The 71,848-nt window shown below is 46.4% G+C and overlaps 3 protein-coding genes, 2 non-coding genes and 1 pseudogene across 5 annotated transcripts; 1 reads left to right on the plus strand and 5 right to left on the minus strand.

Moving 5' to 3' along the window:
• Positions 1-27,538: 27,538 nt before the first annotated feature.
• LOC124698217 (60S ribosomal protein L18-3) lies at positions 27,539-30,662 on the minus strand. The gene is made up of 5 exons (XM_047230726.1): positions 30,633-30,662; positions 30,464-30,553; positions 30,249-30,377; positions 29,957-30,139; positions 27,539-27,874 (listed from the first exon to the last, which is right to left on the minus strand). Exons 1-5 carry the CDS (start codon positions 30,633-30,635, stop codon positions 27,716-27,718), a joined length of 564 nt encoding a protein of 187 aa, XP_047086682.1. The 5' UTR covers positions 30,636-30,662; the 3' UTR covers positions 27,539-27,715.
• On the minus strand, positions 28,623-28,710 carry LOC124704845 (annotated as a pseudogene).
• On the minus strand, positions 28,774-28,859 carry LOC124705026. Its single transcript, XR_007003876.1, has one exon. It is a non-coding gene; the product is annotated as a small nucleolar RNA U36a (small nucleolar RNA).
• Positions 28,911-29,060, minus strand: LOC124705053. Its single transcript, XR_007003901.1, has one exon. It is a non-coding gene; the product is annotated as a small nucleolar RNA snoR134 (small nucleolar RNA).
• A 516-nt stretch (positions 30,663-31,178) lies between the features above and the next one.
• Positions 31,179-37,146, minus strand: LOC124695515 (Fanconi anemia group I protein homolog). The gene is made up of 13 exons (XM_047228353.1): positions 36,248-37,146; positions 36,094-36,175; positions 35,798-35,989; positions 35,630-35,694; positions 35,394-35,553; positions 35,070-35,315; positions 34,861-34,977; positions 34,548-34,739; positions 34,389-34,470; positions 33,368-34,299; positions 32,339-32,846; positions 32,069-32,259; positions 31,179-31,968 (listed from the first exon to the last, which is right to left on the minus strand). The coding sequence occupies exons 1-13, from the start codon at positions 37,144-37,146 to the stop codon at positions 31,339-31,341; spliced, it is 4,296 nt and encodes a 1,431-aa protein (XP_047084309.1). The 3' UTR covers positions 31,179-31,338.
• A 10,429-nt stretch (positions 37,147-47,575) lies between these two features.
• On the plus strand, positions 47,576-49,771 carry LOC124698218 (bidirectional sugar transporter SWEET16-like). Its single transcript, XM_047230727.1, has 6 exons — positions 47,576-47,774; positions 47,877-47,913; positions 48,036-48,236; positions 48,320-48,491; positions 49,124-49,243; positions 49,362-49,771. The coding sequence occupies exons 1-6, from the start codon at positions 47,741-47,743 to the stop codon at positions 49,725-49,727; spliced, it is 930 nt and encodes a 309-aa protein (XP_047086683.1). The 5' UTR covers positions 47,576-47,740; the 3' UTR covers positions 49,728-49,771.
• Positions 49,772-71,848: the final 22,077 nt, after the last annotated feature.

The raw sequence follows: 71,848 nt of genomic DNA on the forward strand, positions 1-71,848 counted from the left end.
TAATCGAAAAATGCAGCTATTGCTAACAAAATCCTCACAGATTTTAGCTTCGCTACAGTGAGAAAGTCTCATCGTAGTCAACTCCTTGAATTTGTCGGAAACCCTTTGCGACAAGTCGAGCTTTATAGACAGTAATATTACCATCAAGCATCTGTTTTTCTCTTGAAGATCCATTTATTCTCGATGACCTTTCGGCTATCGTGTAAGTCTACCAAAGTCCATACTTTGTTATCATACATGGATCCCATTTCGGATTTCATGGCTTCTTGCCATTTGTTGGAATCTGGGCTCATCATTGCTTCTTCATACGTCGCAGGTCCTCATCATTGTTATCCACAATCATGACATTTAGACAAGGATCATACCAATCAGGAGTGGCACGTTCCCTTGTCGATCTGCGAGGTTCGAGAGTTTCCTCGTTCGAAGTTTCATGATCATTATCATTAGCTTCCTCTCGTTGCCGTGTAGGCGGTACAGTACAACTTCCGGTATCGCGCTACTCCGATCAACGAGTATAGATTCATTAATCTCATCGAGTTCTACTTTTCTTCCAACTACTTCTTTAGTGAGAAATTCTTTCTCAAGAAAGGTTCCGTTTTTTGCAACAAATATTTTGCCTTCGGATTTGTGATAGAAAGTATACCCTATAGTTTCCTTAGGGTATCCTATGAAGACGCATTTCTCCGCTTTGGGTTCTAGCTTGTCTGGTTGTAACTTCTTTACATAGGCTTCGCAACCCCAAACTTTCAGGAACGACAGCTTAGGTTTCTTATTAAACCATAATTCATACGGTGTCGTTTCTACGGATTTTGATGGTGCTCTATTTAAAGTGAATGCGGCTGTCTCTAATGCATAACTCCAAAATGATAATGGCAAATCAGTAAGAGACATCATAGAACGAACCATATCTAAGAGAGTTCGACTACGACGCTCGGATACACCGTTTCGTTGTGGTGTTCCCTGCGGTGTCAATTGTGAAAGTATTCCGCATTTCTTTAAATGCATGCCAAACTCATAACTCAGATATTCACCTCCACGATCAGATCGTAGAAATTTTATCTTCTTGTTACGTTGATTTTCTACTTCACTTTGAAATTCCTTAAACTTCTCGAAAGTTTCGGATTTATGTTTCATGAAATAGATATACCCATATCTACTCGTATCATCTCGTGAAGGTTAGAACATAACGATAACCACCGCGCGATGCTACACTCATTGGTCCGCACACATCGGTATGTATGATTTCCAATAAGTCGATGAGCTCGCTCCATCATACCGTAAAATGGAGTCTTAGTCATTTTTCCCATTAGACATGCTTCACATCTATCAAGTGACTCAAAGTCAAGTGATTCAAGTAATCCATCAGCATGGAGTTTCTTCATGCGCTTCACTCCAATATGACCAAGACGACAGTGCCACATATAAGTAGAATTATCATTCAATTTAATTCGCTTAGCATCAATGTTATGTATATGCGTATCACTACTATCGAGATCTAACAGAATAAGCCATTCTTTTGTGGTGCTCGACCATAAAAGATATTATTCATAAAAATAGAACAACCATTATTCTCAGACTTGAATGAATAACCGTCTTGCATTAAACAATATCCAGATATAATGTTCATGCTCAACGCGGTACAAAATAACAATTATTTAGGCTTAAAACTAATCCCGAAGGTAGATGTAGAGGAAGTGTGCCGACAGCGATCACATCGACTTTGGATCCATTTCCAACGCGCATTGTCACTTCATCTTTCAAGTAGTCTTCGTTTATTCTTTAGTTCCTGTTTCGAGTTACAAATATGAGCAACCGAACCAAGATATCAAATACCCGTGTACTAGAACGAGAACCAGTGAGATAAACATCTATAACATGTATATCGATATACCTTCTTTCTTCTTCTTGACAAGGCCGCTCTTCGGATCAGCCAGATACTTGGAGCAATTACGCTTCCAAGTGTCCCTTCTCCTTGCAGAATAGCACTCGAGCATCGTGCTTAGGGCCGTTCTTAGGTTTCATAGGAGGCGTGGCAGCTTTCTTGCCACCCTTCTTGAATTTTCCCTTAGACTTGCCCCTGTTTCTTGAAACTAGTGGTCTTGTTGACCATCAACACTTGGTGCTCTTTCTTGATCTCAATCTCAAGCAGCTTTTAGCATGCCAAAAAGTTCAGGTAACTCCTTGTTCATGTTCTCGCATATTGTAGTTCATCACAAAGTTCTTGTAACTTGGTGGCAATGATTGAAGGACACGATTAATCCCCAGTCTGTTAGGAATCACTATTCCCAAGTCACTGAGTTTCTTCGCATGCCCGGTCATGGCGAGCATGTGCTCACTAATGGAGCTGCCTTCTTCCATCATACACTCGAAGAAATGTTTCGATGCTTCATAGCATTCCACGGCCGCATGAGTCTCGAAAATAGTCTTTAACTCTTTCATCAACTCATGAGGATCGTGGTGCTCAAAACGCTTTTGAAGATCGGATTCCGCATCGCACAGGATGGCACACCGAACTTGAGAGTACCGAGTTTTCCGAGTCTCGTAAACAGCTTTACTTCATCGGTTTCCAGTTCTGCAGGAGGGTCACCTAGCGGTGCATCAAGCACATATTGCAGATTTCCGCCGAGAGGAAGATCCTCACATGACGGAACCAATCGGTGAAGTTGCTACCGTTGCTCTTAAGCTTTTCTTTCTCTAGGAACTCGGTTAAAATTGATTGGGGACGCCATCTCTACAACATATATTTGCAATAGTTTAGACTAAGTTTATGACAAATTGAGTTCAAATTTTAATTCAATATAATTAAAAAATCTAGGTGAACTCCCACTCAAAACAATATCCCTCGCATTGTCTTAGTGATCACACGAACCAAATCCACCACACCATAGTCCGATCATCACGAGACAAGGTGTAATTTCAATGGCGAACACTCAAAGTGTTCATCATATCAATCATATGATTCATGCTCTACCTTTCGGTATCACGTGTTCCGAGACCATGTCCGTACATGCTAGGCTCGTCAAGGCCACCTTAGTATCCGCATGTGCAAATCGGCTTGCACCCGTTGTATGCACTTGTTGATTCTATCACACCCGATCATCACGAGATGCTTCAAACGACAAGTCTTGGCAACGGTGCTACTAAGGATGAACACTTTATTATCTTGAGATTTTAGTGAGGGATCATCTTATAATGCTACCGTCGCGATCTAAGCAAAATAAGATGCATAAAAGGATTAACATCACATGCAGCTCATATGTGATATGATATGGCCCTTTTGTCTTTGCGCCTTTGATCTTCATCTCCAAAGCACGGACATGATCTCCATCATCTTCGGGCATGATCTCCATCATCGTCGGCGAAGCACCAAGGTCAATGGCGCCGTCTTCATGATTGTCCTCCATGTAGCAACTATTACAACTACTTTGAAATACTACTCAACATGAAATTTAAAGACAACCATAAGGCTCTCGCCGATTGCCACAATACAATAATGATCATCTCATACATATTCATCATCACATTATGGCCATATCACATCACCAAACCCTGCAAAAACAAGTTAGACGCTCTCTAATTTGGTTTGCATATTTTACGTGGTTTAGGGTTTTCGATATAGATCTAATCTACCTACGAACATGAACCACAACGTTGATACTAATGTTGTCAATAGAAGAGTAAATTGAATCTTTACTATAGTAGGAGAGACAGACACCCGCAAAGCCTCTTATGCAATACAAGTTGCATGTCGAACGAGGAACAAGTCTCATGAACGCGGTCATGTAAAGTTAGTCCGAGCCGCTTCATCCCACTATGCCATAAAGATGCAAAGTACTCAACTAAAGATAACAAGAGCATCAACGCCCACAAACCATTGTGTTCTACTCGTGCAACCATCTATGCATAGACACGGCTCGATACCACCGTAGGATAACGTTGCATAGAAAACAAAAATTTTCCTACCGCGAACACGCAATCCAAGCCAAGATGCAATCTAGAAGACGGTAGCAACGAGGGGGTATCGAGTCTCACCCTTGAAGAGATTCCAAAGCCTACAAGATGAGGCTCTTGTTGCTGCGGTAGACGTTCACTTGCCGCTTGCAAAAGCGCGTAGAAGATCTTGATCACGATCGGTTCCGGCGCCACGAACGGGCAAGCACCTCCGTACTCGGTCACACGCTCGGTTGTTGATGAAGACGACGTCCACCTCCCTGCCTCCAGCGGGCAGCGGAAGTAGTAGCTCCTCTTGAATCCGACAGCACGACGGCGTGGTGTCTGGTGGCGGTGTAGAAGTCCGGCGGAGCTTCGCTAAGCAAACCGGGCAATATGAAGTGGAGGAGCAAAGCTAGGGTTTGGGAGGGGGTGGCCGGCCACTCAAGGGGGCGGCCAAGCTATGGTCTTAGGGGTGGCCGGCCCTCCCTTGGCCCCTCATTATATAGGTGGATCCCAAGTGTTGGTGTCCAAATCTTCGAATAAGACCCGAAACCAAAACCTTCCATAGGAGGGGCAAACCTAGCCCAACTAGGACTCCCACCCAAAGGTGGGATTCCCACCTCCCATGTGGGGTGGCTGGCCCCCATGGTGGAGTCCACTTGGGACTCCACCCCCACTAGGGCTGGTCGGCCATGGAGGTGGAGTCCCTTGTGGACTCCACCTTCCTTGGTGGTTTCTTCCGGACTTTTCTAGAACCTTCTAGAACCTTCCATAGAACCTTCCGCGACATTTTATTCATATAAAATGACATCCTATATATGAATCTTATTCTCCGGACCATTCCTAACTCCTCGTGATGTCCGGGATCACATCCGGACTCCGAACAAATATTCCAACTTCATTCCATATTCAAGAACTACCATTTCAACATCCAACTTTAAGTGTGTCACCCTACTGTTCGAGAACTATGCGGACATGGTTGAGTACTTACTCCGACCAATAACCAATAGCGGGATCTCGGAGATCCATAATGGCTCCCACATATTCAACGATGACTTTAGTGATCGAATGAACCATTCACAAACATTACCAATTCCCTTTGTCTCGCGATATTTTACTTGTCCGAGGTTTGATCTTCGGTATCACTCTATACCTTGTTCAACCTCGTCTCCCGACAAGTACTCTTTACTCGCATCGTGGTATGTGGTCTCTTATGAACTCATTCATATGCTTGCAAGACATTAGACAACATTCCACCGAGAGGGCCCGAGAGTATATCTATCCGTCATCGGGATGGACAAATCCCACCGTTGATCCATATGCCTCAACTCATACTTTCCGTGATACTTAATCCCACCTTTATAACCACCCATTTACGCAAGTGGTGTTTGGTGTAATCAAAGTACCTTTCCGGTATAAGTGATTTACATGATCTCATGGTCATAAGGACTAGGTAACTATGTATTGAAAGCTTATAGCAAATAACTTAATGATCGAGATCTTATGCTACGCTTAAATGGGTGTGCCCATTACATCATTCATATAATGATATAACCTTGTTATTAATAACATCCAATGTTCATGATTATGAAACTAATCATCCATTAATCAACAAGCTAGTTTAAGAGGCATACTAGGGACTTCTTGTTGTCTACATATCACACATGTACTAATGTTTCGGTTAATACAATTATAGCATGACATATAAACATTTATCATAAACATAGAGATATAAATAATAACTACTTTTATTATTGCCTCTAGGGCATATCTCCTTCACTTCTTGTGACAAAAGTTCCTCATGTATGATAATTCAAAATGTTCCCTTTTTGTTTCTTGTAAGCAGATAATATTGCAGTTGCATTCTTCCACTCTTTGTTTGATATCATCCCACCTTTCTTGAGAATTAATCCCTCTAATATTCCAGTTTAGTATATTCCATGAGATACTCATTTGATAAACTCCTCTGTGATATAAAAACAAACCAGTGGCAGCATAACTAACCACTCATAAACCATATTATACCCAGATAAAATCCCTTTCAAGTAAAAGTCATTCATAGCACGACAGACTGTCAAGATCATGATACCAACACAGATCATAAATGCTGCACATATATGCCTCCTCATACACCAAAAATCACCAATACTGATATGACAATAAGAGTAGCAACTCATAAAGATAATGATAATAACCATAGTATAGATATCCATTATTACAGGACCATAATGAGTACCCTTACTGTCACCACATAAGTTTTTGAAAGCATCCTCAAATGTGACAAAAGTATTGCCACAAATTACAAAAGTATTGTCCTCCATTAATGAAGAACATCTGAAGCATGAAAGTAAACTAGGGATAACTAGGTTGTATAACAGCCAACCCAACTGATCAGGATTAAGGTGGCAATACATTTAGCCACTTTTGTCAAGGAGCTTTTCATCAGTCACCTCACTAGGAGGGATCTGGCATTGTTCCACTGCAATGTTCTGAATTATCTTGATTGGTAGCTCTGGGGGAGGGGGGGCAGTCCTATCAATAATGTCCACATCAAATTCAGAATTGAGATTTTTCTTAGCAACCTTAGTAGTTGCCTTTTTCTTCTCTTTTTCTTTTTCCTTGCCTTTTCCTTTTCCTTGTCTAGCTTCATTCTGATGTTCTTTCTCAAGCTCTCTTGCCATTGCTGCATCTGCAGCCTCTTTATCCTTGTAACCAGCATAGATAACAACAATTCTTCTACTGCGCCTGACTTCCTTGACATCCACAGGGGCTTGCTCATTTTTCCTCTTGCCAACAGGTGTCCCCATAACAATGGTGTTGGTCTCATACACAGCATCTGTCATAGCCACATCAGGGATTTCTTCAGTGGGAAGAGACTGTGAAGGATGAACTGTAGCAACATTGTCTTGATTATCATAGAGCTCAGATATGATGACAGAAGATTCATTTGCAGGTGTCTGCTGTGCAGTGAACACTGTGACAACACATTTTCTTTCTGAATATTCTTCAGCAGTAACATCAATCATCTGGATTCTAGCTCCTGTAACATTTTCATTACCCAATTTGCTCAAAGCATCTGGGAAAGCACTGAGGACATCTGTGAGCATGCTATGATATGCTGCAAGAGCATCAACTGCCTCCACAGCAGGCTCAATATCTTGGTTATGACTGTTTTGACTATTTTGCACAGAGGCTTGGGGAGGGGTATGCACCATGGGCTCCCCATCAGCAACATTTCCTTGATTTGGTGCAACATTATCCTGCATCTCATTGTTGGCATTGTTGTCATGGACCAGATCATCCCAAATACCACCAAAGGGAATGTTTGGTAGTGGATGAGGGTTTCCTCCATCAGGTGGCAGAGGATCTTCATCACCACCAAGTCCTCCAATGAGCTTGGCTTGCAGAATATAATTGACCACAGTCCAAGAGTGACCATGGCCCTCATCACTAGTATTCTGACATAGCACCAGACTGATAGGGACCTCCAGGAGATCAGGAACTCTAACCTTAACTAGGATTCTAGCTCTGTTTGATCCATCACGATTCCAGACCAAAAATTTGCCAAATTCACTAACAGATTCCTTAATCTTCTCAACATGCCATGCCTCTTGGGGGTAGTTAACCATCATAAGCCAAACATCATGTGTAAAAGTGCAATTTCTATGGTTCAGACCACGATCCTGGGGAATAACCCTAAGGATACTATCACCAATGAAGAAGGGGCTACGATCTATCGCAGCATCTCTAGAGCAAGTGTCAGAGAACTGAACTAATGCCGCACCCATAGCTGACCTTGTCATCTGACGGACGTGGTAACCCTGATTGTTGAGGAAGCCACGGATGAGAGCAGCATCTCCAGTGAACTGCGCAGGGTCAGATTCAGGCTCGAGGACGACGATTGCCCAGTCATCGCAGTTGAGCAGAGGTGTGTTGGTGAAGACGTGAAAAGCCCTGCGTCGGCGATGGACACAATGCGGCACAATGTCCGCGCCAGGAGGGAGATGAGGGTGAGGGTCACAGGGGTAGTTCGCCATCAGGCCACCGTCGTCAGGACGGAGGCAACAAGCAGGTAGGGGTGGCGGCGGTGGTGGCGGTGGTGGCGGTGCAGCAGATGCAAAAGGGTTGGGAGGCGGAGCGGCAGAGGAAGGGGCAGGGGATGAATGTGTCTCTATCCCAGGTGGTTTAGATTTAATGCGAAAAATCAGTGTTTTTCCTTTTTTCCGTAGGCAGTTTTTTTTGATATGTCCATAATTGTAACAACCTCGGCATCTCACCTGGGATTTGCAAGCGGGCCGCAAGTGGAAAGGGTCCAAGCATCTCGAGCAGCCCAAAAGCGGAGGAGGGGAGGGGGGAGGGAACTGGGCCGATGGGTGAGGTGGGCTGTGGAGGCGTCTGCCGAATGGGCTGTGGTGCAGGGGATGGCGTTGGCGAGACGTGAGATGGGCTGGGAGATGCGGAGTCATGCCTATTCAAAAAAATAGGTGAGCGGGAATCCAGCGCGTGATCCGAGGATCGTGGATCTTGGCATGGACGAACAACCACGTCGACGAAAGAGCGACGAGATCTAATCGGCACAGAATTTGCACCGGTGAGAGGATTTCGACGAGATACCAACTGCCACTCCATGGATTGCTCAGATAACCATAAACGGTGTTCATAACGCCAATTAGGTCCGCCAGATCCCCAAAGGTGGAAAAAGCATGTGAAAGATGGACATGCGAAAGAATGGAGACGGTAGATGAAAAAACCAATAGCCTTGGAGTTCACCGTGAATCGGAAAACTCTGTCCCTCAAGTATGTGATCCGGAGGCTAGCTCCCAAGGATCCAATGCAAGATTGAAGGGCAACCTCAATAAGCGGCAGATCTAAGCGAAAGGTGGCCCTCCCAAAGGATACCACCAGATGAAAACCATCGACAGAGGTAGGATGGATCGGGGTAGAAAAGATGGAGAAGATCTTACGTGAGAGATTGGTTCCATGGGTGAAGTCCAACGAGGAGGAGAGATCTTGAGGATCCATCCTTGCATCATCTTAGTGGAGGAGGCCATTGATGGTCGTGGAGGTGGTCGCCGTGGGAGTCGCCTGGGAGGTGGAGGTGGAGGTGGGAGCCATTGCTGAGCTCATCTTGAAAAAAAAATCGCTCTTAACATGCACGAGGCCCTTCCAAAAAGGGAAATTAGTATGCTTAACTTCCACTATAGCGAGTCTAAGGTGGTACGCTACCCCTCCCCCCGCACCCCCTCCCGCACCCCAACCCTAACCCAACTCCCGCCGCTGCCGGTGGCGCCGTCGAGCAAAGCCCGCGGTGCGTGGCGGCGGCGGATCTTCCTCCTGCTGCGCTGGGTGGCGGCGGCCAAGACCCTCCTCGACGCTGGAGTGGCTGGCGGTGATTGGTAGCGGCCAGGTCCTCGATCTGCGCTGCTGGATCTCCCTGCCTCCCGTCTGTGAGAGGTGGTGCTCCTGTGCTTCTCCCGCGACACGAGGTCGCCCGGGGCAGCAACCCTGGGTTGGATGGCGGAGGCGGCCCTCTTCTTCGCCGGAGATGGTTGGCCTGAGGATGGTGGTGGTGGGTCTTTCGATCTGTCACCGAGTCCCGGCGGCGATGTAGGGAGGCGTGGAAGCCGGCGATGGCTGAGGAAGGCATGAGCATCCTGTTGGAGATATGCCCAAGAGGCAATAATAAATTAGTTATTGTTATATCTTAGTGTTCATGATAAATGTTTACATCCCATGTTATAATTGTATTAACCGAAACATTGATACATGTGTCTTATGTAAACAACAAGAAGTCCCTAGTAAGCCTCTTGTATAACTAGCTTGTTGATTAATAGATGATCATGGTTTCGTGATCATGAATATTGGATGTTATTAATAACAAGGTTATGTCATTGGGTGAATGATATAATGGACATACACCCAAATAAGCGTAGCATGAGATCAAGTCATTAAGTTCAACTTGCTATAAGCTTTCGATACATAGTTACCTAGTCCTTCGACCATGAGATCATGTAAATCACTTACACCAAAAGGGTACTTTGATTACATCAAACGCCATTGCGTAAATGGATGGTTATAAAGATGGTATTAAGTATTCGGAAAGTGTGAGTTGAGGCATATGGATTAATAGTGGGATTTGTCCATCCTGATGACGGATAGATATACTCTGGGCCCTCTCAGTGGAATGTCGTCTGATTAGCTTGCAAGCATGTGATTGGATCACAAGAGATGACATACCACGGAACGAGTAAAGAGTACTTGTCGGAAACGAGGTTGAACTAGGTATGGAGATACCGATGATCGAACCTCGGACAAGTAAAGTATCGCGTGACAAAGGGAATCGGTATCGTATGTAAATGGTTCAATCGATCACTAAGTTATCGTTGAATGTGTGGGAGCCATTATGGATCTCCAGGTCCCGCTATTGGTTATTGGTCGGAGAGGAGTCTCGGCCATGTCTGCATAGTTCACGAACCGTAGGGTGACGCGCTTAAGGTTCGATGTCGCATAAGTAGATTCGGAATATGAGATGGAGTCCGAAGTTTGTTCGGATTCTCGGATGGGATCCAAGACATCACGAGGAGGTCTGGAATGGTCCGGAGAATAAGATTCATATATGAGAAGTCATTTTCAGGGTTACCGGAAAAGTTCAGGATTTTTCGGTATTGTATCGGAGGTTCTAGAAGGTTTCGAAGGGTACCATAGTGGGGCCTACCTATCCCGAACGACCAACATGGACCGGAGGGGGTCACATAGGCCCACATGGGCCAGGCACACTGACATGGGCATACCCTTCGGGTACCCATTATTAGTATACCTGGCTCGGCCCAATATGGAGAAGACCCAATATGGAGAAGGCCCAACAAGGCAACCTGAAGAAGTAGTCGACTAGGACTCTTGTAAAACCCTAGGCTGGTTGCATATATAAAGCCAGCCAGGACACCCGATAGAGAGAGCCAACAGATAAACAGAATATAGACAACATAGCTCCGCCTATGGCGGCACCCTTTAAACATACATATGATCATATAGTGGATTGCTAGCAGCACGTAGGGATCCTCCACCGAGGGGACCTGAAGCTGGGTACGTCGTGTGCCTAATCTCGCTCCCAGAATCTCCATCGTCGCTATCTCCCGAAACCCAAGTCTACAATACGTAGGCATTGGCGAGGTGTTCCCTCGTCAATTGGCGCCGTCCGTGGGAACTGCGACGCTGGATTTTGTTATCCGGGCGGGATCCATGTCATCAACAACTCCTCTATTGCATCTGAAGAGACGGCCTATTTTGGCGAGTTTATCATCGACTGAGATCAAAAAAGGCGACAACAGATCATACGAGTGCCCACTGTTTGGCGAGTAGGTGGAATCGGTGAAGATTTACTTCGAGATGCGTCGTCATACAGACCGATCAGAGCATGTCTTGTGCGGCGATTGATCCACGGCTTGTTTCGCATGGCTAACGCCGGCCAACGATCTTCAACTCGTCGGTTTCTCCGGCTTCAAGCTGCTTCACGTTCATCATCAAGCGTCCGTAAGATTGCATCTTGCCGATGTTTTCGGATTCATCATCAACGCCTGCGCCGCTGGCGAGCTGTGCAGTCGTCCGGGCGAAGTATACGTTTTCATCTGATCCCGATCCACTCGTCACGTGTACGGTGCTGCCGGGTTCAATTCTGCATCACTATCATAGTCGGGGTGTGCCATGGAGATCGGCAAGCACGCAGATCGATTGGGAAGGACACTCCAAGCTGCACGTGGACCAAATCCATCGGAACGTCCCGCGACGTAGGCAAACTCCAAGCGGTATCGCCCTGAGCCTCTCACGTGCGTCAATCAGGGACTGAGATCATCCAGGGAAACAACCAGGTTTGCAGCACAGAAAGTCTCAGGTGTAAAAAGAAAAAAAGAAAAAAAAAGGAAGACCAGTGTTCGGTTTGCTGCTGCTACAGGTCAGAAGTTTAATCGTGGCATCGATCCATCTACGATTCAATGTTAGCTAGACACATATTATTTCATTGTGAGGATTCGACAAAGAAGTGCTCGCTGCCTGGATTTGGCGGCTAGAACAATAATTACATCACCAATCAGTCAAGTGCATCGACCAAAGATACTAGCTAAGTGAAGTTTACCCGTATATGCGTATACACGTCCGCGGTTTTCAAAACAAAGGCAGAGTCAGCGTATTTTCAAGGGAAAGCAACCATATCAGCGTATCTTAGGCGAGTCAGCATATTGCATCGGCGGGTCAACAGGCTATATACACGGGCAATCTGGAAAATACCCCAACTTCACCGCACTCACTTCGACTTTGCAGCGATAGTTTCTATCCCAACAGTGGCCCGTCAAGCACCTCAAGTACAGGCAACATCGAAGCTTCGCGGCGTGATTCCGTCGACTCCATATGACGTCGCGACCCGGTACATTGACCCAACGTGAATTCGTCATTCGATGAGGCCAAACACTACTACGCTTGATTCATCTTCTTTAGTGGATTTATTTTCATCGGCTCTGGATATATCTTCCCTGTGGATCAATCTTCTTCGGTTTACTGGATTTGTCTTCTTCGGGTGATCATTGGTTTCCTCTAATATAATACTACCCGATGCATTTACGGGTTAGTGGATTTATCATCAATGATTATTACTGGATCTAGTTCTTCAGAACTATATTCTTCGGATCAATGGATTCATCTTCTATGATATCAGCGGATTCATCTTCTATGATTATTACTGGATTCTTCGGGCCAATGGATTCATCCTCTATGATATCGACGGATTTATCTTCAATATATGCTCTATATTTAATGGCGTAATCTTCAATATGGATTCATCTCAAATACTTCATCTGGGATTCATCTTCGTATATTATTGCCTATGGCTTCATCTTAAATGGCTTCACCAAATATGACGCCGCGACTCCATCAACTTATTTCGACGTTACGCCTAACGCTCGGGGGCTCGACAACGATTTCGCCTCGGGTCACAACTGCGACACAACAATCACGACATCACCTCAGCAACGCTCGGGGGCTCGGCTATTTCTTCATCAACAATTTCGCGGCATCCACTTTTGCTATTTGTTGGTTTCTACTTTGGCTAGATTTCTTATCTACACTCGAAGACTTCATCATGCGTCGACTTCGTCGTGTCCAAAAAGCTAAGTGTTCTTTTATTTTGCACAAAGTTGATTATCGTTTACTTTCGTCGCACCCGACACTTGGGGGCTGCGCGGCATATATTCACTTTACATATCATCGAATCTGAGCATCTGACACCGCATGCGAAAAAGAGAGTCAAGGAAAAGATACAAAAAGTTTGTTTATTTATGCAGGAGAAAGCCGACGAAATTGTCTACAAAAGAGAACCCGACGAAATTGTCCAAAGGGAGAACTCGACGAAATTGTCTTCAAGAAAGAACAGGACCCGAAAAATTATCTTCAAGAAGGTCCCGAAAAATTATCTTCAAGAAGGTCCCAAAGAATTATCTTCAAGAAGGACCCGAAGAATTGTCCTCAAGGAGGACCCGAAGAAATTTTCTTCAAGAAAGAACTCGACGAAATTTTCATCAAGGAGGAACAAAAAAAAAGAGATGGACAAATCTTCGGGTCCATTGACTCATCATATTCTTCCGAGCAAGAGCATCGATGATGAACCCGACAATATAGAAGAATCCAATATATTCGGCTGTCTCATCACGCCCGAGAAAAATATAGAAGGGCCCGTAAAATGGGTCATTGCATCAGCCGAACAAGGCGCTCGACAATATATTCTCAGAGCGCTAAAAGTCGTGAATAATCTCTGAATGCCGCAAAACTCTGCGAAGGTAAGACCCCGGATCCGTTCTGAGCGGTGTGGCACCGTCTCTGACGTCGGTTTGCTACTTTTTTCCGTATCAACGGATACGAAGAAAAATCCTAACGGACGCGTTAGGTACCCGATAAAACATGACTCGGGACTCGACGAATGGTAAGACCTTAAGCGGCACCCGTCGAGTTAACACCGGTATCCCGGGATCATGTCCAGGGACGTGATCTTGAAGTAGGTTTTTGCGGATTACCACTAGAGCAGCTTAACTAGTACCTGATCCGTCAGATGAACTAGCCCCAATTACCATTATCCCTGTACAATATAGATATGGATGTCAAATAAAAATAGCAACGGCCTGGAGTCGATAAAAAGAGGGGCTACGCCCAGAAATATAGTCAAGTTCTTTATCGAGTAGTACAACTTGAGTCTATGCCTAAGTGCAAGCACTTGCCCATAGACTCGGGGGCTACTCTTATCGAGAGTATTGTTCACCCTCCCGATAAGATACAAGAAAGAGGAAAAATTGTGGCGTCGATTAAAAGCAAGTTGAGCCTACACCCAAGTGCAAACACTTGGCTGTAGCCTCGGGGGCTACTCCCATCGGAGAGCGCTGGTCGCGCACCCGATAGAAAGATAACTTCGACAGCAACTACGGCAATTCAGGTTTGTAGACTCAACTCGATTCTACGACTCGAGTGGAGCCTACTCCCATCGGGAGCACATGGATTTCATCAAGTCTTCCAGAAATATAGTTAAGTTCTTCATCGAGTAGTAAAACTTGAGTCTATGCATTAGTGCAAGCACTTGCCCATAGACTCGGGGGCTACTCCCATCGGGAGCGCTGCCGCGCACCCGATAATTTCAAGAATCGTCGACATCATCTACGCTACACATGATCTACGACATGGACCTCGCCTTGTATTTCTTCGACTTCGGAGATGGTTATGCTTGGAGTTTCTACGCAAGTCTTCGACTTCCCTATAAACTCGGGGGCTACTGACATGGGCATACCCTTCGGGTACCCATTATTAGTATACCTGGCTCGGCCCAATATGGAGAAGACCTAATATGGAGAAGGCCCAACAAGGCAACCTGAAGAAGTAGTCGACTAGGACTCTTGTAAAACCCTAGGCTGGTTGCATATATAAAACCAGCCAGGGCACCCGATAGAGAGAGCCAACAGATAAACAGAATATAGACAACATAGCTCCGCCTATGGCGGCACCCTGTAACATACATATGATCATATAGTGGATTGCTAGCAGCACGTAGGGATCCTCCACCGAGGGGACCTGAAGCTGGGTACGTCGTGTGCCTAATCTCGCTCCCGGAATCTCCATCGTCGCTATCTCCCGAAACCCAAGTCTACAATATGTAGGCATTGGCGAGGTGTTCCCTCGTCACACACCAGCCCCCCAAGGCCCATGCGGTTGGATCAAGTGGATAAGATCAAATCCCTTGAAAATAGGGACTTAACTTGGGGGGAAGTTGCCCCCCTTGTTTTGGCTGACCCAAGGGCTTGGAGGAGGGGCCAAGGCAGCCCCTCATGCCTATATAAGAGGGAGGGGAGGGCTGGGGCGCAGCACATCATTCCCCCAAGCCCTAGCCGCCCCTCTCTCCCTCGTCTTTCCTTCGCAGGCTTGGCGAAGCCCTGCAGGAATTTCTCCTCCACCTCCACCACCACGCCGTCGTGCTGCTGGGATTCCGAGGGGATCTACCACACCTACGCTGCTCGCTGGAACAGGGAGAGGACGGGCTTCATCGACACCGTACGCACGACCGAGTACGGAAGTGCTGCCGGATTGCAGCACTGGACGATCGACTACATCAACAACGAGATCTAATCTCGTAGGCTTTGGAATCTTCGAGGGTTAGTCTTACATTAATCTCGTTGCTCCGATCTCATAGATTAGATCTTTGCTTTTCCATAGATTAGATCTTGGATTTATTCGTCTTTGCGGTAGGAAAATTTTTGTTTTCTATGCAACGAACCCATCAGTGGTATCAAAGCCGTGTCTATGCATAGATCTGTTGCACGAGTAGAACACAATGGTTTTGTGGGTGTTGATGCTTTTGTTGTCTTTAGTTATGTGTACTTTGATCTTGCGGGATGGTGGGATGAAGCGGCCCGGGCTAACTTTACATGACCGCGTCTCATGAGACTTGCTCCACGCTTGACATGCAACTTGTATTGCATAAGTGGCTTTGCGGGTGTCTGTCTCTCTCACCATAGTTAAGATTCAATTTACTATTTCTATCGACAACACTAGTATCAATGTTGTGGTTCATGTTCGTAGGTAGATTGGATCTTACTCGAAAATCCTAAACCACGTAAAATATGCAAACCAAATTAGAGGCGTCTAACTTGTTTTTGCAGGGTTTGGTGATGTGATATGGCCATGGTATGATGATGATTATATTTGATGTATGAGATGTTCATTATTGTATTATGGCAACCGGCAGGAGCCTAATGGTTGTCTTTAAATTTGTTAAGACATGCGTGTCTATTCATCATGTTATAGCTAGCTTTATTTCAAGTAGTTGTTATAGTAGCTATAAGTGATGGACAACCATGAAGCAGCGCCATGGACCTTGGTGCAATGCTGGTGATGATGGAGATCATGCTCGTGTGCTTTGGAGATGGAGATCAAAAGCACAAGAAGAAAGGCCATATTATATCACATATTATGAATTGCATGTGATGTTAATTCTTTATGCATCTTATCTTGCTTAGATCGCGACGGTAGCATTATAAGATGATCCCTCACATTAATATCAAGATAATAAAGTGTTCTCCCCTCGTATGCACCGTTGCTACAGCTCGTCGTCTCGAAGCATCTCGTGATGATCGGATGTGATATATTCTACGTTCACATACAACGGGTGTAAGCCATGTTGCACACGCAGAAATACTTGGGTTTGCTTGACGAGCCTAGCATGTACGTGACATGGCCTCAGAACACAGGAAACCGAAAGGTTGAACACGAGTCATATGGATGATATGATCAACATGTTGATGTTCACCATTGAAGCTACATCATCTCACGTGATGATCGGTTTTGATGTAGTGGATATGGATCGTGTACCACTAAGCAACTATAAGGGATATTGTGTTAAGTGGGAGTTCATTAGTAATTAGATTAAAACATGAACTAAACTTATCATGAACATAGTCTGAATAGTATTTTGAATTAAATTTGTAGAATTGACATCTGTTATCTACCATACGCTAGTCTTGTAATTGAGATAGAAATACTGTTAAGTCTGACAAGTAACTTTACGGACTGGTACCGTATTGTTAAAGAATCAAGATATGATCAAGTCCTAATGCAAACTTTTAGTAAACCTCACATTGATGATTCATAGAGCAATAGTTTCAATTAGTACCAAATCGTCTTGTCTCCGTGAAACTTAAAGTTCAAATCCGTTTGAAAAGTAAGGAGCTTGAAATTTTGTTTCCAGAAATAAGCAAGGTAAGATATATGTGATATCTAAGACCTTATTGCAAGATGATAGAATATAATCTAGTGAGACTACATAAACTCATAAGTTTTATGGGAATGTACGAAGGTTGAAGACGCCAAGGCGTCCCAATCCTCCAACTAGTTGGGCACTAACGATATTCGCATATCCATGAAATGATCGTCCTTAGTATGCATCGTTGCTAAAACTCGTCGCTTCGAAGCATCTCATGATGATCGGGTGTTATAGATTCTACGTGTACATACAACGGGTGCAAGCCAGATTTGCACATGCGAATACTAAGGTTAAACTTTACGAGCCTAGCATGTATAGACATGGTCTCAGAAAGTCGTCATGATTTGATGGATAAAGTTATGAGTGAAATTGTTCATCACATTAAAGGGTTACTAATAGTGAAATCTAGAACACTTGTCATGTGATGATCAACTTCAAAGGAAGAACCTCAAGGTTATTGGTATTTGACCAATGGACCTAGAAGTTATTGAAGGTGAAGTGTTTTCTGAGAATGGGGAAAGCTAAAAGAGAAACTACAAAAGATTTTGGCAGAAAGAAAGAAAAGACTAGAAAGTCTAGTTCATGTGTATATAGATGATATACATGTTATGAATGTATTCCTTGTTTTGGTCACACAATGAAATTCTTGGGTAATTGTACCATATTGGTTGGTATGAGGTGTCATACAAAACAACGCAATACAAGAATACAATGGCCTAAGTGACTGATAAGGAATATGGTAAGAATGCACGTCTGGAACAAAATAAAGTGTTATTGTGTTCGTCGTTGGCATTTTACCTAGCCCTTCAGATTTATAATAAAGAACTTTATAATTGTTGTTTTGTTCTGGTTAAATGAAAACAATGATTTGTTCAAATTGTAGCAGCATTCCATGTATGATGGATAAGTTATTATAAATCTTTATGGTGAAGCACACATACATAACACTGATGCTAAAATGCCATAAGGCAAATGATGTGAATTCCACTCATTAGTGGAACCACCATTTAGGTTATGTTAGAAAGGAACGCATGAAGGAACTCCATTTGAATAGATGTTTGGAGTCATATGATTTTTGAATCATTTGGCACTTGCAAATCTCTTCTAAAGAGAATGACTTAAATACCGTTCATAGGCCAAGAGTTGAACGGACAACTAACTTGGTGGAAACATACATGGTGATGTGTATGGTTCACTGGGCATAGTTGTGTGCGGGAGATTTTTCTACTTCATGAAAACTTCTAACAATGAATTGAGTATATATATGTGGATATATTCAATAAGGAAGAAGTTTGAAACATTTGAATGGGTTCAAATAAATTTCAGCATGAAGTAGAAATCATCGTAATGGAAAAGTCAAATATCTATGATTGGATCATGGTGGAAATATTTGAATTACAAGTTTTAGCGAACATCTAAGAGAGTTATGAAATTTTTCTACAACTCACGTTTCTTGGAATATCATAATGATGATGGAGTATCCAAGAGACGTATCCAAACCTTGTTGGATTAATGATGAGATAAAATAAAATGACGCCATTATATTTTTGTGGATTATGCTTTAGAGACTATCGCTTTTACACTAAATAGAGCGTCATCATAATCCGTTGAAATGACACCATACGAGTTATGGCATGGGTATAAACCCTAATAGTCCTTTCTTAAATTTTGGTATGCATGGCATAAGTAAATAAGTTTACAACCAAAATCGGATGAATGTCTTTGTTGGTTATCCTAGAGAATTTATTGGGAATTCTTTCCACTATGAAGTCAAAGACAAAAGTGTTTGTCGATGTTTCTTACTTATTTCCAAGAAATTGTTTCTAGCGAAGTATTTGAGTGGGAGGACAATGGAACTTGATAAGGTTTATGAACCAGAGCATGATGATCAGAGTAGCGCAGCATCGGAAATGGTTCCGGAAGCGGCCATGACGATCATGACTCCCATGTCTATAAAGTGTTATAGTCATGGAGATCAAAGTACCTATTGAACCTTGTAGATGTGGTTTACTTTGTGATCAAATAAATGATTTGTAGACAAAGGATTGATTTTGAACAATGATAAACCAACTACATACAAAGAAGTTATGATGGGCCCTGACTCCGTTAAAATGGCTATGCGCCATGAAATCCAAGATAGGTGAATACTTTTTGAAAGTAAATGGACCTATAAAATTGATGGACTTGGATGGAATATCCTTGAAGAAGCTCAACTTGTCGGAAAGTTGTTTACGACAAAGTTCAAAGAGTTGACTACGATAAGATTAGATCTTCCGTAGCAATGCTTATAGTCCATGTGGATTATTCTAGTAATCGCTACATATTCCTTTTATGAGATATGATAGTAGGATGGCAGAAATACATTCCTTACCAGAAGTGTGTATTAAGGATGTATACTAGATACAACCAAGAGTTTTGCTGATCCGTGGAACACTAGACAAGTATACAAACTTCAATTGGATGAAGTGAGTATCACGGAGTTGGAATCTTCACCGGATGAAATAATCAAAGAGTTGTGATTTCATCAGAAATGATGAAGATGCTTGCATTTGCAAGAAATTAAGTGGGAGCGCTGAGACATAGTTATAATATTATATGTGGATGGCATATCATTAATTATAATTGATGTAATTATATACTTGATGTGACTAAAAGGTTTCATTGAGAATTAACTTCAATGAAAGGATGTGGACTCAAACATATTTAGTGTCAAGATCTATGAAGATAGATTGAAACACATAATAAGTTTAAGTCAAAGTACATAGAATGAATATTGAAGTGGTTCAATATAAAAATATTAAGAAGATGTTCTTTTCCATGTGAAATTTTAACAAGACTTGAGTGTATTTGACACTCGATGAGTAAAAACACATGAGTGATTTTAGATCACGAATAATATGTACAAAATCAGATGTCCTGTGCTCCAAAGTGTTACGAGCATATACCAGAATGATTCATGTAATGATCATTGGACAATAGTAAGAATATCCCTGAGTGCTTTAGAAGAACCAAGGATATATATATATATAGTTTTGTATGGGTAATGACAAATAAATCGCTGTAAGGTGTTGCACCGATATTAGTTTGGTCACATATAAAAATAAAATTTCAATCTCAGTTAGGCTAAGTGTTATTTAAAAGGTAGCACAATGAGCTAGAAGAAGTCTATGCTAGATTTAGATGAGTTTTAAATATTGTGACGGATTCTACAAACGAAAGCAGAGTATGTCATTGTTTCGATAATGACTGAGAATGTTAAGTCGAGGAGTTCTTTGAGAACTTGGTGTAGTTCCGATACTGTCAGAACTTTGAAGCTATATTGTGTGTGACAATATTAGTGACTTATTTTAGACCGCATAATTAAGGTTCCACCAGAGGACTAAGCATATACAATTAAATGCCGACTCATTTGGAAAATGAGTGATGCGTTGAGACGCAAATGAATTGCAAAATACATACGTTTCTGAGCGTGTCAGATCCGTTGACTAAAACCTCTTCCGTGAGCAAAACATGATAAGCACCGAAGGCCAAGGTGTTATATCTTTACAAATGTAAACTAGATTATTGACTCTAGTGCAAGTGGGAGACTCGTTGGAGATATGCCCAAGAGGCAATAATAAATTAGTTATTGTTATATCTTAGTGTTCATGATAAATGTTTACATCCCATGTTATAATTGTATTAACCGAAACATTGATACATGTGTGTTATGTAAACAACAAGAAGTCCCTAGTAAGCCTCTTGTATAACTAGCTTGTTGATTAATAGATGATCAAGGTTTCGTGATCATGAACATTGGATGTTATCAATAGTGGGATTTGTCCATCCTGATGACGAATAGATATACTCTGGGCCCTCTCGGTGGAATGTCATCTGATTAGCTTGCAAGCATGTGATTGGATCACAAGAGATGACATACCACGGAAGTAAAGAGTACTTGTCGGAAACGAGGTTGAACTAGGTATGGAGATACCGATGATCGAACCTCGGACAAGTAAAGTATCGCGTGACAAAGGGAATCGGTATCGTATGTAAATGGTTCAATCGATCACAAAGTTATCGTTGAATGTGTGGGAGCCATTATGGATCTCCAGGTCCCGCTATTGGTTATTGGCCGGAGAGGAGTCTCGGCCATGTCTGCATAGTTCACAAACCGTAGGGTGACACGCTTAAGGTTCGATGTCGCATAAGTAGATTCGGAATACGAGATGGAGTCCAAAATTTGTTCGGAGTCTCGGATGGGATCCAAGACATCACGAGGAGGTCTGGAATGGTCCGGAGAATAAGATTCATATATGGGAAGTCATTTTCAGGGTTACCGAAAAAGTTCAGGATTTTTCGGTATTGTGCCGGAGGTTCTAGAAGGTTCCGGAGGGTACCATAGTGGGGCCCACCTATCCCGGACGACCAACATGGACCGGAGGGGGTCACATAGGCCCACATGGGCCAGGCACACCAGCCCCCCAAGGCCCATGCGGTTAGATCAAGTGGATAAGATCAAATCCCTTGAAAATAGGGACTTAACTTGGGGGGAAGTTGCCCCCCTTGTTTTGGCCGACCCAAGGGCTTGGAGGAGGGGCCCAGGCAGCCCCCCCACGCCTATATAAGAGGGAGGGGAGGGCTGGGGCGCAGCACATCATTCCCCCAAGCCCTAGCCGCCCCTCTCTCCCTCCTCCTTCTTCCTGCGCAGGCTTGGCGAAGCCCTGCAGGAATTTCTCCTCCACCTCCACCACCACGCCTTCGTGCTGCTGGGATTCCGAGGGGATCTACCACACCTCCGCTGCTCGCTGGAACGGGGAGAGGGCGGGCTTCATCGATACCGTACGCACGATCGAGTACGGAATTGCTGCCAGATTGCAGCACTGGACGATCGACTACATCAACAACGAGATCTAATCTCGTAGGCTTTGGAATCTTCGAGGGTTAGTCTTACATTCATCTCGTTGCTCCGATCTCATAGATTAGATCTTGGCTTTTCCATAGATTAGATCTTGGATTTATTCGTCTTTGCGGTAGGAAATTTTTTGTTTTCTATGCAACGAACCCATCACATCCTGGTTGTCGCCGGTGGAGGGCCAGCCGGCTGCAAGGTGTTGCCCATTCGCTTGGTGTCGCTGCTTTGCTATGGCTGGTATGGGATGGTCGGCGGCGACGGGTCCAACCTGAATAATGGTGGCGGTCCTAGGGTCTCTCTTGTGCAAAGATGAAGACTTGCCTGAGGATTGTCCGTCTAAATCTGGCTGGAGTGATGAGTTTCGGAAGGCTCCGCCGGAGAATGTAACGTTGCACCTTATGCCTGGACTTCGCTGGATCGGGTGGCATTTGGTCGTGCGCACCCATGCGTTTATTCCGACCGTTTGGTGCTGGAGGAAGAGGCGCGAAGCTCTGTTCTGTGTTGCCATCATATGACATTCTAGTCCATGGTTAATTAGAGGCGGGGAATATCGCGAAGGCCGGATTGGGAGGACTAGCAATGGAGGTTCGAGTCTCTGTGTTGTTGAGGGACTTGCTTGGTGTTCTGTGTTTCGCAACAACAGTATGCAAGTGGGGGTGGCAACACATGTGAAGTTTAGAATTTTACTTTTCAGGCTGAAAATCCAAGATCTGGCCTTAATTGGTTGTGTCTGGCAATGACCTTGTTGAAGGCATTGTTTTGAGAACGGAGACTATCTCCAGGGTGAAAACCTAAGATCTTTTAATTAGGCGACGACGGCGCTTGTGCACTCTTCCCTTCTTAGAGGCGTCACTGGTGGAGAGCCTGGATTTCAGGTGTTGCCTTGGTGGTGGTTGTACTGTTGTTGCTAGGTCTGGAATAACGTAGCGGGACTTCTTTTTCTTAGTTTTCTTATTCTTCTTTTTGGCTGTATGTATTCGTACTACCATTAGGAGCGTTGTTGTAGAGGTTGAATGTTATTGGTATCTATCGATATTAATATATTTTTTATTAAAAAAAACTATAGGGAGTCTAAAAAACATCCACTGTGAAAGGCCTAAAAAGGAACGAAGAGTTCTAAAAAAAAAAAGAGGCTGGGTCGGTTGGGTAAACCCCGTGTCATACGCGCAACAATTGTCGCGTTCGAACCGAATCCGAGATATAGTTATGCACTTGCAAATAAATACCCCCAGCCCAGGCCAAGGGTCTAGAGGACCAAGGCCATCGCGTTCCGTCGGGCGTGCCAAGGCCATGGAGATCCCAACGGAGTTGCTGCACGAGATCCTTCTGAAACTACCGACCAAGGACGTCGCCCGCTGGTGCTGCGTCTCCGGTCTGTGGCGCAGCACCGTAAGGAACCCATCCTTCCGCGGCCTCCACGCCGAGGCTAGCCATGTCGCCGCGCCCTTGCTCCGCGACGTGGAGGCTCTGGTCGTCTCACAACACGAGGATCCGCACGGCGGCTGCGCGGAGGCCAGCGTCTTCCGCGTTTCTTCTTCGGCGAGGCCCATGTGCCGCGTCGCCAACCCCAGCGGCTACCGCCTCGCCAACATCTGCAATGGCTTCCTCTGCTTCGCGTCCTACACCGACGGCGAGGCGCCGGTGGTCGTCTGCAACCCTGTCGACGGCGAGAAGCTGGCGCTTCCCGTAGCGCCGCCGGTCGAGGCCCTCGACCAGTCATGGCGACGACCTCATTTCGCCTTAGGATTTAGCCCCTCCACCAAGGAGTACAAGCTGTTCCGCCTCTCCTCCTTGACGACGAACCAGGACAGCTACGTGCACGTTTACACGCTCGGCGACGACAGTACCGGGTGGCGCCAACACCCACACATCCTCCAGCATTGCCCGATGTACGGCATGCCGCCGGTGCTCGTCGACGGCAAGCTGTGCATGGTGACCAACAAGCCGTACCAGCGCGATGGGTGGCCGAATAGAATACTGGTGATGGACGTGGCGAGCGAGACGTACCGCACGTACCGGCTCCCGAATCACGGAGAGGGCGATCTCCCGCCGGTGAACGTGCGAGTGAACCCCTTTGAGCTGCACGGGCGGCTGTCCGTCGCTATAAACATCCTCGACTGGGATCAGCCCGAGCTCCAGGTCTGGCTCTTTCCGCCATGGGACAGGATTCAGGCCACCAAGGACGACGACGACGACAACCTGTACTGGGACCGGCGCTACAGCTTCCGCCTAGATGCCCCCAGCTCTCCGGGGTCCGACTTGTTCCGTCGTCGTCGTTGCAGCGACAACCTTAAAAGGGCCGCGTGGCTCGACGGCGACGAGATGCTATGCTACAGGCTGGGCGACCACCTGTACAAGTATGACACGAGGAGGTACATGCCGGCTTCCAACTTTGGTTTTCTGCCATGGAACCAAAAGCTGCAGCTCTGGGGGGCTCCGTCAGTAAGTTCCAACTTCTACGGAGGCTACCGTCCCACCCTGCTCTCGCCTCTTGTCTTTGCACCGACGGTGCCGTCCCAAGTCGAAGAGTGGAAGAATGAACAAGAACTCGAGGAGAACACAGCAATATTATGTGTACCGCAATGTCCTAAATTAAAACGGCATAGCTCTCCAGTTGATCGCAAGGATGAGCGAGCTACCAAGAGGATTTGCTGCAGCATCGTTGATCGGCCCTGTAGGTGTTACCTGTCAAGATTATATAAGTTGTACTGAACTTTAACTTCTTGACATCGGAGTACATGAAAAAAAAAACAGAAAAATGTAGCAGGGTTTTTCCTCTTCTACTAATCTAAAGAACCAATAACACCAATAGCTAATGCCACTACATCAAGAGACTAAGCAGAAAAACAGTGATAAGCTAAAGGGCGTAGCATATAAAGTCTTGCAATTGCATAAACTATCAGCAAGATCCATGACACAAGTAATAGTCAGAAAATTAAATTTCTACCAATATGCAATCCGGATCAATATAAGAATCTAGGTTCGTATGGTTATCACTTTATTTCATTCAAATAATTCCAGTTTTCTTGGGTACGGCAAAATAAGGAATTGGAGTGGAGATTTGGTGCACATGAGCACCGCTAACCTCCTTTTTAAAAAATCATATTTTTGAGTTTTGAAGATAAATTGAAAAATAATCTGCATATAGTCAATGACGTATCCCACAAAAGTGCAAAAAATTAATTTCAAATACTTTATATTCTGAACTACACAAAAATAACAAAAGTATAGATCTGAGTTTCAAATCTCCAAAACATATTAGGTTTTGTCATTTTTCTAGCACGAAATAAAATTAATTTTGCATGATTGCGAGATGTATCACTGACAATCTCGAAAATTATTTTCAGATTTTTCGATAACTTGTAAAAATGTATTTTAATTATTTTAAAATTGTGAGAGCACTAGAGCTCGGGACCCAATAGCACTTTCCGCTAAACTTGACCCTTATAGATAGAACTGCATATTTTCGAATGAAGTAACAGCGATAATTGATAGGTAAACCATAAGGGAAGAAGCACAATGAATAACACAAATCGCCCGTGAATCAAAACCCAGGTGTGGTAAAACCCTATTCAATCGGTTGTGGAACCGAACTAGCCCTAAGAGAAATCGTGATGCTCCAATCTTACACTCTATTCCATCTTAGCCGGTGGCAGACCTAGCTTGAAAAAATCTTTGGGCATGCAAAGCTGAAAATGACATGTAAATTTTAATAAACAATTTGTAAACAACAATTTCGTGACCTAGTTTGAGTCTTCCCAATTTTGATGCAAAATTCGAAACCAAAGGCATAAAACGAAAAACCTGAACACTGGAAAAACAATTCTAGCGAGGAGCAGCACTCTGAATTTTCATTAAGCATGAAGGACGACCGCGCCATTGTTAGGAACATCGGATGTTGGCTGCTGGACACCATGGACATTGTCAGCCACCAACTTGAGTCCTCCCAACTACCCGCTGCCACTCACCGACCACTCTGTCGTGTTATCGTGCCATCGTCCAGCCCACTAGCCCAGTCGATTGGGGATTGAGAGTTAGGAGAGGAGACAGGAATAGCGTTTAGACGAGTTGAGAAGAACCACCAATCTGGCTCTGCTAGTTAGATCATGTCGATGTTCTACCTAACTAGGTTGAGTAATACGGGTCAAAAATGTCTTTTGGGTTGCATAAACTAATGGGTAGTAGGCATTTTGCATTTTTGCTGGGACGTGACCCAGGTTGGCCCCCGTGAAGGTCAATTTTATACTAATCTTTTATAACTTTTACAAGTTATTTTTAGCATGCCAAGATCTTAGATACTACAATTTTTATTACTATTTGAAATACTTAACCACATAAAAGGTTACTAAACATTATTTAAAGTGTTTTTTCTTATACAGACAACGATGAAAAATACACTTCAATTACACTATATTTAAACTGATTTTCAAACACTTTATGTATCATAAATATTTTCTGTCCATGGAATAAATTATATATTATCATTCATATTTATGGTAGCGATCTCGAAAATATCTTAATAGTAAAATATCTTAATTGTGGCCATACTATACGATTAGGTAACATATTTATAAAAACTAGGAAATGTAAGCCGAGGACTCTAAAATAATATTGCATCCGTTTACATACTAAGTATCTAGATGAATCTATGATAGTTAATATGTATCCGGGGAGTATGACATTGTACTCCCTCTGTTCCATTAAAGTTGTCTAAGATTTATTTAAATTTAGATGTATCTAGACACTAAATAGTATCTTGATACGTTCAAATTTTAACAAATCTCAAACAAGTTTCATGGAGGGAGTACGATAGATGGACAACTTCAATTTTGCATGTATCCACAATATGCCCGAGTACATTCTTATGGAACAGACATTATTATTTTGTCGTGTACATATGGACAACTTCAAATTTGTGGCCGTACCATCGTAATGCTTACTAGTTACACCCACAAAATACGAGCGGATTTAGTGCAAGTGGCGGCGGCGTATACGAGCTGAAGCTCGTTTTCACGAGTGACTGAAACCAAGCTTCACGTACTCCGAAGATTTGACAGAGTGGAGGGAACAAGGGTTGACGTACTCCGCAGATTTGACAGAGTGGAGGGAACAAGGGTTGATTGGTTGCTATGATTCAAATTGATCTAAAAATACGAGGCTGAAAGGTTTTGAGTAAGGTAGTTGAGAAATCATCGACAAGATCGGACTAAGTGGCCGCAGAGTGGAGCGTTTGGAAATGGCAATACGTAAGAAAGTTTCGGTTTTGATCCTGTGCATTGGATACCACAAGTCCAAGAATCCGAGAAGGGAAACGTAAATTGTTGTATCAGCTATAATCCCGTTCACCTAAGGATCAGCGACCAGTGATCATGTTGTAGGCAATCATTTTTTACTGACCAAGGGCGTTAAACATACACACTACCAAAGTCTTGAAAACCAGAATGAAGCACTGATCCCAAATATAAATTCGTTGTCTACAGAAAACACATGTAAATTTCTTGCACAATGCATGACATTCGAACAAAATTTAGAGGATCCTGGCACTTCGGTAGTAACAGAAGTCTCACAAACATGAGCTGTGTAGCACATGGACACGATGCGACAGCCTAGACCTTGAAGCCTCTGCTGTTCCTCCTTCCTCTGGCCTTCTCAAATTTCCTTCCCTTTGAGCGGACGTAAGGCTTGGTGTGGCTGTGCGGTACACCAGGAGCCTTACCAAAGTGCCTCACTGCCTCACGAGCGTTCTTAGGACCCCTCAGGAGAACCTGGTACAATAAATTTAAATTGTGAGGATTTGCTGGGTGTATCACCAACAGTATAATGGGCCATTACAAGATAGTCAACATTAATAAGATTGTACCATCAACAGCATATTGGGCCATTACAAGATATAGTTAACATTAGAACCCAACACCTAAAAAATGTGCAGAGGAAATAGATTTATGTCTTACAAGATATATTTTCCATATATTAGTTTCTAGATTTTGAATGCATCAATATCTGTGAGTGCAAATTGCAATGTGTGATTAAGTTTTATATATTGTATAAAAAGCTATTCAACTAGTTGCATCAGACAATAAGCAGAGTAAATCACGTTGCAAACGTGCAATGGTATCAAACAATAAGCTGAACATAAGATTATGCATCATATGCTATTGTTCCAAGAAAACAACAAATTGTCAACAAAAACTCAAGAAACTAAAATGGAGACCAGGACAGCAACAAAAACACTCTTAACATTCTATCCTGACATCTCAGGAAAAATGTTAGACCATCTGAATGAATGAAACCAGCAGAAGCAACCCACCACTATGTACTGAGATGAAATAGCAGAATTTTGGTTAGAATATTTGGCACCAAAGCAACTGTAATAACACAATGGGCTGGTAAGACAACCATATAAATTTATGCACCAGCTAAGCTTCCTTGGTCCTGAGTATGGTTCCCAAGAAGAATATAGCAAATGCAAATGTATGCTCAAAATCATTAATGATACTAGAAAGATGTGCAGGTACAAGGCTCAGATCTATCTCAGTTCTCTGGCATAAATTCTCACAAGAAGAACTTGCATGTACGCTAAAAGTTTGTATCAATGCCATAACAGACCAGAGCAGAAAATCAAGAAAAACTGGAAGGATTAAATGAAAAAAAAGTAATAGCTGCATGGCTCATATTAAGAAATTCAACCATTATTTTTCCCTTGTACTTCATGGATTAATCAGAAGCGCGGGTATGATCTAATCACTGCCATCAAGTCAACACAAATTATGTTGGTAAAAACATGGAGAAGAGACAAGCTATGCATGTATCCATTACTTTGACACAGGCCACTCAATCACGAGAAGTGTCATGGCCTGCAACACTGAATGGCATTGTGGATATAGCACAGGCATTGGGGCTTCATTCTTCATAAGATCATGATCTGACAAGCCCGGGGTTAGCACCGTGCAGAAACCATTGTGAACAGGGATCAGCAAACAAAGAAGACAAATGAGGGTTGCATGAAGAAAACATACTCAAGCAGCAATCATATTGCCTACTACAGCCATGGCAACTAAAACGATGTCTTGACACATAAATCAAACCCCTACTTGTGAAGATGGTAGCGCCATGGTAATACCAGTTACTTCCACATTAGCAAGATCAAGAGGATGAATCAAAAGTAATACTAGCACCGACGACAGCATAATGGAGACGGAAGAGATCGGAAGAAGGAATAAAATTATGGAGAAGAGGGGAAACGAGAAAAAGGATGGTGACTCTGTAAATTTCTTGGCACAGCATCCTGAGCCACTTATCATAAATGATTTCCTTCAAACATGACAACGCCTAGGATGGAAGAATAAAGGCTTTCACATTTTTAATGATAATCATTGATGAAAAGTAGCTCAGGAAGCACTAACAGGAAAGTGCACAATGCAAGGCTGTAACATTTCTTTGCTGCAGGGAATCTAACATGTATGGACTTGGACAGTTAAAAAGAAAGATAATCGTGTTCTTTCAGATGCATTCCTAGAAAGGTCAAAGCATCAGGTGATGCAGCCCACAAACTTTTCTTACAAGGCTGGGATGCTGAGATCAATTAATAACTAACTAAAAGTTCACATGCTAAAACTGACAATGCCGACAGTATCAGAAGTACTATATAACAAAAGCTTCTTGTAGTAACAAAGATAGCAGAAACTACAGAACCTAACATGGGAGAGGATTACAGTGAGTTCATTTACTTTAATTCACCAGTTTCACACTATTAACGATTCAAAACATTGAACCCCCATAGCAATTGCTCATATAAACAAGTTCGTGACTAACGAGAATGATAACATAAGGAGAGCAGCATAAATTACCGTGTTCTGTCCAAGAGGAGCACGGAGCGCCAGCTGGTCAAAGGTGAGGCACTCTCCACCAGCATTGACAATGCGGGCCCTGGCCGTCTCGGTGAACCTGAGCGCGGTCACCTTGATCGCGGGCACCTCGTAGACTCTCTTGTCGTCGGTTATGGTGCCAACGACCACGGCGATCTGGTTATCCTGCAGCCCACAATTGCAAAGACGAAAGGGTTCACACAAACTACCCCAGGCCAGGCACGCATCAATCAATATACACCGAATCAAACGAACGTGGAGGAGACACGGATACCTTGCCCTCCATGAACTTGACGAGGCGGCGCATCGAGAGCGGCGGGCGGTTGATCTTGCTCATGAAGAGCCGCTTGAGGATCACGGCGTTGAAGTGGCTCTTGGTCCTCCGCACCAGGAAGCGGTAGAGCTGCGCGCGCAGATCGGGGAACTCAGGAATACGGAAATTCGGGCAGGAAAATGGGGATTGGGATCGGGAGGGATGACGGGGTTTACCTTGACCAGGAGCTTGAGGTAGACATCGTCCGACTTGGGCGCGGTGCGCTTGGTCCTCTTGTTCCGGCCGCCGGCGACGAGGTCGATACCCTGCCAGGAGAGGGGGGACGGTTCAGGTCGGGTCCACGGTTACAGAGATGAGCGTCCGGAGGTCCGAGAGATTTGTTACCATGGCGGCGCGCGGCGGTGACGCAGCTGGAGCGGCGGCGGCGGCGGCGGCGGAGGGGTGGATTCTAGGGTTTTGCGGGCGGGACGAGAGAGTGAGGCTTATATAGGCTTGGCGGTGGTGCGGTCGTGTCGAGTCGAATGGGTTCGAGTCCACCAGGTCGGGTTGTGTCGGGTCCGGTTCGGTGGCTTGGAGAAGAGTTTTTTTTTTTTAAATAACAACGACTACCAGCCTTCTTGCAAAAAAAACATCAATACCTGGTATACATGAATCATTCCACTGGGATAATATACTTGCCTGACCATGGAGGCCTTGCAGTCAACATATGAAGCTGTTTTAATCTGAAAAGAAGTTCATCCTTTGCAGTGAAAAGTAGAGTACCAGGTTTGCAGCTAGTTTTCAAAAGGTAAGGTTTGCATTTATACGACAGGAAAGATAAATTTCAATCACCAAAGATTGCCAACATAGTATCACGTCTCGCCCCAGAAGAAATGTGGTAGGATGTCAAATCTTAGCTGTTAAAAATTCACAAGAACATTTCAACCAAGAGCAAGAGCGCAACCACTGCTACTACCTCTATACATCAACTTAAATCAGCTTGCTAACCCGCAGAAACAGTTCAAAACTATCTACATATATTATGCTCAATATTTTCCAACTTGGCGCACATATATAAGGTTATAATTTGTGACTGTTTCCTACAGAAATTTCACTCGTCTTCAGCTTCTTCATCAGATTCAGAATCTTCAACGATTTGGTTTCTCTTGGCTCTCTTCCTTCGTGCTAATATTTCCTCCTCTTCTCCATCAGATTCAGAATCTTGGACTGTTTGGTCTGTCTTGGCTCTCTTCCTTCGTGCAAATGTTCCCTCCTCTTCTCCATCAGATTCAGAATCTTGGACCATTTGATTTGTCTTGGCTCTCTGCCTTTGTGCTACCATTTCCTCCTCTTCTCCATCAGATTCAGAATCTTGGACGGCATCATCAGGTTGTGCACTACTGGCCTGCAGGTTTTCATCGGCAGGATCATCTTGACCTTCTTCCCCATCCTCGTCGGGGTCACTCTCAGGTGATGCGGCGCTGACTGGAGTAGAATTCCCTTCATGTTGTTCTTCCTCAGATTTCTCCTCACGTTCTTCTTCTGCAGCTTTCTCCTTTGGTTGTATCCGAAAATCTCTTGCTACGCTGCGCTTGGCATACCTCAAAAGGTTCACCTTTGCGAGCTTGCTTAACTGGATTAGATACTTCTCATAATCTTCGACCTGGAAAATAAGATCAGGAATGCACTTGCTCTCCCTTTTGATCTTGGCAAGGGTCCCTTTTTTGTGTGGTTGCTGATTCTGTAATCAAAGAATAAAGATAAATAAATAAAACATGTAATATTTTAACTGAGGTCATGTAAGCAATAGACACCGATGGTGTTTATAGAGTGACACAGACCTCTTGATGATTTTTGACAAAGTTGTAAAGTGGAGCAGTAAGCATCCTGCAAGTTACTTCTGCCAGTTTCTGGAATTTGAGACCAGGTATGAACTGCTTATAACCCTTAGGTGCAATCTGAGACTTTGACATGCTGGCCAAGAGCTTGTAGAACTTCGCAGTCAGTTTCAGAAACTGTTCTGCTTGAGAATCTGAGAATGCACATGTAAAATCAGGGTGCATGGAGGAATGGGACAGTAAAGGAGGTCTTATTAAACCTTCTCAACATACCTTTAAGGCTCATATGAGCGAATGACGAAAGGACGTGGACTACTGATGTTGATCTTGAGTAGAGTGCTTCCTCCCAAAATAGTCTTTGCGTCCTTTCATCTGCTGGTTGATCCTCATCAACGTTAGCAGAACCATAACCTAATGTAAGCATTGCCTTAAGCTTACCAAGACCCCATTCCAGTTCAATAAGCGATGACTCCACCATATGAAGGAAGACAGCAGCAAGCGAATTTTTTGTTTTACAATTCACAATAAGAAATGCCTCAGAAGAATCTCTAGAGTCCTCGTCTCCAGAGGCTAATTTCTCCAACTCTGTTGCCATCTCATGCACAAGAATCATGTCATCTGGAGCTGTCATAAGATGGACAGCGAGTTTTACCACCTCCTGTGCAGTGCTTGGGTTTTGGACAGTTTTCTTTCTACATAAGACTGCAGCCCAATGTCCGACAAGATGCCTTCGTTCAGGATGCAGTTTCCTTGATACGCCAAAAATCAATTCAGTTACAGCCTGCAGAAATGAACACAGACATTAAATTTTTTAATGTGAGAAAATTAGTTTAATTAACTACCAACGCAGACCATTAAGATCCAACCATTGACTTCTATCTTCAATGAGGATTATGTAACATCGTCTCTGGCATGTCTCACTCACACATGCTTAAAACAAACAAAATCAAATCACTAAAGAACTGAAAACAGCAAGTTTGGGCGGGTAAGATATCTCACGGTTGAACAGAGCTTTTGTTCATGACTATCATAAATATGAAAACATCAACTTATCTACATCACGTAAAATTGAACTGTGGCACAACTGCTGCCTGTAAAAACATAAATGGGCCAACAAGGAACATGCGAACTAGGAGGCGTGTGTGAATATTTCCAAAGAAATGGATGGTGCAGAAGCACATCTAGTGTGATTATGCTTATTATGCTAAATCCATGTGAATAATCATCATATTTATAATAATGTTCCAGTGAAACACAATCCATCATGCGTTCAAATCCTCCTCAAATTACCATTAGACTTACCTCAGATTCCCGTAAAAGAGATTGGGAAAGAGCTCGGGCATATAACATCTTCAATATGTTCAGAAACACATTAGTGCCTCTGTTTTCTGGATACTCAGTCAAAGTGGCATCATTGTCAAGAAGCTGGTCAGCTTCCAACATATCCTCTATATTTGAAGGAGCCAAAGATATCAGAAGTTCAATCATGTCACTTGAACAATCTTCTGATACACTCAATTTAAACAGTTCTTTAAAGCATGCCAATGCCAGATATAATTGATCCCTTTTGTTTTCAACTGTTTTCTTCCCTTGGGTTGTGTTCTTGAATCCACCATTCTCTGAATCAAACATAAGCCACCAAATGAGCTTCACAATTGGCTGCGCTAACTTTTTTACATCTTCATACACCATTCTTCTTAGATTTCCAATGGTCACATCACTGGCCTTAGCTGTAAGTGATCTGAACATTTCAAGACAGGCTTTCAGTACAAAAGATAATAGACTGGACCACTGGTTCAACTTAGATTGGCTAGGACGCTGACTGCATTTATCATAATTATCAGCATTGCACAGTTTGACACACATCACTAAGAGTTCATACAAACTTGAATTCGTAAATTTCCCCCTCTTTTCATGTAATTTCGGGAAAGAAGCATTTGAATTTTCCTTGGGTTCATTGGTCTGCCTGTCTGGAGCACCTCTTGAATCCCCTCTTCCTCGCGCAACTTTCTCCCTGTTCTTGCTTGTTTTCCTCTCAAAGACACTGTGTGCATGAACGAGCTCCAGTATTTCTTTTTCTAACTTCTCCTTCGATTCATCAGAAGCTTCCGCTAGTTTTGAAGCGGCAAAATCAACAAAAACCTCTATGATTCCAGGCATACCAGTGTTATTACAATGAACTATCTCCAAAGATGATGAAGTAGAACCAGCTTCTTGGGTCTGTCCTTTTTGATCTATTATAAATCAATAAACTGTAAGCACAAAAGTATGTGTCATATAGAATAGTACAGTTAATCACCAATGAGCTGCCTTTGTCACAAACCTTCTGTGAGACATTTCTTCAAATACTTTTGGATATTTGATAATCCTTTCATGAACAAGTCCCTTGACGAGGATCTTCCATCCTGACAGTACCTTAGGTCATAAGTATAATATGTTTAAAGCCTTTAGTTAAGGATTTCAAAATGAGGAAAGAGCAAACCTCATTATCCTGCGTAGGAGCAAAACCAAAACACTTCCAATATGCATCATTTGGTCGCGAACATTTACTGTTTTGCTGAACTCGAAGAATGCACGAGACACATGACAGTAGGCAATCCAGAGGTTCCACGATGCATACTTTGGCATCCTCAACTTTAAAGCATGAATCCATTTTGAGGGGGCATTCTGCATCCTGAAGCAATTCAGGCAACAATATCCCATTAGAACAACTTTATTAGGCTTGCTAAAAGAATGAATCAACCCTACTACCAAACAGACAGAAGTAGACACAAGAATTTCTTAGGTAGTTTTACCTCTATGTAATAGTTTAGGAAGTGGGGCCACAGGAAATCGAGGACACTATCTGCAACAGCTGGATCAGAGTTAACTATTCGAATGAGACCCTCATACAGGACCATTTTGACTCTAACCTGTAATAGCAGAATAGAGATGTTAGGAACAATATTTGCACTACTAGAGATGAAAGATAGAAGTACTCCTCAATTTGTAAAGCAAGTGATACCTGCTGAGAAAGACATCTGCGAAGCAACCCACTTAATTCTTGAAAGAGGACCCCGCCAACCTCTTGATGTATTTCAGGTAGCTGGCTAGAGCTTGGTTGACTTGATGAGTCTTGAAGAGGATTAGCTTCATTATTCCTATACTCGCTTTCTGTAACAATCAGCTCAACTATAGCATTTGTGGCAGCAATCCGGATAGCATCCTCCCGCTTGAACATGGCCTTCCTTACAACCAATATTATGTAATCCTGAAAATTAAATCCCATTATGATGATTATGCTTGTTTTACAACCACAAAAACAAGGAATAATGCGAAAATCACAGACCTTAAGATCACGGTTGAACTTTGTGAGTGGCAAGATGCAATTGATGAGACCTGTCGATATCTTGTCATTCATGAAGGCAAAATAGTCCAGCAACTCCTTGAGGTGTGCAACATATTCTACCATTGGAAATGGATGGCTCCGGACTAACAATCCAAGCAACCTGTAGGAAAAGGATGGTTTTATGAGGAAAAGAATACACTCCACAAGGTATCAACGGGATTTCGAGCTTCTGTTACCGAAGAACTGGTGCGCTTTGCTGAGGCTTTGCTGAGAGAATCCGGAACTTGCATTGTTCAATTATCTGACCTCAGGGAAACCAAATGGAAACATGGCATGTCATATTAGGTAAGCGTTTAACTGAGTTAATAATCAACAAAAAAAAGATGAGACTGGCTTAATCATACCTCAGTCCGTGCCATTTCGTGGATCTCAAACAATGACTTGAGCATATTAACACCTATTTCTCCAGTGCTCATAACACCTTCACCCGGACCATCCTCCTCCCCTCGGTCACCATCTGAGGCTCCTAACAAGAGAAACCCTACCTGAACGATGCTTGGAACAACATGCTCCCTCCCACCAATGCTCTCGTCGACCTGCATTCATATTAGGCCCAAATTACAATCTCGAAGAGAATTAGGAATCCTATATATGATCAGTTAGCAGTTCACATCACAGATCCAAAATACAAATTCCTCACGGCTTTCATTAATGCCTTCTCGACGCAATGAGCAGTCCGCGTGCTTTCCTCTTTGAGGCAATCCGGCAACCACTTGCAGCGCCTGAAGGACACGAAATCAGAACAAACATATAGGCTAAATAGTACGTCAGAATTAGACAAGGATTGCCCTCACCTGGACATCCGATAATCCCGGCGTGACGTAGCGGCAGCGTCCCGGAGCACGCCCACAGCGTTTTCGCTGAATCTCCGCACGCGTGCCACGGACAGCAGTACTGCCACGGCGAAGCCACTGAGCACGCCCGCGGCGTCGGCCTTGACGGCGGCCACTACCTCCCTTGCCAGTGCAGGGTCCTGCTTAACCGCGAAGGCGACGTGCATGAGCACAGTCCCCTCGACCTGCCGTGCGATGGACGGCGGGGCGCGCGCACGGCGAGTGCCGAAGAAGCGGAGGAGGCCCGCGAGGACGGCGCGGGGGTGGAGCGGCTTGGAGGCGAGGAGGAGGAGCTGGTAGGCGAGCGCAGGGAGGTCCTGGACGTCGGCGGTGGGGAGGAGGGAGAGTACCTTGGCGAGGCAGTCGGGGACGCGGGACCGGAATGGCGCGGGGAGGTCGCGCAGGAGGGAGGCGACGGCGAGGAGGGCCGGAGTGGGCCAGCTGGGCGCGTTGAGGAGGGAGGAGAAGACGGCGGAAGCGGCGGAGGGGGGCGGCGAGAGGGAGAGCAGGGCTGGGAGCAGGGAGAGGTGGTTCGGCGGGGAGGCGGCGGAAAGGGAGAGTAGGAGGTCGGCGAGGGCGGGAGGGGGGAGAGCGCGTAGGAGGGGGACCGCGGCGGAGGGGTCGCGGGAGGCTAGGTGGAGGACGGATTCTACGGTGGGCGGTGGGGGTGGCTGCGACGACGGAGCGCCGTCGACGGCGGCGGCCGACATCGCCGGCGAACGGGCTGCCGGCGGGGAGTTTGGGGAATCAGGCGGGAGGCAGGTGGGGTTTTCGCTCGCCTTTCCTAGGCGGAATTCATCACCCGCGGGTGATGGGTATAAACCATCGCCCGCGTGCTGGTGAGTTGGGCCGCGGCCCATCAACAGGCACAGGCAGGGAAGCAGTAGGTCTCGGGTTTTTCCGGTTTTTGTAGAATTTTTTTCTGGTTTTTTTGGGTTTCAATTTTATTTTGATTTTTGATTTTTTTCTTTTTCCTTTTTAATTTTTTTTAAAGTTAAGCAAATTTCAAATTCGAACAAATTTCAAAGTAAGAAAATTTTAAATCTAGGCAATTTTTAAATCTAAGCAAATTTTGAATCTGGGAAAATTTGAAATCTAAGAAATTTTTGAATATGAGAAAATTTCAATTCTGAGAAAATTTCAAATCTAAAGAAATTTCAAATTTGGAAATTTTTGAAAGAACCAAACTAATGAGCCAGACCCATTAACGGTTTCCCCTTAGCGATGAGGCGAGTCGCGTGAGCTACCGTAGCCCGGGAGATGGGCTGGCTCATATGAGCTGTGACATCATTATGTAGGCCTACCAAGGGGTCTGTAGTTTGTATACCGGTAGGGCTAAACATAAATATGGAATCTAGCTCCGGTTCATATTACTCGCCGCTAACATGGATCTGTCTATAATTAAAATGTATCTAGATACGTCTAAAATAGAGATAAGTAATATGAATCGGACGGAGTAGAAAATTTCGAGGCTTCGTTTAGATGCTTGTATTGCAAAGGTAGGAACTACATTGGGTTGTGTGTTCAATACCTAAAATATTGATAGTATCTCATCAACATCTAATATCTAGTTTGAATCCATATACCCTTCGAATACTCTTTGATACGGAACATAAGGAATTTCATAGCTCATGATTCTCTTTAGATAGCGCATTAGTCATTACTCTCTCTCAAGAGAATACCAATGATCATCTCCCGGGATTGCCATAAACCGGTTTAGTTTGCTCACAACAAACGAGATGGCATGCCTCATACCGCAAGCTAAAGACATGAGCGAGCAAATAATTTAGGGTGTCTCAATTGATCTCTACCTAGTATCCTCTTGATTCTTTTGAAGGAACACACTAGGATTATAAGTCGTGGGAGAAGATTTGCAATCAACATATCTAAATTTGCTCAACACATTTTTCACATAGGGAGATTGCATAAATGTAATCCCATTACTTTCATCTCTCAATAACTTGATTTATAGGATAACATATGTTTCTCCATGAAATTTCATTCCAAAACTCTGAGATAAAATTATTTTGACCTCCTCAATCACCTTGAGACTTGTTTCAAAAATTAGTGTATCAGTTGACCGCCTGACTTGCCTGACAAAGACCCAACGTAAAGAAACCGGCACCGGTTGATTTTCCCTAACAAAACTCGAGTGAAGAACACGTATGGAGTGGGACTCTCGGAGAATGGCCGAACAAACAAAGAATTCTACTTTTGATGAAAACAAAACATTTGAGAGTTAGCAAAGATGTAACATTTTAGGCCGGTTTACAGAAATTTGACTAACGCATCCAAATATTCACTAATTACAAGTGTAATGGTAAATAGCATGTGAAAATGGACTAGTTCGTTTTTTTTTCGAGAATACACCATGGAGAGGTGTATCAATCATATAGAAGGGGTGCCAAGAGGCAAAGAAGGGCTGCCAACAAGAGGTGGCAGGTCCTCACCCTAAGCCTACTCTCCTAGTTGCCACGGTGTAGCTACAGGTTCAGGAAAAACAAAGAAAGAGCTGCGGAAAAGCTTCGCAAGCTTCCACCTATCGCACTCCTCCCTAATCGTAAATAGCATGTGAAAATGGACTAGTGCGTGGAAATCTGAAATTTTGGTTGTGGACCACTAGATGGTGTACTACGCACGAAAACCCTGGAGTTAATAATATACATTTCACTGATATCGCCCTTGACTCCTTGAGTCTATTCATTGTGAGTTGGACCCGGAATCCTATATTCGAGAACAAGAAAACGAACCAAAAAATCATGAAAAAAAAACAAAAACAACTTGGTCCCGAATCAAGTCAAATCTGCAGCCCAACCACACTGTTCAAATCAGTTTTTATCACCACCGATCCGTTCAAATCGGTGAGAACTTAATCATAAATGTTTTTGTTCAGATCAAACTCAAAACTCAGAAGAAAAAAATTTAAAAAAGGAACACATATGTGCATAGCTTGGTCTAGACCAAAACTCGCATGGCTTCGAGAGCGGGAATGGACCGATCAGCTAGGGCCGAGCGTTGGGGCCACCGGATCTAGCACCGGTGACGGTGGTAGCTAGAGATTTTTTTCCCCAAATGTGGCGCTCGAGGTCTAATTCACCGAGAGCACCATCTGCACCTCGTCGTCGATATCCCAGCTCGAAGACGAACTCTCCCTGTATTCGACATCAATCGATTCAGCCTCGTTTTCGGAAATAAGAGAGCAAACATAGGAGTGAGAGGTGGGAAAGAACATAACCAAGGATGCGACGGAAAAAAAAAGTTGGATACCTAATTGTAAAATGGATGGAGGTGTGATGGTTGTTAACGATCTGGCCCTTTGTGCACAATCTAGTGGTTCATATCAAAAAAAAAATCAAACTTTGAGAAACTAGTTCAATAAATACGTCTTATAGAGTTGGGGAGTTGCATCCCATCGGTCTGACTGAAGTGTGAAACGACAGCATTTTTTTTTTCTGAGATGGAAGCGACAGCATGTTGACGTAGAACAAGCCGTGATCCATCGAACGGTTAGAGCATCTCCACTCGTCTCCCCACAGATCCCCATGGCCATTTTTTTTCATCCGGACGGTGAAAAAGGCCCAGTCAGGCCCCCGGTTTCTCGTTTTGGTCCGGATTTGAGCCTATTTTCGTCCGGACTCCCCATGCCATCCTCGGTTTCCCGGGGGGTCTCCCGGGGACTCCGGATAAAGCTAAACCAACCGCCCACGCCCACGTGTCTCCTCTTTCGTCCGGATTCCCCGAGCCATCCTCTTTTTCCCCGAGAAACGCCGCTTGGGGAGCACACGACTGGGAAACTACTCCTCCCCACGCCAAATCTTCCTCCAATCCGGACGAAAATTTCGCCGGATTTGGGCGTGGGGAGCGTCAACGAGTGGGGATGCTCTTACACATATGTATCCACGCATCAAAGCTTATCGTGTTTTTTGTGCTTTGGTCCCGTTTTTTTTTCTTGTTGGATAAAAGGCAACGGTCTCGGTTAATGTTAGAAAACCGAGCTTCCGTCGTTTAACTGTAAGAGCATCTCCAGCCGCGCCTTGCGTCTCCCAAACGGCGTCGGATCAAGCATTTGGGGAACGTGTTTTGTTCGTGCCGTGTTTAGAGGACGTCGCTCCCCAGCCGCGTCTCCCAAACGCCGCCCCCAAACTTTTCTTTTAAATTGAAGTACTCTTGTTTTTTGCATTTTTATTTTAATAAAGAGAGGAAACATTCCACAAACTAATATATAATTGGGAACATGGTTTACATAGATTAAGGCATAGTTTGGAACATGGTTTCCACAAACTAATACATAGTTTGAACCATGGTTGACACAAATTAGAACATTGGAAAAATGAGAAAACCTAACTAGTGTTGGCATCGCAAATTTCGTGTGTTGGCTGCCAAGAAAGAACACTCCCAGGCACTCCAAGTCACCCAAACTGTAAAATCCAGCCGGTGATGATAGCCATGTTGGTCCTTTCGAGGAAGAACATCCAGAAACCTCCGTGCCTATTTTCGTTGCGAATAAACAACACTCAATCGTCCTCCTCATCGATGTCGTCGTGGTAGTGCTGGCGGCAGCGCGTGTCGTCGAACACCTTGACGCTTATATCGGCATCGTCAAGGTAGGAGAATGTGAGCACGCAGCCGGCTTCGAGGTCGTGGTAGCGCGCGAACTTCTCCCAGCCGGTGTGGAGGTACATCTTGTCGCGCCCCTCGAAGAGCATGTCCACCGGCAGCAGTCGCAGCCAGCCTCCCGCAGATGCAGCGCGGCTGGCTCGTTGCCGGTGACAAAGTCGGTGAACTTGTCTGGCAGCCTCTGGATGCCGAGTGGGTCGCCCTTGATGACGACGACAAACTCGAACATCACTTGCTCCTCCTCCTCCTCCTGCAGGCCCGACGATGAAGACGACGGTGCCACGGCCACGACCACGACCACAGCCGCGACCTCGGCCTCTGCCTTTGCCTCTACCAGCCACGGCGTCGACTCTTGAGATGGTGGCAACTAGGTTGGGGAGAGAGGTGCTAGGATTTGTGTGTGAGGGACGACGAGAGAGCGCCCCTTTTTATAGGCCGAAGGGAGGGTGGGGAGCGGTGGCGCTCATTAACGCCGGCAGGCAGAGCTAGACGCGACGATGTGCTTTGCTGCGCCTCTGCGGGAATTGCACCGTCACTGCGTGGTAATAACTTCAGTCGCGAGGTAGGCGACGATTAGGTTAAAACTTCAATGTGCCGCTGACGCGTCGGTCCTGCCACTCCTCGCCTCACTTTTCGTTGTGTTCGTCATGCCCGGAGCGTCCTCAGTCAAAGATCGTAAAGTGTTTTAGGGTTTTCGTGGGGCAATGCCTCTCCACGTATCTCTTTATATAGATCAGCTGTGTACATACAACGTACAATAATACATGACAGGTATAATACATCTAGACCTACTTTAACATCCCCCTCAATCTGAACTTTTACTCGTACAAGATTCATATTGGTACTAAATCGGTCTAGCATCTGTCGAGTAGCTGGTTTAGTGAACACATCAGCTAGCTGATCACTGGAAGAGATAAACCTGACCTGAAGAGCTCCAGACGCCACGCGCTCACGCACAAAATGAAAATCGATCTCAATGTGCTTGGTTCTTGCATGAAAAACTGGATTAGCGGTCAGGTAAGTCGCCCCTAAATTATCACACCACAATATGGGGATGCGCTGCCGAGATACTCCCAACTCCTTGAGAAGAGACTCTATCCAAATAGCTTCAGCAGCGCCATTTGCCAATGCTTTGTACTCTGCCTCAGTACTTGATCTTGAGACAGTAGGCTGTTTCTTCGAACTCCAAGAGATGAGATTCGGACCAACAAAGATAGCATAGCCTCCTGTGGTTCAACGATCATCCACACATCCTGCCCAATCCGCGTCAGTGAAGACACTAATACCAGTCGAGGATGACTTGCGAAACAGCAGTCCTGTATTCAGCGTGTCCTTAACATAACGCAGGATGCGCTTGACTGATTCCCAATGAACATCAGTTGGCTGTGACAGGAACTGACAGACTTTGTTTACCGCAAATGATATATCTGGTCGGGTGAGGGTCAAATACTGAAGGCCTCCAACAACACTGCGGTATCGGTGAGAATCCTCAATACCTAGGGGAGTGCCAGACTCACGAGAGAGATGTTCCGTCACATTCAGCGGCGTAGAAGTGGGTCGACAATTCTCCATACTCACACGGTGCAAAAGATCCAATGCATACTTCCGTTGAGTGACAGTCATCCCCCCAGAATTGTAGGACGCTTCAAGACCCAAGAAATAGTCCAGTGCACCAAGATCCTTGATGGGAAAACTGGCAGAAAGGGCACGCACAAGACGATCAGCCGCCCCTTGGGTAGAACCAGCAATGACAATATCATCGACGTACACCAACATGTATATCTGGACACCATCCCGAGAGAATGTGAACAACGAAGTGTCAGCCTTCGAAGAGACAAAACCCAGATCTGCCAAGAGAGCACTCAGGCGAGCATACCAAGCGTGCGGAGACTGCTTGAGGCCATAGAGAGCTCGCTGTAACTTGCACACATGAGAAGGATATCGCTCATCCTCAAAACCGGGTGGTTGGTGCATATACACATCCTCGGACAGGAAACCATAAAGGAAAGCATTGCTGACATCAATCTGACGGAGACTCCATCCACGAGACACTGCAAGGGAGAGAACCAGTCGCACGGTGGCTGGCTTGACGACTGGACTGAATGTATCACCATAGTCGATACCATGCCGTTGAGTAAAGCCCCGAGCGACAAGTCTGGCCTTATGTTTATCAATAGAACCATCAGGCCGATGTTTGGTCTTGAAAATCCACTTGCATCCGACAATGTTAACGCTGGGCGGTCGAGGAACCAAGACCCATGTCCTGGTATGATGAAGTGCAGCCACCTCATCAGCCATGGCAGCCCGCCACGCAGTCTCGCGAAGTGCATCGCGATGAGACACGGGCGCGGCAAAGAAGGCACGCCGGCCAATGTCATAACGGACAGTACCGTCAGTGTATGTCTTCTCGCGACGAGTGTTGTCGCGGGCGCGGGTGATCATGGCGTGTCCTGGAGCAGCCGCAGGCGTCGCGGTCGAGGGAGCAGGGGAACCCTCGACGGGAGGAGACGCGGGCTGATCAACGCCGGGTGCCGCCCCAGGCGGAGAGGGGACCGCGGGCGGAGAGGGACAAGCCGGCCCATCGCATGGCGCACTGGGCGCCGTCGGACCGGTGGACGTGGGCGCTGCATGCGGCATCGGATCCCGCGCCTCCGCATGCACGTCGATCACCGAGGCGGGCACGTCGAGCACCGCCCCATGCACGTCGGTTTCCTGCACACAAGGACTACCAGGCACATTAATCGGCAAATGAGATAAGTCATATTTGCGCATACAGTCACTCGTCACCGGTTCATCGGAGGGAAACGAAATCGCTTGTTTCAAGGTGGAGACATCGACGGTAACACCGGGAGTGGAGTACGGGAAGACTGACTCATCAAAAACGACATCACGGGAAATATAAATACGGCCCGTGGAGCGGTCTAGACACTTGTACCCCTTGTGCATCGGGCTATACCCCAAGAAAACGCACATCGTGGATCGGAAAGACAACTTGCGAGTATTGTACTTCCGCAAACTAGGCCAGCAAACACATCCAAAGACACGGAGAAAGGTGTAATTGGGTTGGACCTTAAGAAGCCGAAAGAGAGGTGTATCTTGCTGTAGCACAGGTGTAGGCATGCGATTAATGAGATAGAAAGCGGTGAGAAAGGCTTCATCCCAATACCGAAGCGGGAGGGAGGAGTGCGCAAGCAACGCAAGGCCGGTTTCCACCAGATGGCGATGCTTGCGTTCAGCAATCCCATTTTGCTGCGATGTGTGAGGACACGAGACGCGATGGGAGATGCCAAGACGCTGGAAATAGCTGTGCAACTTATGATACTCGCCACCCCAATCCGATTGAACGGCTTTGATTTTGGTGTTCAACAGACGCTCCACATGCGCCTGGAAGGTGTAAAAGACATGCTCAACATCAGACTTATGCTTGAGAAGATAAATCCAACAGAAACGGGAATAATCATCGACAAAGCTAACATAATATTTATACCCTCCCGAGGATGCAATAGCTGGACCCCATACATCCGAATGAATTAACTCAAGAGGTGCAGTAGAAATACGATGAGAATTATTATAAGACAATTGTCGACTTTTGGCACACTGACAAGCATCACAAACTGAAGTCTGATTATTGGAAGAACACACTAAATCATTTTGCCTAACAATAGCTTGAACGACATTATTGGTGGGATGACCAAGGCGACGATGCCAATGAGGCGAAGAGGTCTTCACGCCGGAGAGCGCTCGGCGCGACGATGGATGCAGAACTCGACCAAAAGGGACGGGGTACAGTCCGTCTTTGCTTCTACCGTGGAGCAGAATTTTCTTCGTGACCTTGTCCTTTACAAGGAAAAAGAACTTATGAAACTCAACAAAAACATTATTGTCGGAGACAAGGCGATAAACGGAAAGGAGGTGGTTATGAATATGTGGGACACGGAGGATATTATTCAGTTTCAACGATGAACCAGGTAAAGACGAATGACCAATATGCGAAATAGACAAACCTGCACCGTTGGCCACCTGAACTTGATCCTTCCCGTGGTAGCGGTCATGAACGTGGAGACGTTCGAGATCACTCGTCAGGTGATCGGAGGCACCAGAGTCGAGGTGCCGCACCGTTCGTTGGAGGATGTCGATGCAGAGTTGCCTGTGCGCTGCTTTGGATCATAGCGCCGGCGACAGTCATTCGCGTCATGCCCCCAGATATCACAGATTTGGCACTGGGGGCGCCACCTGCGACGCCCTCCTCCATTGCGGCCATTGTTGCCGCCATTGCCGTCATTGCGGCGACGGTCTTGGCCACCTCCACCGTGACCACCAGACCCCTGTCCGTTGCCTCCTTGGACAGGGCCATGCTGTCCCTGCGAGCCACCACCTGCGGGACGACCACCGCTGGGGCGAGACGAGTCGCCCGCGCGCCCTGAGTTGTTGAAGTAGGGGCGAGACGCGGCGTTAGCCGAGGATGTCCAGTCCTCGGGATCCGCCTGCTGCTGCTTCTGAAGGCCCTCATAGTTGAGGACGGTCCTGTAGAACATGGCCAGCGTGACAGGCGTGGTCGCGAAGTCCATGGACGCCGCGATCGGGTTGTACGCAGCTTCCCAACCCGGTGAGCATGTAGTCGATGATCTCGTCATCGCGGAGAGGGAACCGGCGGCGGCCATGGCGTCGGCGAGAGCCTTCACCTTCTGCATGTACTCGCTGGCGGACTTGTCTCCCTTCTTCAGTCCTTGGATCTCGCGCCGAAGGGCACGGATGCCGGCGCGGTTCTCGGCGGAGAACATGGCGTGGACGGCGCTCCAGGCCGCCTCAGCCGTTGCGCAGCCGATGAGCTGGGCCGAGACTTCCTCGTGCATCGACCCGAGAAGATGGCCGAGGACGCGTTGGTCCAGGGTCCACCATTGCGCATACGCTGGGTTGTCGACGTCGCGCGCGGCGTCACCGGTGCCTTCCCGGATGGTGCGCGACGGTGCTGGGTGCGAGCCGTCGAGGAAGCCGTGGAGACGTGCACCGGCGAGGTTGGGAAGGGCGAGGGCCTTCCACAACATGAAGTTGCTGCCATTCAGACGAACGGCGATGGGCGGGAGAACCGGGACTGCCGCCGTGTCCGACGGCGGCGTGACGACGTGGCCCGCCACGGCGGCGTGGACGACTCGCGCTGGAGGTGGTCATCAGCGCAAGGCTGGAGGAAGGGTGCTGGGCCATCGCAGCGGCGGCGGCGAGCGAGATCGCGGCGGCGGCGGACTAGGCGCGGCGGCGGCTAGCTAGGGTTTTGCTAGCTGCGGCGGCGAAGGAGCCAGATGGCTCTGATACCAAGTCAAAGATCGTAAAGTGTTTTAGGGTTTTCGTGGGGCAATGCCTCTCCACGTATCTCTTTATATAGATATACAACGTACAATTATACATGACAGGTATAATACATCTAGACCTACTTTAACATCCTCTGTATAGCGGGGACGAGCTCAGAACGCCGAACACCGTATTGGATCGCGCCGGACGAAAAAAACCTTTGAGGCGCGCAGTTGAAAATATTTTTTGTCCGGCGCTCCCCAATCCCTTTGGGGGCGCGGCTGGAAATACTCTAACAACACACAGAATCAGGAAAATTGGTAGTCCAGCCGAGACGTGTCCTCGGTCCCGTCGACATACCGAGGTCGACCAGGCGGCGCCCGTCCATAACAACATCCGATGCTTGAAGCAAGTAGGATGTGTGCTTGTACGAAAGCGCAGACCAGTGCGCGTAGCATCTCATTCCGAACGTTGCCGTGCGCTGGTGCGCATCGGCCGCTCGATCACAGAGAGAGAGGAAAGGCAAGCAAATTCCTCGTCGACCTGTTCCGTCAGATTACCTGCTCCGCGATCTGCCCTGCTAATCGCGACGCGATACGCGATTACTACTTACTTTGCTAGTCGACGACGACGACGGCGTCACCCTCTCCCCGTCGATCTATCACCGTCATTCTTCCCTGACGTCCATGTCTCCGGCCGGGCATGGGCGGGCCACGCCGGACAGGGACTCGGTGACGCGCCACGCCGGAATATCGGAGAGGCTTTATCGGCTGCGGTGTAGCCAGCGCATTGTACGGAGCTTGCTCCCGCTCCCGGCCGCGTCGCCTCCACGGCGCGACGTGTCCGCCGTCCAGAATGCGCGTCGACCTCCGCCGTCTACTCAGCTCGATCTCTTCCGCTCCCATGCCCTGGACGACGTCACTTTCCGCTACCTTTCGGCCTCTCAGTGGCGTGCGTCTGGATTCTGCATCATGCCATCCCCGACTAATTAGTAATCAATCTATCTAATTAAGCTACCAACTCTACTGAGCCGAGCGACTGAGCGGGTCCAAAAGCTACTGAAACTGTGGTGATCTGGCCCGCCGACAAGCCAGAATCGGAGTTCCAAAGTGCTTAATTAACGAACCAGCGACGTAGTAGGGCTTGGTTATCCACAGTAGTCGTTGGAATGTTGGGCTTACCGGCTGCTTACCTACGTGCTAGGAAAAGCAAAGCTTTTGTGGCTAGGAAGCTGAGGTGAAATCCAAGGCCAAGAAAATCCGCTTCCCTGCTCTCCGTGGAATGCCACGACTGTCTACCGACCGACCTGCCGGCCTATATGTGGCCCCCTTGCAGATACGCTGCCTACCAGCATTTGTTTTAGTAGTAAAAAGAAATCTCATGTGTGCTCATCGGACAAGATCCTCATTAAACCGAACACTCAAAGAGAGTGTTGAGGATACCAGTCCCGTCTCTCTATATATGGTCACTTGTGTGAGAGGCATAGCTTGACATCTCATTCCTATACAGCTCCTGCTTCTTACGTACGTACCGTGCAACAAGCTAGCTCCAATGGCCGATCCAAGCTTCTTCGTCGGAATCCTCGGTCAGTTCACTCATGCTTCCTTCATGGTCACATCCTCTTCCTTGGTTAACTCACACGACTCTCACCATCATTCTTTGTTTCTTCGATCTGTCTCTGCAACAGGGAACATAATCTCCATACTGGTCTTCACCTCTCCAATGTGAGTTCAGCTACCTAGCAGCTAATAACTTCGATCATCCGCGCGTGTTGTATTTAGTTAGCAGTAGCACGATCGGCCGAGAAGCTCATCATGTTAATCTGGTGTCTCTTTAATTAATTCAGCGGGACGTTCCGGAGGGTAGTGAAGAACAAGAGCACGGAGGAGTTCAGGTGGCTGCCGTACGTGACCACCCTCCTCTCCACCTCCCTCTGGACCTTCTACGGCCTCCTCAAGCCCGGCGGCCTCCTCATCGTGACCGTCAACGGTGCCGGCGCCGCGCTGCAGGCCATCTACGTCGCGCTCTACCTCGCTTACACCCCCAGGTGAAAGATTGCTGCACTAGCCAATTGAACCAAAAATTCGAACTGATGGAAAGAGACTAAGCAGTGTATTTATATTCAACCAGGGACACCAGGATGAAGATGGCCAAGGTCGTGCTCGCCGTCAACGTCGGCTTCTTCGCCGCCGTCGTCCTGGTGGGGCTTCTCGCGCTGCACGGCGCCGTCCGGCTCTTCGCGGTGGGGCTGCTCTGCTCCGCGCTCACCATCGGGATGTATGCCGCGCCCATGGCCGCAATGGTTAGTGCTACTACAAACATCGATCACCCTCTACCGCCTTCAGTAGTAAAAGCTTTTGTTGATTTGCAGTAATGCCTCACGCGCGGTAGCTTTTCCTTTCAGTCAGAGTCAAAGTACCTTTAGCCGGACAAAGTCATTTTTCCAACATTCTTTACAAAACATGGAATGTCTGGAATTTCGTAAGCCCCAATAAACTTGTGGACGCGTGTGGTGCAAATGAGATCGTGGATGCAATTTCTCATGGCGAGAGTGGAGAGATTTTGGCCTACCTCAAATGACCAATCACGTCCGTCTCCCTAGGGTGTTTGGTCTGATATCGCTTTCTTCGATTTACTCCGTATACAAGAGAATAGCACTCCCCAAATCGTCCTTAAATCGAACCAGACCCCTCACCTTAAATCGGCACCTTGGTCCCATCTGTGATCTTTCCAGCTAGCAGCTAGGCTTGATGGGTTTGTTCAGTCTGGAGCTCAATTTTAGATTTTGATTCCATGGACACGCAGGCTGTTCAGTCTGGAGCTCTGTGCATGTGCCGACATGTGGCACGGTCGGTCTAGTGTAACTATGTAACGAGTGGCATAGTGGAGCTTAATAACTGAACAAAACTTACTCATGATTTGATATGCATGCAGATGACGGTAGTGAAGACCAAGAGCGTCGAGTACATGCCCTTCTTCCTGTCATTTTTCCTCTTCCTCAACGGCGGCATCTGGAGCGTCTACTCCTTGCTCGTCAAGGACTTCTTCATCGGGGTACGTACCTAGCGCGGATGCATCATCGATCATCATATATGAACATTTCATGACCATACATGCCATATGTATACATAGACTCAATCTGAGACTAACTGAAGCTCTGAATCATGCTTAGATCCCCAACGCCATGGGCTTCGCGATGGGCACGGCGCAGCTGGCGCTGTACATGGCGTACCGGAACAAGAAGAAGGCGGTGGCGCTCAAGGTCGACGACGGGCCGGAGGTTGACGAGGAGAAAGGCGTGGTGCACCTGATGGGGCAGGTGGAGCTGGGGCAGCGGAAGGTGCCCTCGCTGAAGAAGGGGACGAGCCTGCCGAAGACGGTGTCGCTGGCGTCGCCGCTCAACGGGATCGGGCACATCATCAAGGCCCTGTCCGCCACGCCCCTGGAGCTGCGCAACGTCATGAGCCAGCACGAGCGCGTCCGCGACGAGGACGCGAACGACGACGACGAGGGGCGCCACACCTACCCGTCAAAGTGACATACTGATCGATCGATGTTGACATACTCCTACCTTAGCTAGCGCATGAAGATAAAGTGTGTACGGGTTATGCGTAATGCGCTTGTACAGTGTGGAGAGTGATGTGAAATCATCGTCTATAGGGCTAGGGCGTGCTTATTTGGGGGCGGAAATCGCGCGAGGGAAAGGCCGGCTACTTGTTTTTTTTTTAACAGAAGGCTCGAAAGCCCAACTTTAAATTAACAAAGTCATCAACCGGCCACGAGTTACAACAGGACACCACACCACGCACACCATGGCAAGAAAGATACAAGGGTACACACAGAACGAATTACAGCACTGCACTATGAGCGAGGACAAGCTTGCCGAAGTGCAGACCGCCGTTGTTCGACACCAAGGACACCAGCCGAAGGCACGGCGAGGCATTGCCCGGAGCAGAATTGTAGTCTTGAATCCGAGGAGAACAGCCAGAACTCCGAGCACCAGAAGCACCAACCTGTTCTCATGCCGAAGAGGGCCCCTGCCCTCTCGCCTGGCTCGAAGGCGTCGAACCATCGAACATGAAGCTCACCCGAGAGCTGCAGAGGTGTTGGGCTCCAGACCTGACGCCACCCTGGAAAGACTACCTTGACGAAGATCACACCATACCGGCCACACTGCTGAGCACTTGGACATCCACCAGCGACGAGAAATTCGCCGGGAGCACTGCGCAGAGGACGGGGCAGAATTGCCCAAAGCTGCAACCTTCAGCTCCGCCACCCTACCCAAACCTCCCCAGGCGGCGCCTCCAAGAAGGTCACGGCGCAGAAGCGCGTCGCCGCCGCCCAATCAGCGAGATTTTGGACTTTCGTCCGGGAGGTTGGGAAAAGGTGAACAGGAGCCAAGGCCAGCAGCTACTACCTCAGAACCGACGTGAACCGTAGATCCACGCCGCAGACACCGCCCGTCGCCGCCTCACATCCCGAGGAGGCGAGGACGCCGGACCGAGGCACCCACCACGATGCCCGCCGCAGGACATCGGGGGAGACGAAGCCAGTGCCCTCGCCGCTCGTCGAACAGACGCATCGGGGCCACCCACCCGAGGCAGCCCAGATGAGGCCCAGACCTAGGCCCGCTGGCTCAGATCTGGGCCCGCCGCCGCCACCCATGGCCAGGGGCACGTCGACGCAGGGCTGCGCCAGCCAGCCAGAAGCCGCGCCGCCACCCCGCCGGAGTTGTGTCTTCACCACGCCGTGGTCAGGCCACCGCGCCGCCGCGCCACCACAGCCACGCGGGGGAGAGAGGAGCCCCGCCGCCGCCGGCGCCCCGGGGCTATGCCCGGCGGCACCCTCGGCGGCGGCGAGGGAGGGACGAAGGAAGGAGGGCCGAAGGTTGGGGGAGGTGAGGGTTTGTTATCACCAGAATTTGACCAGGTCAGAGGTGGGCCGCGATCAAGATGGACTTGAAGATATACATATGGAAGAGATATGTAAATCGGCCTTGTTAACCAAGTTTGGGCTAGTTAGCCCGTGTATCTCTGTAGTAGGTTACGTAAAGTTAGAATTTATCTCGTGCACGGTTTGGTGCACGCCCACATTAGAAAGTCCGCTGGACTATAAATATGTACCTAGGGTTTATGGAATAAACAACAACCAACGTTCAACACAAACCAATCTCGGCGCATCGCCAAACTCCTTCGTCTCGAGGGTTCCTCCGGTAAGCACCATGCTGCCTAGATCGCATCTCGCGATCTAGGCAGCACTGAGCCTGCCTAGTTGTTCATGCGTTGCTCGTGCTGAAGCCTTTTTGATGGCGAGCAACGTAGTTATCATAGATGTGTTAGGGTTAGCATTGTTCCTAGTATCATATGCTTTCGTAGTGCAACCCTTGCGCATCTAGCCGTCCCTGTACCTCATCATGGGTGCAGGGGCGGCACCCCGCTTGATCATCGTTTAGTAGATCTGATCCGTTACGATCGCTCCTTGATTCGTCAAGGATTAGTTTAATATCTGCAATAGTTAGGCCTTACAAAGGGTTGGAGGATCCAGCGGCATGCAGGGTGTAGTTTGCTGCCCCTAGACAGGATGTTCCGAGGATCAACCTAGTGTTGGTTTTTAGGCCTTGTCTAGGGCTGGCTTACGATTACCGTGCGTGAGCGCGAGGCCCAATCGTGAGTAGGATGATCCGATTATGCGGTGAAAACCCCGAATCGTCGTGGATCTCATACGCTTTACCTTGATCAAGCAGGACCACCATATATTCGGCCACCTTGGACGAATCATGGGTGGATCGGCTCCATGAGCCGATTCACAGGACAACCTGAGAGCCGATCGAGGCTCTTATTTAACGTGTACGTGCGTGCCCTGCAGGAAACTAAGCGAGGCATCATCCACACCTTCCTGACCAGGTATAGGTCAGGTGGCACGCCCTTGCGATTTGCATCGGCGCGCGACCAGGAGGCTTTGCGGGCCGTCGCTCGCGAGGGACCGGGGCCAGCCGCAGCCCTAGTTGTTCCCGGCTCTACGGTGTTGACCGATCCATCGCCCGCCGGTGGGTTTCTGACGTCAACACATTCTGGCACGCCCGGTGGGACAATCTTCAACATCCACGACATCCACCACATCGCCCTCTACATCCAAGATGGCGGAAGAGACTCCGGTCACTTACGAGGACCTCACTGGCGAGCTCAAGAAGAAGTATGACGAGGCCAAGGTCCTCCTCGAAGCCGACCCCATCGGCTCTTTCCACAAGACCCGTTCGCACGGCATCAAGCGCGACGGAGACGCGCGTCCGTGGCCTGGTATCGACACGGTCGATCTCAGCCACTCCATAAGAGAACCAGGGTTCTCTTTCGATGCCAATATGGCAGGGTTCGTGATTCGCCATGACGCGGACAAAGCAGAGAGCAGCCACTCTCGTGGCAAGGAAAAAGAGGAGGCCGTTCCACGTGACCGGCCCCAAGACGACCATAAACGGTACCCGGCCAAGGAGGAGGTGAGAAACCCACGGCATCTACGCCCATTTCCCAAGCATCTCCTCAACAATTACGATCAGCCATACGACCGACGTCGCCGTTACGGCGAAGACGATCAAAGAGATCATCGGTCTGATGCAGACGGGAAGTATCGTCAGGACAACGGCCACGACGACGGGTACGAACGTCGCGCCAGAGGGAGGTCTGAGGAGCCGGACAACGTGGATAGGCACTGGGACTGCCCCTTCTTCAGATACTGCTGGGATTCAGGGATGAGCCGATTGCCAACAATCGGCAATTGTCCAGAATGTAAACGAAGCAAGAAGGGTACGGCTAAGGTGTCCGTGTTCGAGCGGCTAGGGCCTCTCCCGCCTTGGAGCAAGCACGCTGAGTCCGTCCAGATGGAAGATCGCGAGGAGCTAGAGGACGATGATGAGGAAGACAAGTATCATCGGCCAAGATGGTGCCCTGATGGGCTCAGCCATTCCGAAAAACGAAGGGCTCAGCGACTGCGTGCGTTAGAAGAAGCCGAAAGGTTATATCTGCACGAGTTGAGGAAGGCACGGCCTGACCTGGCCGCCAAAGTTCGGCGAACCCCGGATGAGGAAGGTCGGCCACAAAGAAAAGAGTGGCGCCCTAAGCAAGGAAAGCCGATGATGAAACATCGGCTGGCACGAACATGGTCTTCATCCTTCCTGCGGAATTTAGCGCTCCAAGGTTATGTGAAGCACCTGTGGCGCAATTGGACTGCGGCCCACGGCCGGTCATCTTCGAAAAGCCACGAGAAAGGAGTTACAGACATCTGAAGGCCCTGTACTTGCGAGGTTACATCAATGGGCAGCTTGTCAATAAGATGTTGGTGGACACCGGAGCGGCAGTCAACATTATGCCATATTCCATGCTACGTCGGTTGGGACGCTCCAGCTCGGATTTAATTAAAACCAATGTAACATTGAGCGATTTCAACGGCCAAGCATCTGACGCACAAGGTGTTCTAAACGTGGATCTAACCGTAGGAAGGAAGACCATCCCTACGACGTTCTTTATTGTCGACGAGCAAAAGCACCTATGCTTTGTGATATTAGGGAGGGATTGGATCCACGCCAACTGTTGCATCCCATCCACGATGCACCAATGCCTAATACAGTGGGATGGAGATGAAGTGGAGGTCGTCCACGCCGATGATTCAGCCGAGATTTCAACAGCCGGCATGGGCATTTGGGAGGCATCAGGTCAAGAACCACTCTCGGGCATCAGTCTGGACGATTGCGAACGCATCGATGTGACAAAGAACGGGGTAAGGCTGGTTCTATCCACCGGACTGACCGTATAAACAAGAACAACATCGATGGACAAATGTGGTGAGGCTAGTCCTTGTGACCGGCCCCAAAAGATTTGTGAAGGAACATTACAAAGACCTTCACCGAGCAAGCAACGTGGAGGCCGATTCCAGCAATCGGCCGAAATTATCCCCACTTGACCCAGCAGGGACTACCTCAAGAGCCGATACCATCAATTTTCTTGACAGAATCGGCTCGGGGGGGCATCTAGATGGATAAAATACATATGTAGCAACATTATCAAGTATGGGGGCCGACACACAAATCGGCCGTGAAAAAATTGAAAATTTTTGAGCACAGCCGATGCGCAGACATCGACTCAAGGAATACAACTGTTGCAAATGGGTGTCCAGGGCTACTTTTAGTCCGTTAGAGCCACTCCGTCTGGGGGCCTCTCAGTTCAAGGGGGAGGTTGACTAGCTTTTTTCTGCTACATTGATGAAAGCTGAAGAAGCTCGGGGGGCAATGCTCGTTGGAGGTCCTCTGCTTTTGAGAAGCCGATTTGGTTAAAATCGGTTGGTGCTACACTTGTTACAGGATGAGGCTCTGCGAAGATCTTTCCAACTGTTTGGTGATTCAGATCTTTTCTGCGAGGATCTCCAGCGTCGTTTGCAAGCCCTCAGGTGTAACGCTGCTGGCAAATTCAAGGATTGCAGCCGTACCCAATCAGAGCTAGAGTCAAGAGAATAACCGGCGATCATCCAGCCTAGATTGAACTCATTTTCACTAAAGGTTGCCCCATTGGTCCGGAGGTCCTCTGTTGCTGAACAGCCGATTTGGTTAGAGTCGGTTGATGCTGCACCGCAGCTGAGAAGCGGATAGTGGCCCGATACTATCGGTACACTTTCATGCTCGCCTTGGTCAAAGGCTCGGGGGGCACCTGACAGTGGAGATTTCTTTGCACTGGAGGATCCTTTGATATCAGAAGCCGAGTTATTTTTGGAATCGGCTAGCGTTATACCATAACTTGTCAGAAGAATAGCGCTGGCGTCACCAAAGTATACCAGTTACCACATCAATTGAGAGACAAGCCTAGAGCTCCGCTGAAGACACTTGCCCAAGATCAAATTACCAGCTGCTGGGATTAATGGGTAAGAGTCATGATCCTGTTTGAAGTGTCTCATGGTGCAAAACCGACGCGCGGCCATCGGCTCTAGTACGAGCACTCGAAGTTGCCTCATTATCGGTTTGGGAATACGGTTATGAGAGAGTTGGCATCCCAAGATAGCCTATTGTTCATTAAGCCAGGGGAGATCGCCCAAAGTAGTGGCTGACAATGGGAGAAGGATGATCGGCTGGGTGGCCCTGCGCGATGTCGCTTCCGGGCATGATCATACCTGGGACTGTTTGTCTGAATTGCAGACCCTCATCATGGTTCTCGCCCCGGTTGAAGCTCGGGGAGCAGCTGGCCTCCTGGATGCTCTGTTGGAGAAGCCGATTACATGGTCATCGGCTGGTTCCGCGGGTACAGGCTTGTTGAGCACTGACCAGGCTCACAATCATTCTGATGCCAAAAGGATGGGGAGCGATGTGTGGAAATCGGCTCATTAAAAATCGATTGAGTTAACAATCGGCTAAGGTAGCATAAAAAGAATCAGTGAAATCAAGTTGGGGAATTTTCCATTGACAACTAGATTTCTTACAAGGAAGGAACCGATTGCTTAAGAAGAGAAGAACGAAAGGAGGGGCCGCTACTACTAGACCTACACTGGTAGATCCTAATCTACAGGCCGTCACTGCCTTCCTCATCATCCCCGGAGTTCCCATCGGCTGCTGCCGCCGACGGGCTCCTCGTCGTCGCTCCCTAGGCCCTTTGCGGGGGTTTCATCCTCTTCTTCGTCATCGCTGTCATCGTCATCCCACCACATGCGGAGGCGCTTCGTCGGTGGATAACCCTCAAGGGGGTCGTCCTCGTCTTCTTCCTCCTCTTCCTCCTCCTCATCGGAGGAGAAGCCCCCTTCCCGGGGAAGAGGTCGTCGTCACTTGTTGCTTCTAGCTCTTCGTCAAGGAGGAGCCGAAGGTCGTCGTCCCCGTCGGTGAGGGGTTCGTCGTCTTCGACTCATTGGAGAAGTCCCGAGTCCCGCGCGTCCCAATATTCTGGGGCGCGGGCCTCGTAGATGGCCATCAGATCAACCTCCTGCTCGAGCTCGCTGGAGGAGAAGGACTGGAGGGACAGGCCAGAGGAGGTAGTGGAAGGGGAAGAATCCATGGGGGCTAATGGGGGTTTTTTGGTTTGCCGATGGCTACTGTGGAGCAAGGGGGTGAAGAAAGGAATTATGGGGGTGGCCAAATAAAAAGGGGCAAAGCGATTTAATGCCCAAGCAGTTTTCGAGGACGCGGTGCCAGAACCGTCAAGTCGCGCAGAAGGCGAGGAGGCAAGACGTCATCGGGAAGTATACTTGCGACGGTTACGCTCACGCCATGACATGACCCGACGGAAAAAGCATAATGATTTTGGAAATGTCATTTCCAAAACCAGGGGGGCATGTGTTATCACCAGAATTTGACCAGGTCAGAGGTGGGCCGCGATCAAGATGGACTTGAAGATATACATATGGAAGAGATATGTAAATCGGCCTTGTTAACCAAGTTTGGGCTAGTTAGCCCGTGTATCTCTGTAGTAGGTTACGTAAAGTTAGAATTTATCTCGTGCACGGTTTGGTGCACGCCCACATTAGAAAGTCCACCTGGACTATAAATATGTACCTAGGGTTTATGGAATAAACAACAACCAACGTTCAACACAAACCAATCTCGGCGCATCGCCAAACTCCTTCGTTTCGAGGGTTCCTCCGGTAAGCACCATGCTGCCTAGATCGCATCTCGCGATCTAGGCAGCACGAGCCTGCCTAGTTGTTCATGCGTTGCTCGTCGCTGAAGCCTTTTGATGGCGAGCAACGTAGTTATCATAGATGTGTTAGGGTTAGCATTGTTCCTAGTATCATATGCTTTCGTAGTGCAACCCTTGCGCATCTAGCCGTCCTTGTACCTCATCATGGGTGCAGGGGCGGCACCCCGCTTGATCATCGTTTAGTAGATCTGATCCGTTACGATCGCTCCTTGATTCGTCAAGGATTAGTTTAATATCTGCAATAGTTAGGCCTTACAAAGGGTTGGAGGATCCAGCGGCATGCAGGGTGTAGTTTGTCTGCCCCTAGACAGGATGTTCCGAGGATCAACCTAGTGTTGGTTTTTAGGCCTTGTCTAGGGCTGGCTTACGATTACCGTGCGTGAGCGCGAGGCCCAATCGTGAGTAGGATGATCCGATTATGCGGTGAAAACCCCAGATCGTCGTGGATCTCATACGCTTTACCTTGATCAAGCAGGACCACCATATATTCGGCCACCTTGGACGAATCATGGGTGGATCGGCTCCATGAGCCGATTCACGAGACAACCTGAGAGCCGATCGAGGCTCTTATTTAACGTGTACGTGCGTGCCCTGCAAGAAACTAAGCGAGGCATCATCCACACCTTCCTGACCAGGTATAGGTCAGGTGGCACGCCCTTGCGATTTGCATCGGCGCGCGACCAGGAGGCTTTGCGGGCCGTCGCTCTGAGGGACTGGGGCCAGCCGCAGCCCTAGTTGTTCCCGGCTCTACGGTGTTGACCAGTCACTGCCCGCCGGTGGGTTTCTGACGTCAACAGGGTTTCGCCCTGCGCTCGCGGGAGCCGCAGGACGAAACGATGGGCTGAGGAAAGAGTCAGGCCGGCTACTTGTTTCTGCTGACAACGTGTTGCAAATTTTCGTTATGTGTTCTGTACCTTGTTCTTGTTGCCGTGTTACGCTACGAGATTATTTGACAGGCGATCTTCATGCACAAAGGCCACCTCTATGATAGGGCAAAGGTGTCCGATCTTTCGATGAGATGAAGATAGGGCAAAGGTGTCCGATCTTTCGATGAGATGAAGATAAATCGATTTGTCGGTGGAGTTCGTGCTTGACGATCCGACTACACGTGCAAAGCTCGTGCGCCAATGCAATCGTTAGGACAATCTCCGGGAGTTACTGATCTTGCGGGAGCACGATCAGCCTGACCAGCAAGGGTCTTAATTCCTACCTGAAATCGAGAACAAGTAAAAACTAAAGATGCAATCAAAGTATTGCGGATATAGATGAAAGCTTGATTGATAATGGTGGGATTCCGAATAGTCGGTCTTGTTCTGGGCGTTGGCCTCAAAAGAAGTATACGAGAGTTGCAGCAATTGGCTAACTTTTAATCTAATCAAAATCCAAGTTCTAATAACGGCTACAGAGGGATATATATGGGGGAAGTGAAGGGATTTTCGTCCAACCAGCTAGGGTTGGCCAAAAACACCCCTAAATGGGCCTTCCTCCACTTATATGGCCTCTTAAAATCCCCTAAAATACCTAATCCGAAAATACATTGGCCTGGCCCATTAAACAAGGTGACGCAACACCAAAAATAACTCTTTGGACGAATTTTATGATTGGGTAACTTGTATAATTCATCCAAACATCGTTGCTTCACTATGGTGGCTTCAATGTTCTGAAATCCTCGCTTGCAACGCCATTCTGAATCCTTGCAGGCCTGATGCCATCTCCATGCACGTTCCTGATCCAATGCTTGGCGTCCATGCTAGATCCATTCCTAAATAATATAAATACATTTGATTTAGGCAGCATCATATTCTTATATATATTAGGAAGGATTCCTAGTAACGAATGTACCTGATAATTTAGTTGAAACACACAAGCTCTTGCGAGAGATCCATGTATTTGAGGTACAAGAGGATATGTGGATGTAGGAGTATCGATTTTATCTATCGTAGCGATGTCCTCATCATCCTTCCATTCTTGAATTGAAGTCGTCCTCGACGTAGTCTCATCTTTTTCACCAAAAGATGCCTTCAAATCGGAGGTAATGATGTCCTCATCATCCTCCCTTTCTTGAAAGAAAAGCCGTCCTCGGCGATGTTTATTCTGTAAACATGCTAACAAAAGAGACAAGGTATATGCATGGTATATGTATATGTCATCCGTTTTAACAGCTCTCTCATGTTTCCCATTTAATTTTGTACATATACCAATGCTGTAGTAGAGTAGAAGCTCATTGGTCCCCATGCATTAAACATTTATCACAACTCAGTTTGCAGATATAAGTTTTTTTTGACACCTGTACCATAGGGGAATCCCCTACGGTGTCATTTTTTATATATTAAAAAAACAAAGCAAAGAAGTATACACTGTACAAGGGCAAGAGGGTTGCCCAAAGAAAAGAAGAAGATTACATCACAGAGGCGGAAAGAAACCAAAAAAGACAAAGAAGTTTAGCTAAGAGTATCTAGAATCCAACCAAGAAGCGGTTGGACTAAGGAATGTTTAACCCTGTAGTGATGTAGCCAGATATCGTTTTGGAAACCAACTTTCCATCTCGCAAGAGAGAAGGGAATGGCCTGAAAGATGAAATCATTCCTGGACTTCCAAATGTTCCAAGTAGCACATGCAAAAATCTCAATGAAACAAGGCCCCTGGAAATTGTTTTTAATATACCAAAACCCATCTGCTATGGATCTATCTGCTGGCCATTGTATATTGATTGCATTCCAACAACTTTTCGCAAAGTCACAATCAAAGAAAAGGTGAGTCCTCGTCTCCAGGTTAGCTGTCTGACAGAGAGAGCAGTCTATCCCCGAGTCTACCCTCCAATTTTTTCGTTGCATAATATCTCTGGTATTTAATCTATCGATCAGCATTAACCACAGAAAAACCTTGATTTTGGGCATAGTTTTGGAGGACCAGATAGAGATCATAATTTCATTTCTAGGTACTCTTTCAAACAGAAAACGATAGTACCTTGCCGAGGTGTACTTCTCTCCCCAGACAAAACTCCTTGTATCATGAACTTCAGTAACGATGGGGGTGTTATCTGAGAGCTGTTGAATAATTTGTAGTTCTTGGAACGCTTCGGTCGACAGGGGCAGATGAAACTTGGAGGTCATGTCCTCAGCCGAAAAAAGTGCAGCAACTGAAATGTCCTCATCCAGAGCAAAGGAGAATAGACGTGGGTACTGATCGCAGAGTAGAGTTCCATCTTGCCAGAAGTCTTTCCAGAATAAGACTGACTTACCATTCCCAATTTTGCTCTTCGAGATGCTGCGATAATCCCCAACCAGACTGAAAATGTCTCTCCACCAAAATGAACCTCTACCAGATTTTGTATGTGGTACATTTTCTCCATATAGAGACCACACTAGTTTCACCCAAGGTGTATCAGCATGGCTATAAAATTTGTGTAACTGTTTTATTAAGAGTGCCTTATTTTGGAGTTCAAGATTTTTCACCCCTAAACCTCCACAGTGTCTAGGTCGACACACCTTATCCCATGCCGCTAAGGCATTTAACGAGGAGGAGTCTTCTTCCTTTGCCCAAAGGCAGTGTCTCTGTGCCCTGTTGCACATGTTCAGAATCGTTTTCTGTATCTTAAGGGAACACATGTAGAAAGTTGGCAAAGTAGAGAGCACAGATCTCACAAACTCAAGTCTACCTCCATATCCAAGAAAACGAGCGCTAGCATTCAGTCTTCTTTCCACTAAGCCCACCAGTGGAGAGAGATCTTGAATTGTTGGTTTGGTCACCCCCAAAGGCAGACCTAGATAAGTAAATGGCAAGTGTCCCATGGAGCAACCAAAAGTATCAGCCAAGGTTTTGAGTTTTCCATCTGAGACATTGACAGGAATTAGGCAAGATTTCGAGTAATTGACCCTCAAACCTGTTGCCTGTGCAAAAATCTCCAAAACCTCTTTCAGAGCAGATAATTGAATTGGACAAGCCTGGAGAATTAAGAGTGTGTCGTCTGCGTATTGAACAATAGGGAAGTCTGTGTTGGGAATGTTGAGAGGCGCCACTAGCTGTCCTTCTTGAAAGAGACCATTAACCATAGCCTGCAGGAGCTCAGAGACCCCAACAAATAAGAGAGGGGAAAGTGGATCTCCTTGCCGAACCCCTCTTCGACAATTGAATTTCTTGCCTGGAACCCCATTGAGCAGTATTTCCGAGGTTCCACTTGACATGAGCATTCTTAACCACATAATCCACCTCTGATCACATCCAAAAGCAGAAAAGATCTTTATGATAGCTTCATGCTCCACAGTATCGAAAGCTTTTGCAAAATCCAATTTTAGAATCACTATTTTCTCCCTCCCCTGTTTACATTGGTGTATGTATTCATATGCCCATCCGACACAATCTTGGATATTTCTCGAGTGTAAAAACCCATATTGATTAACGTGGACCAGCTGAAGGATTTTTTCTTGAAGGCGATTGGCCAAGATTTTGGTGATCAATTTGAGACAAATGTTAAGGAGGGATATTGGCCTAAAGTCATTAGGCCCCTCAGGTGATAGCAGTTTGGGGATCAAAGTGATGAATGAATCATTAATACTTTGTAAGTTAACAGTACCTGCCCAAAATTCATCACACAACCGATAAAAGTCATATTTAATGATTGGCCAACACACCTTTAGAAAATGACTAGAAAACCCATCAGGGCCAGGTGATTTGTCCGAGGGCATATGGGCAACCACCTTATCAATCTCATCAATAGTAAATGGCTGAGAAAGATCCTCAAGCCCCTCCAAAGGAGAGAAAAATTGGAAGAAATCAAAATCCTCCAAGATAGGGACAGATACACCCAATCTTTCCTTGTATACATGCCATAGGAGTCCTGCCTTTTCTTGATGATCAACAGCCACAGAGCCATCTGCTCGAGTGAGAGAGGCAATAGAATTTTTCCGATATCTGATGGTTGCCATAGAATGAAAAAATGAGGTATTTTCATCGCCAAGCTTAGCCCAACGTGCAGTACACCATTTCTTCCAATAGTCCTGTTTACAAGAGAGGAGATGCTGCAGTTTCTGTTTGACAATATTACGAAAATTCCATTCTGTAATATGTAACAACCTCAGTTCCTCATAGGAATCCAACTGTAAGATAACAGAGTTGCAGTTTTTAATCAGAGAGTCTAGCACTTGGAAACTAGAACTCCATTTTCTCAGCCCTTTTCTCAAAAGTTTAAATTTAGCAGATAAACATTTTGCACTGTCCCCTGGACAGTTAATGTCCCAGATATTTCTGACTGTATCAATAAAACCAGGCAACCTGGTCCAGTATGTTTCAAAACGGAACACCTTTGCTTTGGGTATGGAAGAACCAATGGATATCACACAAGGTGTATGATCAGAAGTCGGTCTAGAGAGAGGTTTAACCATAGTGTTAGGAAATTTGAGGGTCCAAGCATTAGAGGTGAAAAACCAGTCCAATTGAACTAGAAGGGGGTCAGCTTGCATGTTGCTCCATGTAAATGATCTTCCCTTGATAGGAAGCTCTATGAGTCCCAAGTAACTAATAATCTCATTAAAAGTAGCAATATCTGTCAAATTTGCCCCCTCACGATTGCGATTCTCCACAAAGCGATAAAAATTGAAATCACCCAGAATGAGCCATAGGGAATCATCAGAAATATCAAGGGAAAACAGCCAGGCAACAAAATTTACTCTAGCAACCCCTTCACAAGGCCCATATACATTAACTAAGTTGAACACATCAGCAGATAGTTGTGAGGTGAAATTCACAACAATGCCAAAACTTTCCTCCATGAGAACCTGACCCACAAACATGCTACCCACCCAAAGGACTAGGAGCCCTCCCGATGCTCCCTCCGAGGGTACAAACACAAATTGATCAAAGCGTTTGGGTGCAAAAATCCTAATGAAGCTAGGGTCAAAAGTTTCCTTTTTAGTTTCTTGTAGACAGACTATAGTAGCATTACTTTCTTCCAATTTGTTACGCAACAAAGGCCATTTAGAAGCATCATTAATACCACGAACATTCCAGCTTAAGACAAACCACAAACGATTACTATTAAAGGTTCCACGATTCATACTGAAGTTCAGATAAAGCATAATCCCCAGCTGGGACAGCACATGCCATAGGCACCACCAAACCATGGTTCATAAACACAAAACGAGAATGAAAGCGTAAAAAGTTCATGTAAGAAGCCATCAGCATGATCACTTCTTTTCCTGCATGAGGCGCTCAACTGTGAGCTCGTTGGGGTCGATCTGACAGTCCTCAATGCCGATGCGTTGCATCTCTTCAATTTGCAGGACTTCTGGAGCAATAGCTTTGTCAGTTTTACGTGGGCGGCGAGTATCTGCAAGAACCTGATGACAGTATCCCTCCTTGTTATTGCGAGTGCAATATCTGACAGAAGATTTCACCTTGGGTGCTTCTTGGGTCTTCCTAGGCCTGCCAGGTCGTCTCGGCCCACCAACAGGCCCAGCAAGCGCTTCAGATGGCTGACCTTCAGCCCAGTGAGAATTTGAGATATCTCTGTCCAGTTCGATTGGCGCCAAACACAGCTGACCCTCATCACCCAGATACAAAGACTTGAAAGCATCGGACCAAGACCCTGTAGCTGGCTTGAGCAGATTCTTCAGAGCAAAAGTAGCCGCTTGGTCAAGGCAAGAGACACCAAATTCAAGTTTGAATACAGTAGCCTCAAAGAGACAGTCTCTGATTTCAAAAGAGAATACAGAGCTGTCAACCAACTGCTCCTCAAACAAAAGAAGAGATGGCTCAGCTTCCACAGGTCCTGCAGCCAAAAACTGAGTTGTGCTGTATATGTAGTTACTGAAGAATAAAATGAGTTGCTTAAAGCCCTCCAGACCATACACTACAAGTTCATGAGAGTGACGGGAGAATATGGAGCCATTCACTTCAGTAACTCCACCAGGGACAACTAACAGAGAATTCAGACGGGTTGAGCTTTCACCCACTTCATAAGAGGAATTCAAAGCCCCTGGCAGCTCTTCCACTTCTATCAGAGCATTTTCCCCTCCAGCCCTAATGAACTGCAGATCAGTGTGTTGCAAATATAAGTTAAGCACATATTAACTCCTTTCAAATTATAATGCTTATCATTAAACCATCCCAATAGTGGTAAACCAAAATTCAGTATTTCCAAATTACATGCTACAACTAGCTTAAAGAAGCGATCATGCAACAAGCTATTTGGCATAAAGTCTATACCGTTATTGGAGGTCATATCAAAATGATTGAACATAGGTGCAATATTACTTCCCATCAAACCAATAGTATATGGAACATCAGCACATGTAATGGAAATTTTATTCACCAAAAATTCATTGTCTACGCCATACTCTCCAATTAAATTAAAAGTATAACCATGGGCATAAACACGCTTCAAATATTTGAGTTCAACAATCTTATTTCTGGCATGTGATAAAGACATAGGAGGATCCATCTTAATAGACCATAAACAAATATCATTGGAAATTTCAGTTATCACTTCATCATGTCTAACCAGTTTTATGTGAACCAAATCAGATGCCACTAACAAATCGGAAGGATCATTCACAACATGTTGCTCAATAGGTATAGGCAAATCAGTAGAAGAACCAATTTCAGGAGCATTCAAAATAGTATGTATCTCATATACACAATTCTCTAAGCCATGTTTATCAACAACAATTTCAGTGCATGTACTCAGATTTAAAGAGGAATTAAACTCGAGCAATATGTGCACTCATAACAGAATCTATCGTAGTTGCTTGATCACATGGTACATGCAAACCAGTAGCTAGATCCTCTAATACAGACGGAGTGACCAAATCAATTTCTATCTCAGCACATGATATATTTAAGTCAACATTGCATTCATCAATCTCATGTGAAGGGATAAAATCAGTACCTTTACTTTTATCTTGTGAATCCGGCTCAAAATATGTCGGCAGCGACGGGTCACAAGTGTGCGGATGTGCGATCCGCACAACAATATTCATGCGCGCGACGTTGGAGGAAACAACCGGTGCTAGTGTGCATGAGCCGAAGGGGTCGTAATGGTCCAACGCTTCCACCTGTATGTGTTTCTCAAAAGAACATGCGCGAACATACATACCAACAATAGAGCGAGGAATATATTTAAACATATCCTTTATATCAGGGTTCAAACCATTGAAAAACATATTTCTAGTATTTTCCTCAAGTTCTTTAGTATCGCAACGGTACATGTAAGATTTAAATTCCTGATAGTAAACATGCACGGTATTATTACCTTGTTCTAATATTTCAAGTTTGCGGAGCATTTCACGTTGATGAGAAAGAGGCACAAATCTACGTCTCAAAACAGATTTTAAACCTTTCCAAGTAGTAGGTTCATGATCAGCATTTTCTTTACAATTCCAATCCCACCAAACAGAAGTAAGATCAATAAAAGTTTGTGCGGCAATTCTTACTTTCACATGTTCAGTAAAATCATGGCATCCAAAAATATGATCGACTTCAAACTCCCAATCAAAATAAGCATCAGGATTATATCTACCCTCGTAAACTGGTAAAGAAATAACCTGATCATGATCTCCCATAAATGGTCGCACGTGCATCTCCATGTTCGTCATGGTCCTCAGGTCGGTGGATTGGTCCTCAATTCCTGGCATGGTTAGTACCCAAAAATCACAAGTGTATATGCCTACAAGCTACGCAAATATGGTGGTATCACGCACAATCTGTCAAGCAAATACAAAGCTCTTACAAGTTCTTACCGAACAGGAGGAAGGCGATATGGCAACCAACAAAGATCAGCGTCTCCCAAAATTGTCCGTAGCGATTGTATGACGTCGACACAACACACGATGTAGAAGTATGTGGAGCTGTAGGTAGGCTTAATATATGAAACTCTTACCACAAAATCAATGTAAAGCTGAAAATCCGTTCAAAGTAGTCAAGTGCTGATCCTAGGCTAGACTGTACTAGAGACGCGAGCCTAAGACACAGATAATATATCACGCACGGAATAGAAGATAGTTGAACCTCTGTACATACAACAGATGTTTTAATGCAATGGAGAGAAGAGCTTTGCGGGGTCGCTACTGAGAACAACTCAAATGTCCACAGCACACTCGCCGAAATCCGCACGATATCGATTCAGAGACGCCCTCCGACACGACGTGCGCGAAGAATCACACACGTGATGCCAGAGGAATTAACACGAGCGGTAACATTACAACAGGATTACAATAGAGCCCACAAGAAACATATATTACAACGACGACTCCAACGAGTCAAGATACAAATAGATACATACAGAGATCCAAATCATACAGAAGATCAAATACGTCCGAGTACGGACAAGATACAAATTGGACTAAGAGTCCTGAAGATAACCAGTGGCGTCCATAACCCTGCCCAGGCCAAGCCGGAGGGGTAACCTTGCTAACGCCGTCATCTCGTACCTGTCAAAGTCGGGCCATCGGTTGCCGACAAGAGGGAGGAAGCAAAAGAGAAAGGGAAAAGGCGAGAGTAAGTACCAAGGAACGAACTCCGGCACGTACTTAGCGAGACTAGAAATGGCTATGCTCGCCGGGCGAATATATATATCGCCTGGGATTATATGGTAGGTTTAGCGGCAGCAAAACTATAACCAATAGAGACACACTACAACATCCGTCTACTCAGAGAAGATAAGAGAGCGCACAAGGTAACAGATAAATACTACACAGACATAACCCAGCCGATTACACATATCCCCTTCAACAAAGTGAAGAGGCAATGTAAAAGGCACTCAACGGTGGACAAGTTTTATTAGGTATCAGTTGTAGTAATGCTATATTACTACGCAAGTTATTAGCAGATTATTAACAACAAGATAACGGTATAAGTTGTTCTATGATCAAGCTATACAATTCCAAGTCGTCCATAACCGCGGACACGGCTTATCGATAAGATGTACACCCTGCAGGGGTTGCCCAAATGTAACCATACGCATGCTCGACCCACTTACGACAGGTGGATGTCTCACAACAAGACCGTTCCCAGCTCAACAAGAAAGTCTAGGGGGACACCCGACTAAGCTACCCGTGACGAAGTCCGGCCGTACTCCGAGACGGACTCAGGGTTTGCGTCGGCGGCTAGGCGTGCAAACCACACGCTTCGCTAAACGTCCCGCGGGGTACAGTACAGAATATAAACACCCAAAGGCAACAGGAAGTAAACACCCGAAGGCAACAGGAAGTAAAGCATGGCATACATGGTATAGGCAAATAAAACCAAGCTAGGTTGTGGCCCCCTTTTCAACTGACTTGAGAAAAGGTAATGGGTGAGGGGGGGTCCCAATAAACGTCCCCACGTACGGGTAGAGCGCTCAATCTCGGAACAGATAACAAGAACTCGGGTCCTAGGGGACATTAGCGAGTCAAAGTTCCGATGCTTTCGCAAAGGGGCTCACAGATGCCTCTGCTTACAATTTTAGTTGTTAACAATAAAGTAAAGTGTGAATATCTCCAACAAAGATATAGCATGCGATAACCTCCCAACAACCCAACATATCCCGATAACAGATCGAGATAAACCACAGAGCCTAAACACGCCTACGACTCGCAAGGCTCAAACATCAAGCAACGGCTATGGTTAAGGAATGATACATATAGGATTATATGGTAACAAGTGGAATAGGACACGTGACTCGATAAAGAAGCGCAACATAAGGATAGCAATGCGAGGGAGAGTAGGTGAAGAGAGAGGGCTCGCCTGTGAAAGGTTGCAGAAGAACTTGTCGTATCTCACAACACCACTTCGTGATCCTATCCGAGAAGAAGCAAATGCTGGACAAACAACGTATGCAATCTTACTACTACGGATAAAGAACCAGCATGCTCAAGATGATATGCATGACATGGCAAGGATGATGCGGTGCACTTATCCAATTAAGCGGGATCGGAACCCGGACAAACAATTAGAGTTGAAGTTGCATTTCTACCGACAAAGTTAAGGGTTGATTAGCATGGCAAAACATGGCAAGGGTGCGCTACTTCAATATTAAACGGAGCGGGAAAACCTTAGGTGGAATTCCGAAATACTCCGCATATATGTGAGGTGAGATGCACGAACTATCAACGCGCGACATGATGCGAAATGCAAACAGATGAATGGATGGCATATTCATGTTCTTCACATTTTTCTGATCAATTTTCATATAGAACACATTTTATTTCGAAATACGGTTTAAAAGATATGATTTATGTAAGAATTATACATATCCTGCCATTTTCAGAAAACAGAGAAAATAGGAAAAACGTTTTATACCGGAGGGAGCTAGCCACAGGTCACTGACGCGTGGGGCCAGCGGGTGCCGACCGGACAGGCGGACTGGACTGCGGGTCGAATCAGAACCTGCAGGGGGTTTTCGCAAAAGTTACAGGGGTAGGGGCGCCGGGTTGGTTTCAAGGAACACAGGGGGCTTGGTGCAAAAACGTCCAGATCCGATCTGGATCTGGGAAGATTCTCACCGAGGGGTCTTCTACCCGGAGCGGCGGACAGATGGGCCCGTGGCCACGTCGGCTCCAGCGTGGCGAAGCGTCTGCGGCTTGCACGCAAGGCGTTCGACGCCGTGCGTGTTCCAGGCGCGGCGGTGCTGTGTGGTTCGAAGAAAAAGGGAAGAGGGAGATGGCGGCGCGAGAGGAGGAGATGGGTGAGGGCTAGGGTTTCCGGGGGCCTCGAGGAGGGGATAAGAAGGGGAGGGAGCAGGTGGAGGCCGGGCCGGTGGAGAGAGCGGAAGGACCACGGCTCACGCCGCTTGCGTGCTCGCTCTCCGGGGAAGACGACAACACCGTAAAGAACAAGGCTCGAAGAGGTACGGGCCTCGTGGAAGGTGGGCTGGGCCGGGAAGCCGAGAAAAGAGAGAGGGAAGGGGGACGGGCCGGAAAAGAAAACGGTGGCCGGGGGAGAGGGAAGGGGTTTTCTTTTCTGTTTTATTTTATTTTCTGATCATTTGAAATCAATTCTAATTCTGTTTTGAATCGATTCGAAGATGAGAGTGAGATTCAAATAAGTTTTTCAAAGTATTTACTTTATTGGTAATCAAAACAAAGCACATTTTATATTTTAAATTTATTTGTTGGAAAGGGTTAATTATAAAATAAGAATTATGAGAGAGAGACTTAGGTTTTATTTAAACGAGAAGACAAGGGGGTTTATAAAATAATTTTATTTAATAAAATCATGGATGATATGATGCATATGCTATGATGAACTTGGAACGACACGGAAAAACAAGCAGCGGTGAAAAATCTAATATATGGTTTTTCCGGGGCGTTACAAACGACACCACTAACAAGGAATCTCGCCCCGAGATTCCACGCCATGGTATGGGGGAAGAGAGGTGAACTATCGGATCTTCTGGCGACGTGTCAAACTCCTCGACATCACTAACAAGAAGTCTTGCTCCATGTAGAAAGGTCGACACCACCAACAAGAAGTCGTTGTTCCGATGACGATGATGACTCCGGAGAAACAAAGGAAGGAGTAACAGTCACACGGATCCGCCAATTCAGGTAACAAGAGCGAATAATAAGAGTAGTTGGTATGGTCATGACTCCATCCCGCACTCAAAGTATTACTCTGCACAAGAATAAGAGAATCGTGTAACCAACTCCAGGAAATCAGATTGGCGTCCTTGACAAGCGTTGTCAATGAAGATTTGATGGGATCAAAGCACAAGATTTGAAGAAGGATCACATAAACAAAGATGATGTCAAACGGAGAAGACAAAGATTAGCCGGCGGTGATGTTCTTCTGTCGGAAAGTCTTCAGAGATCGGTCCTATTAGGTTAAGGCAAAGACCGTCCAACCCGCGTCGGAACCTAAGACTCAGAGAACTTGGATAAGAGAGAAGACCAAAACTCGCATAGGTAAGATGAGAAAGAATAGAGGTAAGGAGAAAAATCAGAGCTAATCAGAACTATCCAACGAATTTTCGAAAATAGGTTTTGACACTCTAACTCAACGACCGTTGGCAAGGTTATCCTACAGGCTGGACTAGTGGGGTACCGTCAACCTGGGCTCTGATACCAACTTGTGACGCCCCGGAACCGGTACCATGAGGATCCCAGCAAACCTGCCGAAATCCGCACGATATCGATTCAGAGACGCCCTCCGACACGACGTGCGCGAAGAATCACACACGTGATGCCAGAGGAATTAACACGAGCGGTAACATTACAACAGGATTACAATAGAGCCCACAAGAAACATATATTACAACGACGACTCCAACGAGTCAAGATACAAATAGATACATACGGAGATCCAAATCATACGGAAGATCAAATACGTCCGAGTACGGACAAGATACAAATTGGACTAAGAGTCCTCGAAGATAACCGAGTGGCGTCCATAACCCTGCCTGGGCCAAGCCGGAGGGGTAACCTTGCTAACGCCGTCATCTCGTACCTGTCAAAGTCGGGCCATCGGTTGCCGACAAGAGGGAGGAAGCAAAAGAGAAAGGGAAAAGGCGAGAGTAAGTACCAAGGAACGAACTCCGGCACGTACTTAGCGAGACTAGAAATGGCTATGCTCGCCGGGCGAATATATATATCGCCTGGGGTTATATGGTAGGTTTAGCGGCAGCAAAACTATAACCAATAGAGACACACTACAACATCCGTCTACTCGCAGAAGATAAGAGAGCGCACAAGGTAACGGATAAATACTACACAGACATAACCCAGCCGATTACACATATCCCCTTCAACAAAGTGAAGAGGCAATGTAAAAGGCACTCAACGGTGGACAAGTTTTATTAGGTATCAGTTGTAGTAATGCTATATTACTACGCAAGTTATTAGCAGATTATTAACAACAAGATAACGGTATAAGTTGTTCTATGATCAAGCTATACAATTCCAAGTCGTCCATAACCGCGGACACGGCTTATCGATAAGATGTACACCCTGCAAGGGTTGCCCAAATGTAACCATACGCATGCTCGACCCACTTACGACAGGTGGATGTCTCACAACAAGACCGTTCCCAGTTCAACAAGAAAGTCTAGGGGGCCACCCAACTAAGCTACCCGTGACGAAGTCCGGCCTTACTCCGAGACGGACTCGGGGTTTGCGTCGGCGGCTAGGCGTGCAAACCACACGCTTCGCTAAACGTCCCGCGGGGTACGGTACGGAATATAAACACCCGAAGGCAACGGAAGTAAACACCCGAAGGCAACGGGAAGTAAAGCATGGCATACATGGCATAGGCAAATAAAACCAAGGTTGTGGCCCCCTTTTCAAGCCGACTTGAGAAAAGGTAATGGGTGAGGGGGGTCCCAATAAACGTCCCCACGTACGGGTAGAGCGCTCAATCTCGGAACAGGATAACAAGAACTCGGGTCCTAGGGGACATTAGCGAGTCAAAGTTCCGATGCTTTCGCAAAGGGGCTCACAGATGCCTCTGCTTACAATTTTAGTTGTTAACAATAAAGTAAAGTGTGAATATCTCCAACAAAGATATAGCATGCGATAACCTCCCAACAACCCAACATATCCCGATAACGGATCGAGATAAACCACGAGCCTAAACACGCCTACGACTCGCAAGGCTCAAACATCAAGCAACGGCTATGGTTAAGGAATGATACATATAGGATTATATGGTAACAAGTGGAATAGGACACGTGACTCGATAAAGAAGCGCAACATAAGGATAGCAATGCGAGGGAGAGTAGGTGAAGAGAGAGGGCTCGCCTGTGAAAGTTTGCAGAAGAACTTGTCGTATCTCACAACACCACTTCGTGATCCTATCCGAGAAGAAGCAAATGCTGGACAAACAACGTATGCAATCTTACTACTACGGATAAAGAACCAGCATGCTCAAGATGATATGCATGACATGGCAAGGATGATGCGGTGCACTTATCCAATTAAGCGGGATCGGAACCCGGACAAACAATTAGAGTTGAAGTTGCATTTCTACCGACAAAGTTAAGGGTTGATTAGCATGGCAAAACATGGCAAGGGTGCGCTACTTCAATATT

The sequence above is a fragment of the Lolium rigidum genome, chromosome 3 (genome assembly GCF_022539505.1).
Source record: "Lolium rigidum isolate FL_2022 chromosome 3, APGP_CSIRO_Lrig_0.1, whole genome shotgun sequence".
Classification (NCBI taxonomy): Eukaryota; Viridiplantae; Streptophyta; class Magnoliopsida; order Poales; family Poaceae; genus Lolium; species Lolium rigidum.

Excerpts from the sequence above, each read along its gene's own strand:
- LOC124695515 (XM_047228353.1), bottom strand. The coding sequence starts at position 37,146 with ATGGGCCGCGGCCCAACTCACCAGCACGCGGGCGATGGTTTATACCCA. Across the intron at positions 35,554-35,629 it reads CAAAGCGCACCAGTTCTTCG|GTTGCTTGGATTGTTAGTCC; the intron begins GTAACAGAAGCT and ends CTTTTCCTACAG. Across the intron at positions 35,316-35,393 it reads AGTTCAACCGTGATCTTAAG|GATTACATAATATTGGTTGT; the intron begins GTCTGTGATTTT and ends TTTAATTTTCAG.
- LOC124698217 (XM_047230726.1), bottom strand. Across the intron at positions 30,378-30,463 it reads ACCTCAAGCTCCTGGTCAAG|CTCTACCGCTTCCTGGTGCG; the intron begins GTAAACCCCGTC and ends CTGCGCGCGCAG. Across the intron at positions 27,875-29,956 it reads CTCCTCTTGGACAGAACACG|GTTCTCCTGAGGGGTCCTAA; the intron begins GTAATTTATGCT and ends TTATTGTACCAG.
- LOC124698218 (XM_047230727.1), top strand. The coding sequence starts at position 47,741 with ATGGCCGATCCAAGCTTCTTCGTCGGAATCCTCG. Across the intron at positions 47,775-47,876 it reads CTTCTTCGTCGGAATCCTCG|GGAACATAATCTCCATACTG; the intron begins GTCAGTTCACTC and ends TCTCTGCAACAG. Across the intron at positions 48,237-48,319 it reads TACCTCGCTTACACCCCCAG|GGACACCAGGATGAAGATGG; the intron begins GTGAAAGATTGC and ends ATATTCAACCAG.